This window comes from Pangasianodon hypophthalmus, chromosome 20, assembly GCF_027358585.1.
Source record: "Pangasianodon hypophthalmus isolate fPanHyp1 chromosome 20, fPanHyp1.pri, whole genome shotgun sequence".
Classification (NCBI taxonomy): Eukaryota; Metazoa; Chordata; class Actinopteri; order Siluriformes; family Pangasiidae; genus Pangasianodon; species Pangasianodon hypophthalmus.
The window spans coordinates 18896335-18949440 of record NC_069729.1 but is presented as its reverse complement, the minus strand read 5'-3'; the positions used below and the strand labels follow the sequence as shown (position 1 = coordinate 18949440).

Below are 53106 nucleotides of genomic sequence, written 5' to 3'. Positions count from 1 at the left end.
TTTATTCTTTGTTACTGAGAAACTGTAAAGTGTAAACTCGTCACCTGAAAACTTTCCTGTTCCAAAGAGCTAACACTGGAGACTCCTTCACCATATCAATTAAATCTGTTTATTATTAGGCTTAGATTATGTGCAGCGTCCAGCATCCAAGTCCCTGTGAACAAGCTGTTACTATAGAAACAAGTGCATTAAAGATTACTGTAAAGATTAATTAATTTTTACCTTCTGATTTGAAAAACAAAAATCAACAGCACCGAGGTATAAGTAAGTAAGGATGGGGCATGGCGTTATAGGAAAATAATCAACACAGTAAATAAATGGATCTAATCTTGTTCATGTTGAATAAACCTGCTCCTGTAGTCATGGTAACAAATCCGATACCAGCTTTGAAGAACGGATAAATCCAGGATCAGTAATCCATGTATAGCCTGTAATCAAGCAGTCTTAAGGTTTTCAGTTGTCTGTATAAATCTGGGTGGTAAGAGTCTTTACTAACAGACGAACATTCCTAAAAACCAAAAAAAAAAAAAAAAGTCACATCCATGAGAAAGAAATTGCATACTACTTATTCTAAAAGTGATTAAATTCAGTTCTCACTAGGACCTAAGAGAATCTAATCACACTGCAGTTAAAAAACCATCCAGAGGATTTTTCTCTCAATGGGAATCCCATCAGCAGCCAACTGTGTGTGAGCAGGTGAGAAAGGAACACACTGTTCTATCAAGTTTTTTTTTTCTTTATCTTTATTTGCAGGACAGATCTCGTCGAGTATAAACCCAGATTAGCGGCGCTCTCGGCGTGTGAGCTTCGAGCACGCACAGTTCGACGAAGGCCAATTATTATGCCTCTGTCTTCCCACTGATGACCTTGGAGCCAATAAAAGGGCCTTTTATCGGAGTGTGATGTCATCACTCGGTCACACTGCGTGAGGCTGATAGATCGCCTCGCGCCGCAACAATGCCGATTTCACACTCTGGAGCAGCAAGCGGCCTGTGCGTTTATGAAAAAGAAAAATAGAGTTTAGTCATTCTTTCTCTGAAAAATAAAATAGTGCTAATAGTGGAATAAAAGTGCTATTGCCTTTCAGATTATACCTATTTAATCATTCATAAATCATAACTTAATTAACTTAAACAGCCTTTTGACACACATATAAGGGAAAACTTTTTTTTTTTTGGCATTCACTAAAAATGAAGATTAAAAAAAAAAAAAAGGTGGAAAAGTGAGCAAACTTTTGTGTGAATGTTTAAAAAACGTATATTTTTCAAAATATATATATATATATGTATAGAAAAGCTAATGTCACAGCCCAAACCTGCACATGTTTGGTATGTTACAAATGCTCTAGGAAACCATTTATCATGGCTTTGTGGTTTGTAATTGCTTATTTGATAAGGTATTCTCCGTCATGTGGAGGAGGCAGAATATGATTGACATTGGCTTGTTAGGGAGCTGGGGGTCAGAGAACAGGATCAGCAATGATATAGCACTCAAGGGCCCACCAGTGGTAGTTTAGCAGCCCTGGGACTTGAACCCCTGACCTTCTGACCAGTAACCCAGAGCCTATAACCATTGAACCACCACTACAACTGAACGCATGGCTCCGGTGCTGCAAACTGCTCTGCGAGCGCAGATTTCGGCTACGACCTGAGCAAGCAAGTTGTATCCAAGTGTAACCTTAAGCACTAGTTCCACCTCATCTTGAATCCTTGTGTTTGTCATTTTTCCTTTTAGAACTTGTGTTTTTCTGCATTTCGCCATCTCTAACACAATAACTCAACGTTATTCTTGAGGCATTTGACGTAACAGTTTGTGACTTACTATCTGGTGCTCAATTCATTTTTGCATTTTCATGTGGACTGTTGATGTGGACATGATGGATTTTTTAAATGATGTTTTGAGAAATATCCATATAAACAATATGGAAGAATGCAGAAAAAAAACAAACCAAATATCCTTCTACTGCTACTCTCTGCTGTCCTTTCTTTTAACTATTCCTCTTATCTTTATTATGAAGCCAGACAGCATAGTGAAAGTCAGAACATCTCCCAGTCTGCCTCTCAAGGAGTGTGTTCCTTAATCTCGATCGTGACTCCGAGCTCCCGCGTCTTTGCTCTGTTCTCCGCTGACAGCTCGTCGGATAAAAGCTAGGAGCTCTGGCAGGCTGCCTTGACAAGGGTGTCAGCTGTGCTTTGAATTATGCACGTTCAAGCCTTAATAAAGGGGCTTGGAATTGATCCTTTAAAGAAAAAGTAGAAGATGATGATGACAGAAAAGACAAAGGCCAGAAAGAGATGAAAAGAAGCGCGGCTCCTGTGAAGACGAAGGTCTATTCATACGCCGCTCTGCCATTAAATACTGTAGTGTTCATTCAGAGGGGGCATCTTCAGCAATTAGCAGTGGAATGGAACATAGCCATGCACACACCATATGATGAGAAAATCTAGACCGTTCCTACAGTCAATCCAAAATTATTGGCACCCTTCAAGAGTTTTGGTAAAAATTGATGGTTGCCGGCTTACCACTTAGATGTTACTTCCATAAAAATAAACTCTTCCTGAGAGCAAACTACAAGATCTTCTGAACTTCAGTTTTACCAAGCCTCATTGGAATCAAGTTTTGGAGGTATATGACCAAACTTACGCTGTTCATCCAACGTGTTTGGTGAAAAATGCCAACTACATATGAAGAAAATCCATGAAATCCACACTGGAGGTGAATAAGTGATGCTTTGAGCTCTTGTAAACACTGGCCATGAATTTGAAAAGTATCAGTATAGTTTAGCTCAAAACCTGGTTGCATCTGCCAGGATGTTAGGGCTGGGTTTATATTTGTTTTACCTGTGAGTATGCATGATGGCTGCCATGTGTATCCTTCATTCATGTGTAGTACATACAGTAGAGACACACATAACACAGGCAGTATAGTGACGATGTGATACACAACAGACCAAACAAACTAGAGATGGTTTGAGTATCAACACAGTTAAAAACCTCTCAGATCAATCTTGTGGATCTTCTAGATTAGTAAATAATTTTAAAATGCAAGGTCATAGTTTGCGATTTGATCATGACAACAGTGGAAGGTTTTAAACAGAAGCTAAGACAGCTTGTCCAATAAAGCCATAAAGTGTACTAAAATATTTAGCATTAAAAATTTTATGCTAAACATTTTACAAGACAACATTAAACAGCAGAATGGTGTAAAAGGAGGGTTTGGCTCTCTCTTGCCCTCTAGTGCTTGTCACTTTTAATTCTCCTGATGTATATAAGGTACGCAGGTGATCATGTGAACAATGCTGTCACAGGTCAAGTGTAAGACTTGAGACAAAATGGCCGCCTCAGTCTCTGGATTTGAACCCTTTTGAAAACCTGAACTGTCTACATGCACACATTCAAGGATATAAAGGTGATTAAATTGTTCTCCATGGAGGAGAGAACAAGATTATCTACAAATTTATTAAACATTTCAGGAAGAGCCTCAGTGCTGTTCTTCTCTCCAGAGAAGATTCATCATCAGGGTGCTAATAATCATTTTCAAAGCAGTATTCTGCAGAAAATCCACACTTTAGCTCTGAGTTTTCAAACTTTTTCCTCATGTGGCCCTTTCCCAGTTTTCAGAGAACTTGCGTCCCCTCTGACCAGGCAGGTGAGCAAAGCAAAGCAAACAAACTGCGTCTTTAATGACTGTCCAATTATCAGAGCATTAACATTATTAGTAAAATGTAAGATTTAACACTTAACTGTACACCTAATTAATCTTTCTTTGGTCAAAATTTTGTGCACTTTTTGACCATTTCAGTGAACTCAGAACAGCCTCCATTTACCTTGAAAGAAAGTGATGGCAGTGCATCAGCACACCTTTCAAGCACCTCGAGTATGGGCCAAAATATTACTACTGTGAAATGCAGGAAGGGGGCGGGGCTTCAATAGAGTGTCAGTATAAGGTGCATTAGGTAAGATTAGTCTCTTTTTTTCAAGATTAGGTCTCTAAGGGTTTGGTGGGTTCAACATTTGAATGATTTCCGACATTTGAATGATGAAGCTCTACCCCCAGGATCTTAGATGGCCAGTAGTGGGTCTATAAAATGACTGACAGGAGGCATATCCAAACACAAACATGTATTCCAGACTGGAAGTCAGTTTTCCAAACGGGTTTTCTCAGCGACTTAATAAACATTTGCTAAGGCTACGGCTTAACCCGTTTTTTCATCATGTTCTGCATATCTAAAATGACTATAAATGTTGTAAAAAATAATAATATCAGAGTTCAAAAGACATGCACATCCATCGACTGGCTCATGTGGCATTTTTATTAAGAAAAAACTCTCTTTTGGAGTATTTTGGAACACATTCCAGGGAGGAAAATTGAAATATTTTCGAGTCTCCTAGCAAAAAGACCCACTGAGACATGATGGAGCTTTGCTGCTAACTTCAACGAGTGATTTTTCTTCTTTCCCTTAACCGAGACATTTTTATGCAAATCATAATGACAGGAATCAAAACTTAAATGCACCATGATGAGAAATATTTCAGTCTTGCTCCAGTCATATTGGAGAAAAAGCTGCCATGTTGTAATAGTGAAGATGCTACAAAACCAGTAGAGCTTCAGGATGTATGTAATGTGATGTCATTTCCTTTTGTACATTTGGAATCTACAGAAATAACTCAGCATGCAGCATAAAGAACACGACACATCACCTTTTTTCTGCACTGTTAGGCAGGATTTAAAGTAATTGCTATGAGCTGTTATTTTTTTTCCTTGCTGTGGTGCTAAAAGCTAGCTAGTCGCCTCACAGCACTTTGTGAAGATAAAATCCGGCGCTCGTTGTCTGGGGTTTGAGATCGTGCTGCCTTGTTTGGCTGCGTTGGCGGTGGTTCTAATTAAAGCAAGAAACTTGTGCCTTATTATAGCGTGTTTGCTGCTGTATGCCTGCTACCGTGTGAATGGACTGAACGGCGAGATAATTATTGCCGTCTTCTCTGGAACACTCCTTTACTGTTTTATCAGTGGGAAGAAAGATGAAACACTGCCTCTGGAGACATTCAAATCCATCAGTAGAAAGTTTTTGGCAGTTGTATACCGAGATACAGCATGATGATGTACAGAAGTGTATGTACCTCAAGCATAAACATTGTGAGCCTTCACGGAAGTGAATTTTTTTTTTTTTAATTATTTTATTTTATTTTTTTTTTCTGAGCTACAATTCCTCACTATACCCAAATTGTTATTACTATTTTATCTTAAATACTTATATTTGGTTGCTTTATTATTATTATTATTTTAAATTTCTATTACATTTTTATTTCCTCTATTTTCTGCTTCTTCTGTTATGCTGTTTTTTCCCTTATAGTCACGTACTTTTATTTATTTATTTATTTATTTATTTATTTGTTTATTTGCTTAAGAAATATTACACAAAGAATGTTCCGGTAACTCAATATGCAAAATATTCCTATATTAAACTATATTAAAGAAATTAAACACTATGTATCACGCTGTTATAGGAAAATAATCAATGATGAACTGCTATTACTGAATCCACCCTGAAGTTAATTATTTTCCAATAACAGAACATCCCTAATTGTTTTATTGCTCTTATACCTCAGCACAATTTTCAATTCAACTTCGTACCTTTTATCCATTTCTAGTTAAGTTTGATGCTGTAGAACATCCATGAAACAAGTTATCACTTATGTGGAAACAGTCGTTCCCTCACCAGCCTCTGTTTTCCTCTGTCTCAAAGAATAAAAGAGAAGGAAAAAAAATGCAAATGTTTATGTTACTGAGAAAACTCCTCTGTCCTGAAGTTACAAAACTGTTACAAAACTGTGACACTGGAGACTCCTTCCATAAAGACTTCACATTTTTAATCCGTGTTAGATTCTGCGCAGCGTCCTCCATAGACGTCTCTGTGAATGAGCGGTTACTATAGAAACGATACCGTATTAGAACAAGTGCGTTATTATAAGCCTGTGAAAACTCAGTACTTTCTGACCAATCAGAACCGTTTGTCTGTTGTTCCAGTGAAACAGCTCGAGTTTTACTTTTGTGTTAAATAGACTGTCGTGTTAATCACTCACAGAGGTTCAGGAGTATTCCTTTATGTATAGAGGAGACGCATCTGTGTTCATATCTCATTAAATTGTAATTCCGTTAGCTTGAGTGTCATTAGTTTTGTCTTTGAACGCTTTGAGGATGTGGTGTATTATTCTGTGTCGTTTTACAGACTATAGGTTGTACGCCTGGAGGCACTTTGGGGTAATGAATCAGCGAGGCATTATGCATGCGACTCTGTTGCTTCTGTGTACGCGAGGTATCCAGGGAGGGCCTTTTTGATGAAGGGGAATAGAGTGAAACACCTCGCTCTTAAACACACCTCCCTGTGTCTTTCATGCTTCACTGGCCTTTGAGCTCTTCCTCACTTCCTCACTATCTCTATCTCTTTCTCCTCTCGTCTCTCACCTCATCCGGCGTGCGCCGCAAACCCAATCAACAGCTCCGGCTGCGAGCCTGCTAGCAAAATGGCTGACCTCTGAGCATGATAAAGAGAAAGCGAGAGAGGAAGGGAAGGATGAATGACAGAAAGGAGGCACAGGGTCAGACAGAGATGGAACACAAAATGAGAAGATGGAGGGTTTAGGCAAATGATGCTGCTGAAAGTAGAACGAAATAAGGAAAGAAGGAAAGAAAGAGGACATACAAGGGTATTTTTCATTCTTTTTTTTTTTTTTTGCCCGAGCACTCGATAAACTCACAGCTGTATAAACAGCAGCACAGATGTTTGTGAAAACTTTTGGTGTTGCGATAAGAGACTAAAAGGGAAAAAAAGAAAAAGAAGAAGAAAAAAAATGCAGTCATATTTCAGGTATTTCATCTGTTCCATTATCTGGCTGTCATAATGAGATCGGGGATTTTCAGACCAGACACCTATTTTCAATTTTCAGCTCCCTGAGTACGACGCCATCGATTTCACACTATAACCTGAGAACGAAAAAAAAAAAAAACACCTTTAAGAGCAGTGCAAGTGCCTTTGCCTGAGGTGGATTTTTTTTTTTTTTTTTATAATCCAGATTTTCTCAACTCAAACGTCCTTGTCCATCTAACGAAAATATAATTTTCATCCTTTTTTATTTATTTATTTATTTATTTATTTTCAGATTTATTACATGACTGACACCAAGCTGCTAAACACTTTCTTTTCCTTCTCAAGCCTGATGGAATTCTTTCTCCTCTTTTCATCTGACCACGTCTCACCTTTCAAAGTTCGAGCAATGAATTCAATTTCCGCAATCCCCACTCTCCCTCCTCGTCAGAAAGGCCCTCGCTCCCCCATGGGGAATTGAAGGCTTTTTTCAACGGTGCCTTCTTTGTGCGACAAAGAAAATGGCATCACCACCTCACTTCTGCAACAAAACGCTCCTTTGTGTCAGAAGTGAAAGCCGGCCATAAAGGGATCTCCACTAGATGGCATGGCAGTGTCGCGTCCCATCTCTCCAGCAGGAACTCGCACACCTGCCCTGGAAAAGAGCAAAGCACAAAAAGAATGACAAAAAATTACACCACTCATACAAAGGATGGGAATTTTTGTCACATTTTAGAATATTCTTTCCATATTTGATACAGTCAGAGACAGTAAAATTTCTCTAAATGGTACAGATGTAGGCAAAAATGTCTTTTTCGCGTCATTTTTTCGCACGTGATTATGTGAGGATATATGTGATCACATGGGAAATCACATAAAGGTGCATTTCAACATGTTATGCCCTGATTTGCGCATGTGAACTCAGGTGAACACATGAATCGTTTGTAAAACGAATCATCAATCATGAAAAAAAAATGAATCATGTGTGCAGGTGTAAAGGGGAATCACATGTGAAAATAAATGAATCATTTGAAAACAAAATCACATGTGGAACATAAATAAATGAATCATTTTGGGAAAAAATGACATTTGAATGTAAATGACTCATGTAAGAAAAGGAATCACATGACTGTATGTGTAAAAATATAACATGAAAAACAAAATAAATGAATCATATAAAAAAAAAATCACATCTGAAAAATAAAGGAAATTGTTCATTTAGCGAAAAGAATCACCTGAAAAAAATGAATCATGTGGGAAAAATCTTGAAATTAATTTCATGTAAAAAAAACAAACAAAAAACAATAAAATAAATTAATTGCTTGTAAAATAAAAACAAAAAATCAGATGCAAAAAATAAATGAATCATCTATAAAAAAAAACAACAATCAGATGTCAAAAATAAAATAAATGAATCATTTGAAAAAATATCAAGTGAAAACTAATGTGAATCATGTATAAAAAAAATTATGTAAAAAATAAAATAATCAGTAATGTAGAAATATGTACAAAAATAAAAAAAAGGAATCATTTGGGGGAAAATCACATGTGAAATTAAATTAATCATGTAGGGAAAAGAATCACATTTGAAAAATCACTTGGAAAAAAAAGGGGAAAAATAAAATAAATGTATCATATAATAGAAAATCACGTGAATGCGTAAAATAATCACATGTCAGTTTCATCATGTGATTATTTATATGTGACTTTTCTGTGTGGATTATTATATCCGTCACAGTCCCACGAAAATGGCGGCGTGTCCTCAGTGACCCATGCACAGATGCCACAAAATGGCCTGAAATCTACGTTTTCACTCTGCACATGTCTGCGTTCCCTCTAAGCAATCTTCTCACACTAGCTCTCTGATGCAAAAAAATGTAAACAGGCAAATATAAAGTATGCCAAATGACACCCTCTTCCTCATTTTCCATAACCATAACAATCCCGAACTGTCCGTTCGAATCATTCCGGAGAGCGCGGCATCCGGCTAAAGGCTATTTAATTTCACAGCTTATTCTCTGGTTGAAATTGATTCTGGCGAGGACCCGATCTGTGTGGCGGAATACAAATTCAGGCTTTCCACCGGCGTCAATCGAGTGGCAGCCTAATTTGAGATGAGCCATTTCATTAAAACAAGAAATGTAAAAGAAAAAAAAAGAAAGAAAGAAAGAAAGAAAGCAAGCCGGACACTTGATTCGTTGTATCTGTAGAGGAGTGCTGTGGGATTATTAATGAACGGTTGAGGATTAAGTGTGTGCTGAACTGCATCAGCGATGATGCTTGTGGTTGTTATTTTAAAATGACCTTCCAGTGCTAACGAGAACTGTTCTGCACCGTGACTGACTGTGAAATATTTTAATAAGTAGTTGTTGTTTTTTGCCATCTTCTTTCCTAGGCTGAATATGATATACACTCTTTTTTACACCTGTGTTTTTTCCTGACTCAGGGCCATTTGAGCTGAAAGTTCGGTCTGTTTGGTGAAATGAAGTGTGAAAGATGTTTTCGAGCTCGGGAATGGTCCAGTGAACCAATTCCTGCTACTCAAACAGTGGTTTGGAGGTGTGAAACACTCTCGGTGCTGCATATCAACCATCGTGATTGGTTCGATTTGTTATGATACTTCCTGTTTTTTACTTTCATCAAGCCTACTTTCTCTGTTTGAGTGTTGGCAAAGAAAAATAACAGAAAGAAACAGCAAACAGATGAACCTACTTCCCACCATTTTGCAAACATGCCCATGCAAAAGTGACGTATGGAATTGCACAATCAATTGACGCTTCAGAAGAATTCTATGTGAAAGCAAACCTGCGAATTTTGAGCCCCGCCCCTAAACGAGCCCAGAATTGGTCCCGGGTAGGGACTCGAGTACTCAGGCCAAGCGCAAAGACGCCCTTAATAAATGAGTTCTTCAAGGTATTTTCCTATGTTATAAGGGTTTATATACTGTAGATCCTTTAATGCTTCCCCAGAACCTTTAGAGTGCCAGAACCCTTTTTATTTACAATCTCATATCACTTGAAACCTGCACCAATCGTTCCATAATTGCAGTTTCAAGCCAAATCAGCCAAGTCCAAATCAGAGTGAAATTGACACTTTGGTTCATTTGCTGTTTGGGTTAGTTTCAGAAATTAAATGAACCAAAAAGCAAAATAAATAAATAAAATAATAAAAAGTTGGCATGGCTGAAAATGTATTCATTTAGAAATCACAAAAATCATAGGGCCAATCCTCAGTAAATGATTAGATAATTATATAAACAAGAAGTTTAAAACATTTCGTGTGTCGCATCCAGCATTTATTTTCTCTTTTTCTTTGTTGGTCCAAATCTCAGGACCAAAAGAACACATCACATTTCTCTTTAGCAGTTTAGTAGCTCTCATCTACAAAAAAACAAAACAAACAAACAAACAAACAAAAACGCTGAAACCCAAAACACACAGCGTGTTTGATTCACTTTCTGGAGTTCAGTCGATTCAGAGTTGGAAGGTGAAACTTGGAAATGGACAGAGACCACCTCACTCACATGGTCTTGGACCTAGGTTTGAGTGCTGTGTTCCCCCCTGCCTAAAGAAAGACACCGTTTTTTTCTCGACCAAAAATAAATTGAAATCTAAATAAAACACCAGCCCTATACTCAAAATTGAAGCATGACAGGAAACCTTTTCTCCATCTTTGTGTGTTCAAATTTCAAATGAATTGAATGCAGAAACATGATCAGAAAAGCAGACTTCCTAGATTGCAGCAACAGTTGAAGAACCCTGACAGGTAGCGAGGGGAGGGAGCGGCAATGTCATTTTTATTTATTTTTCTCTGGATACTTTTCTATTAGCAAAATAATTGCTATGCAATATTTTTGCTGCCATCAGTCAAGGTCAATGTCAGCTCTTCAGCATTGCCTCTAATCAATAAGGTCACAAAAAACCCTCACTGAAACACAAACGGCTACAAATACTCTTCAGGTGTAACCACTCACTCATTACCCGCTCACCTCCGCGGCTCCTCCTCGCATTCACAGCTGGCCCTTGACCACGACAATATGAAAAATTAAATAGACTAAAAATAAACATATATATATATATATATATATATATATATACTATATTACCAAAAGTATTCGGTCACCTGCCTTGACTCACATATGAACTTAAGTGCCATCCCATTCCTAACCCATAGGGTTCAATATGATGTCGGTCCACCTTTTGCAGCTATTACAGCTTCAACTCTTCTGGGAAGGCTGTCCACAAGATTGAGGAGTGTGTTTATAGGAATTTTTGACCATTCTTCCAAAAGCGCATTGGTGAGGTCACACACTGATGTTGGTCGAGAAGGCCTGGCTCTCAGTCTCCGCTCTAATTCATCCCAAAGGTGTTCTATCGGGTTCAGGTCAGGACTCTGTGCAGGCCAGTCAAGTTCATCCACACCAGACTCTGTCATCCATGTCTTTATGGAGCTTGCTTTGTGCACTGGTGCACAGTCATGTTGGAAGAGGAAGGGGCCCGCTCCAAACTGTTCCCACAAGGTTGGGAGCATGGAATTGTCCAAAATGTTTTGGTATCCTGAAGCATTCAAAGTTCCTTTCACTGGAACTAAGGGGCCAAGCCCAACTCCTGAAAAACAACCCCACACCATAATTCATCCTCCACCAAATTTCACACGCGGCACAATGCAGTCCGAAATGTACCGTTCTCCTGGCAACCTCCAAACGCAGACTCATCCATCAGATTGCCAGATGGAAAAGCGTGATTCATCACTCCAGAGAACGCGTCTCCACTGCTCTAGAGTCCAGTGGCGGCGTGCTTTACACCACTGCATCCGACGCTTTGCATTGCACTTGGTGATGTGTGGCTTGGATGCAGCTGCTCGGCCATGGAAACCCATTCCATGAAGCTCTCTGCGTACTGTACTTGGGCTAATCTGAAGGTCACATGAAGTTTGGAGCTCTGTAGCAATTGACTGTGAAGAAAGTCGATGACCTCTTTGCACTATGCGCTTCAGCATCCGCTGACCCCTCTCCGTCAGTTTACGTGGCCTACCACTTCGTGGCTGAGTTGCTGTTGTTCCCAAACTCTTCCATTTTGTTATGATGAAGCTGACAGTTGACTGTGGAATATTTAGGAGCGAGGAAATTTCACGACTGGATTTGTTGCACAGGTGGCATCCTATGACAGTTCCACACTGGAATTCACTGAGCTCCTGAGAGCGGCCCATTCTTTCACTAATGTTTCTAAAAACAGTCTGCATGCCTAAGTGCTTGATTTTATACACCTGTGGCCAGGCCAAGTGATTAGGACACCTGATTCTGATCATTTGGATGGGTGACCGAATACTTTTGGTAATATAGTGTATATATATATATATATATATATATATACAAACTAAAACTGACAATAAATAAACTATTACTCGAATTAGTAATTTCACTATGTACGGAATAAAACACTTGGAAATGCGCTGTTATAGGAAAATAATCCATGCTGGGGTGGTGTGATGTGAAACAGAGTTCCTGTTACCACCCTGAAGTTGATTGCTTTCCAATAACAGCACATCATGAAGTGTTTTATTCCACTTATACTACAGCAGTTTGCTAATGATTACATTTTTTACATTTATTAATGAGTGACATGTCATACTTTCTATCCATTTATAGTTACCTTTAATGTTGTGGAATGTCCATGCAACAGGTTCCTGTTATCACTTATGATATAACAGCTATAAACAGTAATTCCATCATTAATCTCTCTTTTTTTCTCTCTTGAAATTAATTAGACAAAACATTACAAGCACATTAATATAAACCTGTTGTTTATTTTACAAGGAGAACACCTTCTGATTCAAGAATTCAAAACCACTGTGGTATAAACTCTGGTATATATCACTCCCACATCTCTATTTACATAAGACATATATTTACATTGGTCTCCTTTTTGGAGTTACAAACGCACACTGACTCACACCTACACAAAGCCGGGAACACCGGCACGCCGTCTTTTTATCCCCTGAAAGCTAGTGACATTTGGGCCACGTCATTAGCTGATCAACCTCTGTGGGAGCAGGTTGGGGGGAGAGAGGAGGAAGAAGAGATGAGTGCGGGTCTGACTCACACTGTCAGGGCCACTTCTGCAGCGAGAATTTTAATAAAGCAACTCCTCAATGTGTCACAGCCGGCACTGGCCCTCTTCCCCGATATCTCACTCGCAATGACTTTATGTCCAAACGTCCCCGGCTGGGGTTCTCGCGTCAAGATAGTTGGAAACATTTTATCTACACTCCGAGGAACTCTTTTTTTTATGAAAAGAACCCAGTCATGGCACGTCCCGCGGCACTTTTACGCTCCACGTTCGCTCCAGTTCAAGTGAAAGGAGGCGATGCACCGAATGACAAGTGTGTGAGGTCAGGGCGAGCGAGATCTGTCATGTCTGAGCCAGCAGGTTCAGCTTAATACTGATTAATGCTGCCCTGCTGCATGGCAGGTTCGGTCAACTTGTGTATGACGGCCAGAGAATAAATGAGAAGTACCAAAGTGAGCAGTCTGACTGTCGCCTTAGCTTATATCAGTGATTTGATTGATTGTGAATCATTAGGAAACCCTACTGGTTGTCCTCCAGGCCACGTTAATAATGCATCATGAAACAAAAGTAGGTCTCCTGAGAGCAAATCGTTTTGCATACTGGAATGCTATAATACATTTTATAAGAGTCTTATGCAAATGAACGCCACCTTGATGTATGACTTTTGTTTTCTTTTACGTAGTGTTATCCTCATCAGTAGGAATATTGCTCTGGATGGCTGCAACGATACACTATGTGTGTTAAAAACAACCATGTCATTCAACTCTGATACTTAAAATAGTCCTTCTCCATCTCATCATCATTCATGGATTAACAATAGGCCCGATATCACATATCGAACCGAGGCTACTACATAGAATCATGTCGTATCTTCAGTGGTGTCTTCAAATATGGAGTCGTTGCCTTAAGAATCAAAATCACATCGTATTGTGTGGAAGCCTGTGGATTACAACGCTAGCTGCGACAATACGTCAATGCGACCACTAAGTCTATGTTGAAATGCTGGTCTACCATGATAAACTTATCTCTTTTATGTTCAACTGATTTTCATTAAATGTTAGTGGTAGAGATGTCAAACATGTCCGCATATCAGACAAGTGCCATTAAAGCACATTATAAATCTAAATAACCCCTGCCAGTCCTGATACACTGCAATCTATTACACTGCTGATAACTATTAAAAGTAGCTATAATAGTAGCTAAATAATAATAAATCAGAGTAGAGACCCCAAGACAGTTCTGTTTTAAAGTTCAATAAATAAGAAATAAATGAATTAAAAAAATTTATTGTAAATATGTGAATTTATCCCTAATGAGCAAACCAGAGGTGACGGTGGCAAGGAAAAACTCCCTGAGAGGATATGAGAAAGAAACCTTGAGAGGAACCAGGCTCAAAAGGGAACCCGTCCTCATCTGGGTGCAACGGATAGTGCAATTATAAATAAATCCCTTCTATTACTGTGTACTATATGGACAAATAGTGCAAATGTGCAACCAGTAAATTCATCACAGTTTTCGCAAGAAGTCCAGTTGGTTAAAATCTATCCACTGTCCACTGATTGAGTCCTGAGTACGAAGGTGCTCGTGGCAACTGCAGCCCCAAAGCCACCACAGCAATCGCAGTCCCAAGCCATTACAAAGTTGTATTCATTTATTAATTGATTTTTCTTTTTTTTCATGTTTTTATATGAGGAAATTTCATAAGACTCAAGTCTCAAGTCCAACTCGAGTCCCCCGCTCTGCCACACACAAATACAGAAACACAACAAAGGTCATAAGACTAACCCTGTGTTCACAATAGCTGGTGACAAAGCGAAAGGCAATTGTTCATTTTCTATGTACGTGCATGACAGCGACAAAGTAACATATGAACTGAGATTTTCTCAACTTTATGCAAATTAGGTATGACGCAGTAAAGAGACAAATCCGAACGACTGGCTCAGATGATTCCTCAGACCAATCTTATGATGCATGCATGAGGATTTCTTTTCCTCACTCACAACTTTACTTCCTACCTGCAATTAGTTCCTATGCACTGCTTGACTCAGAAAAATGGAAGAAATGACCGTGGTTTCATCTTATCCTGTCATATATGACTTCATATTTTTACATGTGTATAGAGACATTACAAAGAAAAATAAATCATGGAAGGAAGTAGCAGAGATCATTAATGCCTCTGGAGAGAGATTCTAGCTAGTACAGTTAGCTTGCACTGCTAATTTGCTAATAGTTAATACAAAGTCTGGCACATAACATGTAAATCAAATGTCGCATTGATTAATATGGTATTTAATATTGCACTAATCAGTGGGAAAATTATTTGTTTGTTTGGTGCCTCAGGTGAGTGTATGTACAGTACATACATTAGCTTGTGCTGCTAAACTGCTAATAAAGCTAATACAAAGCGTATATAAAAAATAACCAATTTTAACACCGATTTTACTGGTATACTGTAGTAAATCGTAGGCTATATATTTTGGTTATTACCTTTTCTCATTGGAAGTAAAAATGTCGGATGAACAGTACACGCCCACAAGCTCTCGCTATACGCCCATAAGAGATAAACTATGAGCAACAAGGGCAACTTATTGCTCGCTAGTGTAAGCACAGGGTAAGTGCTTTGGTTTCACTGATCCTGGTCAGTATCATGGTGGATCAGGAGCCTAACCTGGGATGGGACGCCTGTCCATCGTAAAGGATTTTTTAGGGGTTGCAAATCCCGTTTTTGGGAGGTGGGAGGTCACATGAGCATCACAATGTCTGTAGGTTATACCTCTACTAGGACCTCAATAACTTACCTAAAAGCCCTAGAAGTGCTTTTAAACATTATTTATATTTTATTGTTGTGTGTTTTAAACTTGGACAATACTTGGTCGTGATTTGGTTTTGGCAAGAGAGCATTCTGGAGGATCTCCCTACTCAAGAAAAAGCACAAAACCACCAATATTTCATCCAACTGCATATTTAATTTAAAGCATTTGGATGGAATATATTGTATATTACCAGGAGTTTTTCTACAAGTCCTTTTTAGTAGGTAAAAGATGGCATCTTTCCAAATGTGGGAACGTGCAGTCGGGATTCCAGAGTTGGATTCCAGAGATACAGCGATAATAATTGTAATAATCTACATCATCTCATGCACATCATCTTATGTAAATTGAATCCTGTCCAGAAAAAGGGTTAAGAGTATAAAACACATAAAATGTTCAAGTCTGTTATCACTGAAAACATTTTTCATGCTCTCCAGGTCTGGCTTATAAAATAAACTAGTCCAAAAAGTAAATATATAAATTTATCATTGTGTGATTGGCGCCTGTTTGTCATGTGATCTCAGCTCCAACACAATTAAAATATAGAGGAAATGAATTTGACTATGGTCATTTGAGATGTAGTATTTTGTATTCTCTGTTGTATAACTGATCTCCGCTTGCTTAGTGCTGTTGCTGATTGTATTTTTTGTCGCTTTACATAGCTGTCTTATGCTCCTTATGGCTTATACTGCCTGCCTTTCAACAAGCGTTGGAGCAAACACTTTTTAAAAGACTTTTTTTTAAAAAAAAGATCTATTAGTGTGGTACTAGATTATTTAACAGTATTATGTGTCTACCAGGCAGTTGAATTCATTTCCACTACCAGGTATTCTATTATTTCTTAAAGTCTACATGTAGGCTGTTTAATGCAGCTGATGATTTTTTCTTACTGCTGCTTTATAAATTCACAGCGACCTTTTAAAACAGCGGGCATTCTCATCAGTTTATTGAGCTTGACAGAAGCTGTCAGAGTTTCAGCCACGAAAGTGAATGACAGAAAGAGATAGAGGCAGAGATGTAGAAAGAATGTGGATCCCTCATTCCCTTCCTCCCTCCCTCTCTCTTGGTCGCTTGCTCTGTCCATCAGCATGATGATAGGGAGCTGAAAAGGGAGCGAGATGAAGTGATACGCCGGTCTGAAAGAGGTAGAGCATGTGCGGCTGAGAGATAGCAGGAGACGATGATGCGGCCAAGATGGAGGGAGATAAGGATGGACGGATAGAGAGAGAGGAACGGACAGCAGGTAGAGGACCGGAGGAACTCCTGTTTAGCGAAGGATAGCCTTGTGTAGCTGTACTGTAGCTCGCTCATAGCCATACATCGAGAGAGAGAGAGAGAGAGAGGGAGAAGTGTGAGAAGTGGAAGGGACAGGAGGAAGACAGCTTTCGACATGTAATGAAAAGAAAAAGGGGAGAGCAGCAAGGAGAGTGAGGATGGAGAGAACTGCAGAGAGTTCATGATTGACAGCAAGAGAGACAGAGAGAGAGGTAACTAGAAGCAGTAGGGATAGAGAGCCTGCAACTCTGTAGTCCTTTTGTCCTCTTCTGTCATCGGTGCCCACACTGAGGGGGCCGCTGTGCCCGTATCCATTCATCCAAGCAGGCGAAGGGCAACATTCAGTTTTTTTGCTCATCAGGAGGGTTTGTGTGCAAGCGCGTGGGGGTGGGCGGCTGACGGGGGCTTCAGCGCCGCACTCTGGGGAAAATCCTCCCCCTCCGCCCACGCTCAAATAAGAGACGTCTCCCACTGCTATGTGTCACTCAGCCAGCCAACCAAGGACATCCAGGCACAAAATGTCTCAAGCCTGTCAAGAGTGACTGAGCTCCACTCACTTCTGCTGCTGGGGGCGAGCAGGTGGCATGCTCTCAGGGAATAAGAATCTTTTTGAAAAGGTTCGCTGGGTTCACTGACTTTGCTTCGATGCTTTTTACAAGAAAGAAGGATCTTCCATATAGGATATACGTAGACTACATGAGTTTCAAATTATTTAGGTTCATGAGGGAGGAAGTCAGATCATAGATGACTGAATACGAATATTACTTGGAATGAACAGATAATGCATTCTAGATTTGTAATCATTTGTAAATCTATGTGGTGTAAGAGGAATAAAACACTTCAGGATGTGATGTTATAGGGAAATGACTGGTAACTTCAGACTGGTAACAGTAACTCCGCTTCATCACATCACCTCCTCGTTGAATATTTTCCTACAACACAGTGTTTTATTGCGTACATAAGGAATATTACTACATTCCATGAGGCTTTCTGTTGGTCATTATTATCATAATTATCCATCCATCCATTCTCTGTACCGCGTATCCTACACAGGGTCATGGGGGAGCCTAGGGCCTATTCCCGGGGACCCGGCGCACAAGGCATGGGACATCCCGGGCAGGGTGCCAGTCCATTGCAGGGCACAGTCGCACACACACTCACACACACACCCATTCACACCCTACAGACAATCTGGAAATGCCAAACAGCCTAAAACGCGTGTCTTTGGACTGGAGGAGGAAACTGGAACACCTGGAGGAAACCCCTGAAGCACGGGTAGGACATGTAAACTCCAGATATGCAGGGTGGAGGTGAGATTCAAGCCCCCAACCTTGGAGGTGTGAGGCAGCAGTGCTAAACACTAAGCCACTGTGGCCCCCCTAACATAATTATCATAACTAATAATCAACAATCAGGATTATCACCTAATGCAAGAAAATCAATAAAATAACATCGAGCAAGGAGGGGATTTATATCTATAATTAAATTTTCTTGCTTGTGGCATTGTTCCTTTTGTCCGTCTCTTCCATTAAATAATGAAACCCTTATCTGGGGAAAAATCCTGTGGCTATGTTCACGACACGTGTTATGTTTTTTACAGAGTGTAGTCCCGCGCTGTCTTCTCCCCCAGGCCTAGTTAGGCTGTCTAGTGCATGTCAGCACTGAAAGAAAGAGTCATGTCTCGGTGGACAGACATGAGCGAGGCTAGCGTCAGATCTCCAACAAGCGCTGACATTAATTACATAGCTGACACCAGAATACACAGAACATATATCTCTTCAGGCAGCTGGATTTAGCAAATGCAGCCCGGCTAGCATGCGACGTATCATCATGCGTCTTAATTAATGGCCCAACGCTTGAACGTTCCAGTTCCAGAAAAGAAGCTAGCTGTCACTGTTGTTTATTCATGATGTTGGCCTGTTTTTTTTTCTCTCTCTCTTGTGTGAAAGCACTGTCACCCAATTAGCTTTGAGTGATCATCGCAGGAAAACACAAATGACATACACTCAGAGGAAAAAGACTTTGCGGAAAGGATACAAACATCGATATGGACAATTTAGATATTAACAGCATTACATGAAACTCATTTGTCAAATAGGAAGATGTCGCCACAATGACATATTAACATAATCAGAATATTTATTTGATTGCTAACTGTAATCAGTCACAGGTTTGCTGACTAAACAATGCCTTAGATTACTCACAGGTGGACACTTGCAGCTTATGAAGATCAACCCAACCCAAGATCTGCGTGACAAAAATCATTCAATCAAACCAGACCAGGAACTCCAAGACTTGACATTATACCCTCCCAGTTTAATAAAATAACTACCAAAATCATACAATATAATGTAACATTTTTAACAAGGCATTAAAACACAATATTCCTAATTACTTATTTCTTAAATGGTCTCACCTTAGTACACATATTGTCATAAATAAAGAAAACCCATGAACATTATATGTTTTATGCCTTAGTATAATTACTGTTTCTACTAATACACCATTTCACTTATTAATTAACTATATCTGAATCATAACCACATCCCACAATTCATTGCTACTAGACTATGCATTTAGAGTTTACTTCTTTTTGCATTAATGAACCTTAAGCTTACCTCTGCAGCTTGCAGAACTATTATATAATTAATCAAAAAAGAAATCAACCCATCTGTTCAAGCAGCAAATTGCAGGACAAGACTGGACCAGGAAACAGAGATGAATCGGCTTATCACATGACAACATGAGTGTGGAAAGTGAGTAAATTGCCTTAAAGTTCACCGGTAAGAAGGGGTGAGGGGAGAGTAGAGCTAAAAACATCCTCATACAACTCACATCATTAGTCAGAAATACAGTGACAGAAAAATGACGAATAAACCTTTACCAAGTGTGCGCAGAAATGGAGCACGCAGACCCGGTGCTAAATAAATGATTCAATAATTATATAAATAACCATTTAAAAATATTTTGTGTACTATATCAAGAGGTTTTTTTCCCTTCAGTCTCCAGAACTCACAGCATTTCTACAGCTCTGTCCGTTTATAGTTCCCATCTACAAGAAAAGCTGCAACCCATGCCACATGCCATCGAATCGAATCACTTTCTCACTGCGCTCGAGTTCAACTCACTCGGACGCTCTCGGACCCGAGAACCACACTGAGGAGGAAAACACACCAGACTTCTATTCAAATATATGGGGGTAAGTTTGGCTATAGAGAGCTGATAATTGCAAAAACGACAAAAGTGTCACGTTTGGTACATAAATTGTGTGCATTCTGCTGACGTTTGTGTGCTATCTGAATTGTTGCACAAGCATCTCTCCCGAGTGCTTGCGCTTATCATGGCTCCCTTCGGGGATTTCCGTGTTGCTTTTCTAATGAATAGCTTGGCCCGATAAGGCCTATTTGTCTGTTTGTTGCCTTTCCTAATGTGCGCCTGTCTATTCAATATCCATTAGTGCCTGGCTCTCGCACTCAGCATCCAAATGCGAAGTGACAAAAACACCTTGATGTGGAGTTTGTTTGCTCGCGTTTGCTGCTCGCTTTTGTTTGGGTTTAAGACACACGTCCATCTTTGTTAAGGCAGCTAATTGCTTCCATGGTGGCGCCGCTAGCTCGGTCTGTCTGGCTGTTGATAAAGTATTGATTGTCTGTCCGCTGGGAGGAGGAAAGAGCAGGAGAGGTTAGCAAGGATGAAAGGGATTTAGGTGCTTTGGACTTGTTCCCACCTACAGCACAAATACCTTCTGACTGCAATCAAGGCAGAGGGAAAGAACTAAACTAAACTAAACTAAACTGCCGAGGTGCTCAGAGTTTTCTACCTGTTTTGTGCAAGGCTTGAATTTAACAAAACAAAAAAAGAGTGGGTAATGTCAGCTTATACTTATGTATGTGAACCTATTACAATTACCAAGAGCAAAATATCTTTATGACAGCTGATATATAATGGAATAATTTTTTATAAATGTTTATGGCGGTTTATGTCCCTTGCAATGAATCACTAAAGTAGGTTGTATGTAGCCTTATGAAAAGGGTAAAGGGTAAAGGGTATCTGGTCATTTCAAATTGTAATGTTCGGTGAGTGAAGGCAAGACTCAAGTGCGGGCGCTTGGCATGATATTTATTTAGAGCAATCCATAAATCATTGTCAGAAAACATAGACGGGAGTTCGGTACACAGCTAGACAGCAATTAAAATCTAGGGTATTCCATAATCAAAGTCCAAAACAGGCAAAGGGCAATAAAGAAATCAAGTCTTGTAAAATAAGGCTTGCATGAAATGCACAATAAGACTTCACAAAGATACTATGACACAACAGGGTATAAATAGCCAAACTAATCAAGGACTAAACACAGAACGGGTGAACACAATAGAGCAACTAACCAAAGACAGGACAGGGGCGGATACAGGCCCAAAACAGAAACAAAATCACATTGCAATGTTAATAAAAGCACAAATGACTTGTCATCTTGACAGCTACAATGCATGCTGAAAGGGAGATTTCATGACACAGCCCTGATGTTGATGTTGTTTGCTGAAATGAAACTCCTGTGTGGAGCTTCAAGCAACTTTAAACTTTTGGACTTCTTTGAAATTGTTTTGGCCGAGATAATACCGTTTGACCTAAAGGGGAAAGAGTTTTAGATTGCCTTGTGTTGGGTTAACACAGGGCTGTAACTCGAGGGTCATAACATCCAATAATGAAGGAATTATTGGAATTACCTGAAGATCTTTTTTTCTGGCAAATACTATATAAGAACCAGGAGGAGACCAAAACCAATCCTGATCTCGCAGCATGTATTCTTTACTGCTTCTCTGCCCTTATCTCAAATTCCGTATCATCAAATCTCTCGATACTCCTGCACCAGGAATATCTGGTGTTATAAGGGGAAAGAGAGCGATAAAGAGCTAGGCAGAAAGGGGAAGAGGGGAAGAGGAGGACAGGTTTCATCACACCATGAGAGAGGATCTGGCTGTGAGCGCAGAGGGGAAGCGACATGCTGAGACCAAAGACCACCTAACAGGGTTTGATAACTACACACATGCATGCTCCACACATCCAGCAACATAGTGAGATCAGGGGGCAGGAGACGTAACTGTAGCGATGGATGTTGCTTTTATTTACGCGCCAGTGTTGGGGTCAGGCAGAGTTAGCGTCTGACATTAGCGAGGGTTTGTGCGTTGGAGAGCAACAGTGGGCACTGGCATTTGTCTATGCTGTGAGTCAAGGAGCGGCATGACGTTCTTGTTGCCGGGGGGATACGGTGACCTTAGCAAGACCATCCTTCAGCGGTAATGGGGAAACAGTAGTCGCAGACTCACGTTATAAACATCTTAAAAGAGCAGGTTCTTTTATCAGAAACAAACCACTATTGTCTGTATAGTCTGTGCTCAGTGGGAGAATTCGAAACGATTCAGGGGTTAGCAATAGAGCTCGGAATGAAGAGATTGTGTACGGATACAAATACAGATATCTATCGTCAATGGTTTGCTCCAGCTGTCTGATCTAAACACTGCATTACTCAGCTCCAAAATAAAACCATATTTCTACCATACGTCTTTTTTTATTTTTATTTATAGAGCTCCGCTCTTTAAATGAACATCTTCCACGATACCAGTGAAGCAGAATGAAGTGCTGGTTGAAGGACCCCATTTTGACCCCACTACGTCCCAGCTTCTTAATAGATCTTACGAGTAGAATATAAAATATTATTTGGTGGATATTGTTATCAGCTACCAACAACGGGCCTCATTTATCAAGCTGGATCCAAATGGATTTATTCATAAATCGTTTGTAGGGGTGTTTACACAAGATATTTGGTATTCATGAAAATTCCAGAAATTCTGAAAATGTTTGTATCTTATTCCTGCTCCTGAGTGTGTGTAAATTTACACATGGAAATCTCAACTTGATCCACTTCAAATCATAATTTGCATGGATTAATGCACTTTTACATCTGGAATATACTGTCGAGTTTAAATTGCTTTTTATTATTTTTACAGCACTTAGCAGCCACCCTCATCCAGAGCGAGTTACAGAAGATCAAAAACACATCCTCATACCTCAGCTGATGGAGAAATTAACATTTGTTTTTATTATTATTAATAATGACAGTTTATATATATATATATATATATATATATATATATATATATATATATATATATATATATAATTTATTTATTATATATAAAAATAATAATTATTAAAAATCTGTCACTTTTGTCTTTTAGCCTTTACCCTGATTGTTCATTTCGTGCTCCCAGCTGTCTGTGCCCTTTTATGGAGTTTTGTGGGCATCACTATATGCAAATGAGCTGTGTCGGGATGAATATTTAAGAAAAGTAAGAAACTCTAAAAAAAAAATAATAAATAAATAAATAAATAAATACCTAAAAACTTCTGATTTACACTGATTTGCAGCACTAATAAAGAGAAAGTCTAGCTTACCTAACGAGGTTTTCCCAAATTACTTTGAAACTAAAAGAGCATTTAAAAAAGGAGAAGGAAGTTAATCTTAACCTGACAGACACCCCTAGATGATTTGTTGATTCCCTAGTTAATTAGCCAGCCATTAATTAATCAAGCACACCAACAATGACTGTTAAGTCAAACCTTTAGAAAACTATTACTATAATTTACTGTTTCATTAGCTTTACATTTTCACTAATTAGCTGCTTTTATAGAGTCATTTTTTTTTTGTAGATGTCCAAGAAGCTACTAAATATGGTCTAGAAACATCTCTATGCCAAGATCTGTAAATAACTGCTAGCAAATTAGTGCTGTCAAGGTTAAACATGAAGAGGATTTCAGTGTCTGAGGCACAATTTGAATATTCGTAATGATTCTCACAATCACCTGATTGGTCAGAAGGTGTTGATTAATTTTCTATAACTGTAACAGCAGCTCTGACAGGAGTGCAGCTGCAAATCACAGGTTTATATTAATGCTTGTTTCTACTATGTTATCATTTCTATATTATTTCTGTTATCATTCACAGGAGGAGCTCCATGTGATCTAAGACTAATAATAAAGAGATTAAAAATGTGTCATTATTTAACAATATATGGTGAGGAGACATGTATGTAATAGTTATGGAAGGAGATAAATGTACAGTGTCAGGGCATTGTAACAGTTTTTCCCCAAAGTCTTTTTGCTTGCTAACATAACAAGCTGCGGTTTTTTTGGTTTTTTTTGTCTTTACTTCAAAAGAGAGAAAAAAGAGAGTCTAGTGAGGGACAAGTGTTTACAACTGCAACTTAACTTTTGTAAATTTACTGTGATATTAGAATGGATGAGTTGTTATAGGAAAATAAGCAAGTTCAGGGAACAGTAACTCTGCTTTGGGTTGGTCGTTGATTATTTTCCTATAACAGCACTACAGGGAAGGTTTTATTTCTTGCATAGACAAAGCAGTTAAAACATGTCATTTAAAACATGTCATCTAGGTGTGCTGGGTAATTTAATAAGTAAAGCGTCCCTAATTAGGTTTTTTTTTTAATTAATGAGAAAGTCTTTATCACGGTGTTATTAAATTTATCAGAAATATTAATCTAGATAATTGTAATCAACCTTTTTATAGCCAGTGGGACATTAAATTTCAATCCTGTCTGATATCGAATGATAAATGTTCAAAGAAAGGGACATGTTTAATGACATGGTATCGGTAGTGTTAAGCATATGCACATTATCCAGAATGAGTGTGTGTGTCTGTTGCTGTTGTGTGAACAAGTGCAAACACACACACACATAAAGATAATACACTGATCTCCTGCTAGAGTAATACATGAGGATCGGCCCTGTGACAAAATTAAAGTGAATGGGCAACGGAGGCCAAACCTTTGATGCCATTTATACACACACAAACACCTCTCTCACTCTTTCAATCTCAATCTGTCTGGATGACACTAAGGCCCACACACACACACACACACACACACACACACACACACACACACACACACACACTGCTCCACTCCCCTTGGAAAGTCATAGGCCCTGTTAGAATCCCATCAGAGTAACAGGTCGAGAGGGTCAATTATTTACAGCGTCAAGCCCAGATTGCAATTACGCGCACCGAGCGTGCTCACAAGACCAGCGAGGAGCAGGAGAATAGCATGGGATGAGCTGTGATGCGATACCTCCATCCTCCTCCTCCTCCTCTTCCTCCCCTCCATACACCACCCCTCCTCCCCAACCCCAGACTCCCTTCTTCAGTGATTGCAATGTGCCTGAGCCTCCAGTGTGGCTAACACTTGTAGAAATTACCTGACAGAACCAATATAATGTTATTACCCAGCCACGTGCATCCAGCTGTCTCACCACGAGTCTCGTCCCTGCAATATTGGAGCATCGCTTCTCGCCACCCCGCCCCAATTTATTTCCTCCAAATGAAAATGAATTATGCATTTTCCAGTGTCACTCTCGAATATAAACCAGCACTGCACAGCGGCCTGCTTCTATTACCAGCCGAGCATATGGGGCAGAGCTGTGTGAGTGAGACAGCGAGTTTTAAAACTATAAACTGGATGTAGGTTTTACCAATTTTTCCTGTAGCTGTTGCACAGTTTCAATGTTCTAATGGCCGATGTTGCTTGCTGAATTGAGATTTGCAACTCAACATGATATAATTGAGAGAAAAAGGCTTACATGATGAAGGATGGTGCAAATTTCTTTATTTCCAGCTATTGAACATAAGGTCTAGCTTCAGCAATAACTCATTCACATAATTTAAATATAATAATAATAAACACTAAACATCTAATCGTTGATATGGTGAAGTTTTCTGTAAGGAGATGTTTATTTATGGAACATTCATGGAAGGAGTCTCCAGTGTCAGTGCTTTGTTACAGTCTGTAGTTTTCCTACATGGGAAATTCTTCAGGACGGAGGAGTTTACTTTTTCTGGCTTCTCAGTAAATTGACAAGAAAAAAAAAAAAGACTGTTTATAGCTGCGATAACATAAGTGAGAACAGGAACTAACTTGTTTGGCAGACATTCCACATTAAATGTAAATATAAATGGATAAAAAGAAGTGTCCTTAATACCACAATGCAAAGTGCTGTGGTGTAAGAGGAACAAAATAGCTTATGTTATGAATCTGAAGAATGATGGGGATTTCTTTATTAGCTATCTAATGTGATTAGCTGGGCCTTTTGAGGTGTAGCTTCAGGCTACAAAGATAAGGATAAACCTTGTTATGTGGATTTCAAAGCGCTTATCCTTTTTCTTTTCTAGCATTCCATCAGTCTAACATCTCATTTCGGTATAGAAACAACCTTTGCATAATAATAAAATTAAGAAAATGATGTTTTGCACATTTATGTAGCTATGACTACAATAAGCTATTAGCTATTAGTAAAATAATCTCTAATCTTACTGAGGGCTTAAATATTCAATTTTGTCCAAAGGAATGAGCAAACTTTCATTTAAGTGCAAAAAATAAGGTATACTATCGTAAGTTTTGGCAGATATATTCCCATAATTTCATAACCTTTGATTAACTTAGTGCAAAGCAACATATTTATTTATTTATTTATTTATTTATTTATTTATTTATTGAATAGGTTGAGTTAATATCAGGGCTGTTTCTAGCTTTAAGCTGTGCAAGCAGTTGCTTAGGGCACCCGAGCCACCAGGGGGCGCTATACTAGCTAACATACTGTTGCCACAGAGAAAAGTTGATTATTTTCTTATAACAGCATGTCCCAAATTGTTTTAATCTTCTACCATGGCCTTGGATTGTGATTTTTTTTTTTTTAAATTAATTAAAGAACACCACATACTTTTTATATGTTTATAGTTTCATTTAATGTTGTGGAACATCTGCGAGACAAGTCAGTTCCTCTTATCACTTATAGAAGCTATAAATAGTCCTTATTAATAGGACAGATTATCAGGAGCATCAACAGCATCAACATCAATTTAAGTCCCTGTGAATGAGCTGTTACTATAGAAATAATAATGTATTAGAAGGAGTGTAATATAAACCTGTGATTTGCAGCTGCACTACAATCAGAGCTGCTCAATTACTCAGCCCTGCTCCAATAATCATCATATATTCATATAGCTTCCTTATTGCTATGTGAATTAATACACAAGCACACCTGGCTGTTGCTAGAGAAATCTTCACTGGACATTAAAAAAAATAAAAATTAGAAAAAAAAAAATTCAAATAAACTTTGTTTAGTTTAATATACATTTCACAATGTTTCGAATTCAAACACTCATAGTATGTATTACAACACTCATTCTCTCTCACTGTCTCTCTCTGTTTCATACACAGGAATACACATGCTCATTAGAACATACATGGTCTCATCTCTGTCATCAGTACAAGCTGGACATGCATGTCCTAATGCATAATATCGTTCATTATTGCCTCTCTGCGCAACAAATATTCGCAAGGTCACCCCACATCCGGCACACTTGCACATTCCTGTCACATTCCCCATAATCCAGAGCCTGCAATACAAACACGTTCAACTTGGCCCGTAACAAGGCTTTTTGTAATACCCAGCGGGGTGTTTAGTATTCCCTCCGACACGCGTCCTTGAATCCCTATTCCCAGAGCTTCTCTTTTGAATGGCACTGGATGAGCCAGGAAATTCTCACATGCTAACTGAACTTGTGGGGGAAAAAAAGGGAGGCAGGAGAATGACTTGGCCACTCTTTTTTTCAGACATTGAATTGGAGCACTATTATCTGTCTTTAAGCCAATGAATGGAGTGCAGCGAGCCACCATACCATCATAATAATAAGAAATGTAGATGAGATGGTGGTGTATGTGGGTTTGGGTGGTCAGTGAGCTTTTGCATCTATTAGGCCACTTGCAGAGCAAGTCCGAATCAGAGAGAAATTGATACTTCTGGTTTGTTTGCTATTTGGCTGGGTTTATTCTCGGACTGATTGTAATTAAAACCAAAAAGTGAAAAAAAAATTGGCTGAAGGACATGTAGAGCCATGGACACATACGAGAGACATGGAAATGTACTTGTAAAATAGTCAAAAATCATAAATCTATTAAAATTAATTCTGATTTTAGTCTTGTAAAATCAGAAAAATCACTCACACTGAGGACACTGAGTTAATAATAAATAAACAATTAAATAATTATATATACTGTATTTTCTGTTTTTCTTTTGTTCATTAATCCAGATCTCCAGAGCACATGGCATTTCTGCAGTGTTACAGCTCTGTCCTTTGGCTCAGTTTAGCAGCTTGCATCTACAATACCCTGCCACAAGAACCACACTGAGGGGAAGAACACATCACGGTTCCATTCAAATGGAATAAATGTTACATGTATGAAAGCACCCTAAGTAGCTGTTCTAGCTGTAGGATCACCGATCACCAAAAGATGACTTTCTAAGATGTCCAAACTATTGTGCTTAATCATCTCTCTGAAATATCTGCAGAGTCACCCCTGACAAAACACCTCACCTTTAACGTTTTTTTTGGGAGACGCTCAGACACAGGAAATAGATCAACACCACGATGCAAACGACGTTGTCAAGGCGAGCCATTTTGATTTACGCCAAGGCGAAGGTGTCTTGTTTTGCGTGGCCACAGGGCGAACAGGGATACAGGACACATTATATGACAGCAGTGCCACAGGCTATCGGAGTGTGAAATCGTGTGGAGGTTATCCCATTCTGCTTCATTTAGCAACGCATGGCCCCATCTCTCATTTTTGACAACCACTGAAAACGTGCCGGGATGCTTGCCTAGCCATGTTGGGGGGAGGGGGGATTGGGGGGTGGCTGTGGGGGTTTAAGATGTGTGGTGTTGCAAGCTGGTCAAAGTGTGTAGAAAGAAGTTGCAGAAGAGGGTTTGTGGGTGATGGCAGGAGTGTTGGGGGAAGCAGAGGGGGGATGTTGTGTCGCATCTGGAGTAGGATTTTAATAAAGCCAGCCGCTGCCATGGAAACAGAGGGAGAGGCACCCGATCCACCACGAAGGGAGAAACCCCAAGGAGCACAGTGAGCCCACTCTCCTATCTCTCGCTCTCTGTTACCAAGCATGGCAAATGGCCCATTGCCTTCGACCCGTGAGGAAACAGGCACTTTGCCAGAGAAGGGGGCCAGATAAGGGTGCGTAAAATTGGCTCTAGCTTTCAGGGGAAAAAAGAGGGGCAAATGTGCAACCTAGTCCTCCATGAAAGGAATTTCACACACTCTATCCTCTAACGCATTCTGGTGCATGGTCCATGCACCATGACTGCTTTTTCCTGTGGTTAGAATCCGTACTTGCAGAGACGGGGGCCAAGAACAAAAGGGGCACAGCAGAAAATCAAGCAGAAAACCGTGTCTCCAGCATACAGCTGTGGGAGAGAGAGAGAAGAAGCACTGTGCATGATGGAATTATGTGGCACCATATCTCTCAGGTCCAACCTTCTTTTCAGTTTGTTGGATTCTCAAAAAAAACAAAAAAAAACACCTGCACTCCCCTCCACCTGTCTGAATCCTTAACGGATTACTGCTCGATTCACTTGGTTAACTCCTCACACTAGGGTTTTTTTATATTCATGTAACACATCTTCTGAAGGAAGCCTCACTTACACAGGCCTCATCGTGCCTCCTCTGTAGCCGCTGCCTTTCAAGTGACACCAAGCTGATGAAAGTGGATGAAAGAAAGGGAGGCGGAGAGGCGGAGGAGGAGAAAGCCGGAGCAGAGAGAAAGTATTGCAGAATGAAAGAGAACTTGTCTCCCCAGAGGGGGGTTTCCCTCACGGCTGGCGTGTGAAGAGAATGTCCCCGAGTGATTTATGGGAAATTTACACATTTGAGTGCGGGTGTGAAAATGCCCCTCGGCCCACATGAAAGATTGGGCTTTAATATCTGACTAATACAACACCGTAATGAGATCCTATTCTTGCCTTTGCCTTTCTCTCTGTTTATTAGAGAAGTGATGAAAGAATCTGACAGTGCGAGAGTGTGGGCTCATATTTATCCAAGCAGTAGCTTGAAAATTGCTTCCATGCAAATGCATTTGTCGGGTGAAGCGTAGGCCTAATGCCTCTAGGTACGCTCTCCCGCAAAAAACAGAGAAGAAGATGCAGAACGTATGCCATCCAGTTACTTGTTGGAATACATCAACCTCTGCAGTTTTATTGTTTACAAATGAACCTTTCAACTGTAGCATTTCAGTAAACAACTATGGTTCTTCCTAAGGGGCTGCTGGATTTCACACTTAGGTCAGTTTCACATTTGAGTTTTTTCCGGACTGAGTTTAGTATGTTTGAGCTATTTTCGAGTTCAGGAGTGGTCCAGAGAACCAATACCTGGTCCTCTTGAAACTAGTAGTCTGGGGCTCACTTCACCCAGACAGTCCCTCTCAGGTATGGAAGCTATTGCGCTTGTGCAGCACGCCACATATCATGATTGATTCAACTTGTCAGGTTACTTCCTGTTTTAAATTTGGTGATGGCAGGTAAAGGGTTGTTATGGTCAACAGATGAGACGGAACACCTTATTGGCATATAAAACAAGACATTCATAGGACTGGAGTGAGTGCTTGCACTGAGAACATTGTGGGGCATTGGGTCGGCCTGCATAGTTAAAAATCTTATGACTTTATGCAATCTTAAAAGGAACAGCTACAGGTATTCCAGCACAATGACATTCCATGCATCCAAAAAGTGCTGTCCTTCACTTTTTGCTTTTTTTTTTGAGGGGGGATTTAGTCTCCCTACTTTAGTCCCTAATTAACACCCACCAGTTAGGTCTAACCTATCATACGATTACCAACCCAGGAGGTTGAAGGGTATCACGTGCTTCCTCCGAGACACATGAAACCAGCTAACTGCATCTTTTCGAACTGTTGCTCATGCTGTGTCACAGGGTGGTGTAATATACTTACATGAAAGGAATATCCACCCCCTTCAACATGCGTGAGCTCACAGGTGCCTATGATTGGCTAGTGTCTCCATGACCCCTTCAATGGCCAGTTTTCTCTCTTGGAGTCCTGACCATGGATGGCTGTGGCATCATCAGGATTCAAACTTGTGATCTCCAGATCATAGGATGCAAGCTTTTCAGCTGTGCCACTTGGAAGCCCAGAAAATAAATAAATAAATAAAAAAAAACAGCAACTGTGTGCACAAAAGTGAGATACAGAATTACACAATCAATCCATGGTTCTGAAGGAATTTCTCTATGTTAAAGCAAACCTGTGATTCGAAGCCCTGCCCCCAAACAAGCCCCAAACAAGCCCATGGGTACATTCAGGCCAAGTGTGAAAATGCTCTTACAACCGTTCATGCTGCTGGTATTGCTGTTAAGCAGTGCCAAGAAATGTTAAAAGTCAAAATGAACTTGAACTGTCGGTCCAGGTCCACTGCAATGGATTATTCTCACTTTATGCTGGGTTTTTTTTTGTCTTCTTGTGCTTACTGCTCCTCAGCGAGAAGTCTAGAACAGAAAGACGGTGGTTGATTGACTCCCCGACTCCTGCTGTGCTTTGACAACTGAAAGAAAAGGAGGCACTACAGGAAGTTCCTAAATATTCATAGTCATGCTCCTAAAATGAGCTAAAATGAGACAGACACCTGCCTAGCTGGTACTTTTCAAGGAATAAACACGCACTGGACTGGCTTCAGGTGGGGGTTGAAGATGAATCTCTGTGGCAGCACTCATTGTTCTGTAACTTGGATGCTGTAAGGGATGTATACTTTATAAACAGCTGTAGACAGTTATATTTCCTTCTTTTTCCAAAGCACACCAAAACAATGTTTTTATTTCACTGCAGGAGACTGACATGCTGAGCTTCAAAGATCCACCCATTGTTGGCACCCACAATTTAAGTACAGCAGCAGCTACAGTTTCTTTGAAGCAGAAAACAAAAGAAGATAACATGTTGCATATTGAAATGTGTCAAAATATTTTCTGTGGAATTAGCAAGATTGTTTAACAGTCAGTAGTGTGTGGCAGTCAGTACCGTATCCCAGTCAGTGGAGTATTTAATCAGCAGTGTGTCACCTCTGTCAGTGGTATATCTCGATTAGTGTGTCTCAATTAACAGAGTACCCCAGTCAGCAGTGTATCCCAGTCAGTCGTGTCCAGGTCAACAGTGTATCCCAGTCAGTGGTGTGTGAAAGTCAGCAGTATGCAGACCACTCAGTGGAATGTCTCCCAGGCTGCAATGTGTCCTGGTCAGTAGTGACTCCTCCTCAGCGGTGGTCTAGAGTGTACCTCAGTCGGTAGTCGTTCCCAGTCAACAGTGTACCCCTGTTAGTGATGTGTGGTGGTGTAATTGGTGGTATATTTCAATCCCTGGTGTGTCTCAGTCAACAGTGTATTCCAGTCAGGGGTGTCTCCAAGTCAACAGTTTATCCCAGTCAGTGGTCTGTTTGCAGTATGTAGCCAAATCAAATGGTATGTATCCCAGTCAGCAGTGTATCATGGTCAGTGATGTCACCTTCTTAGCAGGGGTCTACAGTGCACCACAGTCTGTGGTGTTTCCCAGTCAACAATATACCTTTGTTAGTGATGTGTTGTGGTGTAATACATGGTATATTTCAGTCACTGATGTGTCCCGGTCAACAGAGTACCCCAGTGAACACTGTGTCCCAGTCAGAGATGTCCAGGTCAACAATGTATTTCAGTCAGTGGCGTGTCCACAGTATGTAGCCAAATCAATGGTATGTATCCCAGTCAGCAGTGTATCATGGTCGGTGATGTTCCCTTCTCAGCAGGGGTCTACAGTGTACCTCAGTCAGGGTTGTGTCTGGGACTACACTGTATTCCTCTCACTTGTGTGTTCATGTCAACAGTTTATCTCAGTCAGTGGTGTGCCCAGATCAGTGGTGTAGCTCACTTAATGGTATGGATTACATTCTTTAGTATATCCAGGTCAGTGGTGAGTCCCAGTCAATGGTGTAACGGTAATGGTAAAACCTGGACATCAGTGTCTCAGTCAACATTCCTGGTCAGTGGGATACCCCAGTCATTGGTGTGTTTTGTTGTTTTTTTATATTGGGATGCGCCCTTTCTAATCATCCTCAACTGTAAGTACTCCTGTCATTAATTTTTTTCTTTAGCTTGTTATCCACCTGATTCAGCTGTGCTTTCTGGATCTATCTTTAGACATCTGTCAGGCAGTAATGGAACAGAAAGGAAGGAAGTTGGCACATAGTGATTGTGCAGGTAGTTCACCATGAAGTGTGTAGTATCGATGCTGCGGGTGTCCAGGACTTCAGGGATAATGGCTACTTATTGGCTTCTTCATCACTGTCAGTTCCTTTTGCCTGACTGACCAGTGGTGCATTTGGTCAGCCACTAACCCAATCTATTCACAAAAGAAAAATCTTAATGCTTAATCAGAATAAAGTGTTGAATTAGGTGAAGATGCTCTCTGATAGAAAACTAATTTGAAACAAACACTGTAATTTATCTATTGATTATTTTAATGAATAGACAATGTGTTCTACAAATACAGATATCAATAGGAGGTACACTATTTATTTTTTATTGTTTTTTTTTTTTTTTTTTTCTATTTTAAGAAACCTTGCCAGAAATGTTCTAGGAGCATCTGGTTGAGGAACACAGCAGAAGCTGGAAGTTTTTACTTTCCTGTAGGTGTGGTCAGATATGAAGCTTGCTGGACAAAGAAAGACATTTACAGCGTTTACAGTCCATTGTTTCCGGGGACAGAGTGGTAGGGTTTATATTTTAATAAAAAAAAAAAAACTTCCACATCCACTTCAGGATGAAATCTGAATACAGGCACAGATAAGGATATTTGGAGCATTAAACAGTACAGATATAGATAGTGTCATAGACAGTGGAACCCACATGGGAAAAGTGGTTATAAAATGCCTGCACCATTGTGTTACCATCTTATCAGGAACTGAAGAATGCTCTGAATGATTCTAAGCTCAATCCTACTTTAATTAAATGGAAGCTGGGACCGGAAAGCCGTGGGCATAGTAGGTAAAGTGTGTGTGTGTCTGTGTGTGTGTGTGTGTGTGCAGCTCAATCACTTCCTGCAGGAATCAAGTGCAGTGACAGGCACGTTCCCCCTATGACAGTTTTATTGCATCTCTAATCTATGTATACACAACAGCAGAAAGAAGGAGAGAGAGACAGAAAGAGAAAGAAAATCGTTCACCATCAATCCAGACACACTCGCACACACACACACATTCACACCCACACACGCAGAGTCCTGCAGGCTTGTCACCACTGTCAGTCATATCTCTGAAATGGGCATCGACACTTCGACAGTGACCAATAATGACTTTTTAATCATAATAACCACAATTCCCATGGGAGGTCACAAAGGGCCAGCTGCGATATTGTCTGACATTTCAGAAAAGCAAACTTTCTCATAAGACACGAAAACACATAGCACGTAGCGTAGAATATCACTCTGTTGCCCTTTTGTTGGAATTTGCGGATTTGTTTGATGCAGTGTAATTATTACGGGCTAAAATATCAGTTTCGGTCAAAGATCGAGGCATGATTGGCTGTGAATTAGCTTAACTAGGCAATCAGTCACACTGCCTGGACGCTAACAATGATCTGTCAGTGCACTAATATCACTTCTATTTGCATAATTCACATTTCAGACTCAAATTAGATCCGTGAAAGGGTCGGATGTTTTTGCATCAGACCTTCACTTATCACATCAGTGATCTGAGACCACTCTTATTTTTTTCCATGCTTATTTATAGGACTATGACTAGATCTGTCGCTTTATTGCAACAGAGTTTTTGAATACAGCTAGAACATATGTCATTGAGGAATGTCCAAACATATAGAGCTTCTCCACATGCTCTCAGTGTTGTGTCATAAGATGGTACATGGATGAATATAAACGTTTACTGAAGCCGTTTGACGGCACTCTTGTAGTCTGTAAGGTTCCAGCAATGAAAAATGCTTCTCATTTTTTCCTTAACATGACAGTCTATATGATAAAACAGCTGAATTGCCAGTATTCATATATACGATTACAATACTGTGGTTACATTTCAAATAGAATAATCCTCACATCATCCTCACATCATGTGTATGTAAACAGATCAAAGCTTTGCTGCTTTGAAATTGATATTTGAGGGACATTAAAGTCCAAAAATCTGCCAAATGGATTGCATTTATTTAATCATTTATCAAAAGCCAATACTTTGACTCAGTCAGTGCTTACAAATTTCCAGCTGTTGAGAATGCCACATACTGTATAAAGCTCTGCCAAAAATCTGCCTAACACCATAATCAAGTTTGCAGATGACACCACAGTGGTTGGCCTTATCATCAGTGATGATGAAACAGCCGACAAGGACGAGGTCCAGCACCTGGTGGAGTGGTGTGCCAATAACAGTCTGGTCCTCAATACCCAAAAAAACCATGGAACTTATTGCAGACTTCTGACGGACCAAGAAGAGTCATGTATATACGTCTATTCACATAAATGGAGAAGAGGTGGAACACGTGGCTAGCTTCAAGTTCTTGGGAGTTCACATGTCTGATGATCTGACCTGGAGCATTAACTCCACTGCTGTGGTCAACAAGGCACAACAGCACCTTTTTTTCCTGAAGAGACTGAGGAAGGCTCACCTGTCTCCATAGATACTGGTGAACTTTTATCGCTGTACCATTGAGAGCATAATGACAAACTGCATGTCAGTGTGGTATGGCAACTGCTCAGTCGCTGAAAAGAAGGCTCTCCAGCGAGTGGTGAAAACTGCTCAAAATATCATTGGTGTCCAGCTCCCAACAATTACAGAAATCCACAATAAACACTGCCTGCCAAAGGTGAGAGGCATCATCAAGAACCCCTCTCATCTCAGTCAGGGACTGTTTACCCTCTTCCCTTCAGGGAGGCGCTATAGGAGCCTGCACTGTCGCACCAGCTGGCTTAGGCATAGCTTCCTTCCCTCTGCTGTCACTCTTCTGAACTCTGCGCTAATGCGCTAACCCACCCCCAACACGTTCTTCACACACCCACGATGATGAATTCTCAAATCTGATTGGACAGAAGGTGTTGATTCATTTTCTATAACAGCAGCTCTGACAGTAGTGCAGCTGCAAATCACAGGTTTATATTAATGTGCTCCTTCTAATACGTTATCGTTTCTATAGCAACTGCTTAAACAGGGACTTGTATGCTGGATGATGTACATAATCTAAGCCTAATAATAAACAGATGTGTTAACAAATATGCTTTTATTTGAGAAGGAAAAAATTATTAATATACATTCACCACTTTATTAGAAACACCTGCTCATTTATGTAGTTATCCAATCAGTCAATCATGTGGCAGCAGCACAATGTATAATATCATGCAGATACAGGTCAAGAGCTTCAGTTAATGTTCACATCAAACAACAGAATGAGGAAAAAGTGCGATCTCTGTGACTTTATCCATGGCATGGATGTTGGTTCCAGATGGGTTGGTTTAAGTATTTCATAAACTGTCTCCTGGACAGTCTCACTGGAATTTTCACACACAACAGTCTCTAGAGTTTATACAGAATGGTGCGAAAAACATAAAACTTCCTGTGAGCAGAGGGTCTGCGGTCTGAAACACCTTGTTGATGAGAGAGATCAAAGGAGAATGAGCAGACTGGTCTGAGATGACAGGAAGTCTATAGTAACTCAACTATGCACTCTTTACAACCATGGTGAGCAGAAAAGTATCTGAAATTCTCAGTTTATGAAATACTCAAACCAGCCCATCTGGCACCATCCATGCCACAATTAAAGTCAGAGAAATCAATTTTTTTCTTCATTCTGATGTTTGATCTGAACATTAACTGAAGCTCTTGACCTGCGTCTGCATGATTTTATGCATTGTGCTGCTGCCACATGATTGACTGATTGAATAACTACACGAATGAGCAGGTGTGCAGGTGTTCCTATTAAAGTGGACAGTGAGTGTTTTTACTGGTTTTTATAAGTTTTCTGTAAGAAGATGTTTATTTTACATTCATGGAAGGAGTCTGAAAAAGAGAGGTCCGCAAGACAACGACTGTCTACAGCTGCTGTAATGGAAGAACTTGAACTTGCTTCACAGATTTTCCACAACACTAAATGTAGCTATAAGAGGATAAAAAGTGTGATATATCATTTTTTTAAATTAATAAAAAATTCCGATGGTATAAGAGGAATAAAACCGACACTCTGTGCCATGCTTCTGAGTGGGTACAGTAACTCTGCTTCATCACGTTGATTATTTTCCTAGAACAACACAACACGGAGTGTTTACTCCTTACATATACGATGCTTATAAGTGACAGCATGTCAGTGGAAAAGGGGAATCAGTTGTCCATATGAGAATGTGGATGTTTTAATCCTACTATAATTCAGATTCTACAGCTCCACATGCTCCTTGTCTACTCCATATTTGTATGACGTTCCAGCCGAGGTGCGTCAGTGGACTAAACAACACTCTGTGGCCACACATCAGCATCAACACAGGTGTGTTTACTCTTACCATCCCATCATGCCCACTGAGTATAAGCCACATCTAAATTAGTAGCAAAAAATATATTTTGCCCCAAAGACACACACCCCCCCCCCCCCCCCCCCCCCACCACCAAAAGCGAGGCATTTTCCCCTTCATTGGGCTGTTTGGATTATTTGTTCTCACTACCCTGTGTGGCCTGCCTTTGAGTGTTTTTTTTCTCACTCAGTAGAGCTCGGCTTGTGGAAGAAGGGACTAACTGAACAAAATAGAGCGTGCTCTGGAAAGGCTGGGCTCTTTTTCAGACAGATGGGCATGAAACGAAAGAGAGGACACCTGCTGGTCTGCTTTTGCTTCCCCCTGTCTCTCTCTCTCTCTCTCTCTCTCTCTCCTGCATTAGAATTCAGTGTCTCGCTTTGCCTGGGCTCGCTGAGTGGGTTAGTGAAGCGTGTCACGGTAAGAACCAGTGAATTGTAATGAACTGAACGTGTGCGGGAGAAAAATAGAGAGAGAGGGAGAAAGAAAGAAAGAAAGAGAGAGAGGGGGGGAAAAGGGAGGAGAAGAGGGAGGGGAGGAGAGAGGAGGCTCGGTGTGCATGAGCTGGTTCCCTTCTTCAGGCGCACAGAGCGAAGAGGATGGGAGAGGCTGTCGGCTGAATCACCGCCACCTCCACCACTTCATCTCTCCCACACTTTTTTCCCAGGCATGGGGGAGTGTGTGTGTGGGACAGGAGAACTCGCTTACATCCTCCCTCGTTCCCTCATTCCCTCCCTCTTTCCCTCCCTTCCTCCCTCAGACGACTCACTTCTATATGAATTCATTCATCTTTCCCCCCTCCATCTCATTTTTGTCACCCTCCTCCTGTTTTTTTTCTACATTTATTCTCTCTCCACGTGTCTTTCTCTCTCTCTATCCCACACAGCACTATCCCACTCGTTTTTTTGTCACGGCCGAAGAAGAGAAAATGAGCAGCCGGAGAGCCAGGAGAGGAGAGGATGGAGAAAAGAAGAGAGGGAGCAGGGGGGAGAGCTTTGTCCAGCCAAGGAAGAGAGAGACGGATGCAGCACCTGCCGAGACTCAACGCACTGCACTCGTTCTTCCTGTCCATGTGATGGATCGTCCCGGCAAGAGCTCTCCATGCGAGAACAAAACGCCAAAAAGAAGAAAAGACCCACACCGAACGGGGCAGCTGCTGAAAGAAAACCAATCCATCCGTGTTTTTTTCTTCATCTCGGGGCGCAAAACTATCTTTCGTACAAACTTGTACAGTCGATTTTTCGGCCTTGACAGTGTCGGACCCTCTGGCTCCCTCCCTCCCGCTCTCCCCTCCCTCGCTCTCAGAGGCACAGTTTGGGACATTTTCGGTCTAATTGTGTAGAATTCTCAGGACTTCGGCGACGCTGAAAAGCACTTTTCATTCCATTCCATTCCTTTCCACACCAAAAGGCCTTTTTGAGTCAGACCCTTGTCCTCTTTTTCGGCTTTTGAGGCCGAAATAATTGGAGCTGGAGATTGCCTGCACCCTTCCCGATCCAGACGAGTGGCCAATCTGGACGGAACACCTGGTGCAGGGTTTTTTTTTTTTTTTTTTTTGCGAGAAGTGGCATTTTTTTCCCCTCAATCCTTGTATTATCTGTGGGTATAAAGAGGTGGTGTGGAGGGGTGGAGAGGTGTGATGGTGGGGGGAGAGGGGGCTGTTGAACCACCCAAGACGTAGCGCTTGATGATCCGGAGCCGATATACGGGATACGGAGAGAGACAGTGGGACCCCCGAGGAGATTAAAGGGAGAGAGAACGGTGGGATCAGGGAAGGAGGGAGGGAAAGAGGGAGGGCCGACTCAAGATTCCGGAGCAAGTACAAGATGCCATCCTCGCCATCCCGTGAGAACAAGACTTGAAGAGTGATCGTAGACTTCTTTCCATCTCATCACTCCAGACACATTTAAGATTTTAGATTTTAAGGAAGCAACTCAGGTTGCGCCCTTTGACCTTCGATCACACTTCGCAATCCAGAAGAGAAAGACCTTGGCACCCCATATTTTTCCCCCCACCCTTTTCTTTTTTTACTCTCTCATTCTCATTTATCCACCAAGGCCCGTCTCTCTCTCTCTCTCTCTCTCTCTCTCCACTCGGCACATTTTTTTTTCTTCTTCTTCTTCTTCTGAAAGCCGCACATCGCTAATCCACAGGCGTTTCGTCAGATAGCCCGTGTTGATTTCTGCACTGATTGGCCATCTACTTCAGACCCTCTCCTTGTGCACCCCTCCTTCTCTCACTCCTTCGCTCCTTCACTCTCCTTCATTCTCCTCCCCTCCCCATCTCTCTCTCTCTCTCTCACATTCTCTATCTCTCTCTCTGCTCCATTGTCTCAGTGTGCAGTAGCTCGGCTGCTCAGAGCCAATCCTTTTCACAGCTCCGGCAAGGACAGAGAGCGAGGTTGAGGTGAGTGCAGCCGAACGCATCCTACACGCCCCTTCTTCCATAAATGTGAACTCCAGACACAGATCTATCTTTTTTTTGCAATGACATTTAAGGTGTTTGTTCTTGCTTTAGTGTTGTTTTGTCTTTGTTTGGAAAGCGTGAGTCATTTTTTAAGAGGTGATCTTAGTGGGGGGGGGCTTTGGGGAAGAATTTTGTGTTGAGTTATACTGAAGTGTGTATGTGTGTGTGTGTTGGGATGCTACACCGGTGCTCTTGGTTAGAGTAAGTGTGCCATTGCGTTGACCGAAAGCAACTGACCACTACACTTGGTAGAGTATCTCCTCGTATTCGGCGTCCATGCCATGCTCACTCCTCACCTACACACACACACACACACACACACACACACTCCCTTTGACAAATGTAGGTATTCCCCCAAGGCTCGGACAGAAATAGATACGGTGCTAAATTAGGACACGGTTCTGGGTCTGCGCTGAAAAAGGTACGATGCTGCATGCTTCCACGCTCGGTGAACCTGACACCGCCACCTTTTCTTTAAAACTTACAAAAAATTTATCTCGTAATTGGATTTTAAGATCTTAAAAGCTTTGGCAGATTGCTTTAGCAATTCTTTCAAACACCTATCCCAAAGCAGGATGGTATGTCTTGCATGAATTCTGCAGTGAGACCTCAATCTGTAACAGGCTCTTCAGTATGGTACCAAACATATCCGCAATCATCTTTATTTATGTCCAGCCTGCTTCTTTTCCCTTTGTTATAGCCGCTGGTTTATCTTTCGGAGCGTATTGTGAGTCTGGAAAATTCTTTGTTCTTGTGATTTTTTTTTTCTGGTTTAAATGTTACACATTTTCTATCTAACAGATAACAGAACTTTCCTGAAAGGTTCTCAGCTGCCGCTCACAAATCCGGCTCAATCCGTCTTAAAGAAAAGAAATTGGATTTTCCACACTGAAACAGGATTCCCTGTCCTTTTCCCGCTAGTATATGTGGGAGCAAAATGGGCGTGTGTGTGTGTGTACAGGTGTGTGAGACAGAATACCCATGCTGTGAGTGTAGACTGACAGGAGCTAAATTAGTCCGGACAGATTACACTGAGATCCCGCTCTCTTTATAACACCTACAGGGGACGGAGGGAGGGGTGATGAACACAGAGCCGGCTGGAAATCAGCAGGTTCTCCTCGTTCAATCCCATCCTCTCCTGTGAAGAGTGGAAGCAGAGACAGAATAAAGGGGATAGACAGACAGTAGAGAGAGTGAGAGACAGAGCTAGTATCACTACATACCAATTCCATTCCATTGTAAATGATACTGATATTGAACCAGAGTTAATCAGCAATTTACGTCCTCTCATCTCCTTCACCTCACCTGAGACGCCCCGCCATAAACGTTTCACCATCATGAGACTAAAGATTGACGTCATTGGTGAGGGCACCCATTGCTACGCAGCTCTACTTGTTTAGGGCAATAAGTTTAGTGTGTTCCCATCATCCTCCAGTTTATTACAATTTTTAGGGCATAATATTTCAATTTGCGGAAAATTTTATAAAAATTAGGAAAAAAAATGTACCTTTAAGGAAAAATATAAAAACAAATGTTGGAAAACTGTGGAAAAAAATTTTAAATTTGGGGATAATGTAGGGGAAATTTGGGCAACAATGAAAAAAAAAGTCCAAACAAAAATGTGGGGGAAAAAAATGTCAAAAATTGTAAAAAAAAAAAAAAAAGGGGGGGGGGGGGTGTTTTTAAAAATCATGTTGTAAAAATATAAATTTTTGGGAAAATGTAAATTTGGGAAAATAGTAAAGAAAATGTAGAGAAAACTACATTTGGGAAACAAATGTAAAGAAAATGGAGGGAAAATGTAAATTTGTGGGGTAATAAAAAAAAAATTCTGGAAAATTTTGGGAAAAGATGTAGGGAAAATATGTAGGAGACAATGTAAATCTGGGAAAAAATGCAAACGGAAGCTAAAAATGTGCAAAAAAAAGTCAGAAAAAATGTGGGGGATTTTTTTTTGTAAATATGTTGTAAAAAAAATGTTAATTTTAAAAAATAAATATAAGGAGCATGTAGGGAAATGTAAATTTAGGTGGATAATGTTAAAAAAATGTCTGAAAAACGTAAATTTGGGAAAAGATTTAAAAGAAAGAAAATGTAGGAAAAAATTTAAAAGAAAAAAAATTATACCATGTAGACTATGGTATAGTCTATTGTCAGTGACTAACTGAGAGACGGAAAAAAAAAGAAAAAAGGGGGAAATCTGAGGGGGGGGGAGAGTGGAGCATCCTCCACACATATGCGAAGTGCTCTCTAGTACAGAAGTGTGTTCATGCTGGAGTCCAGTCACAGTGCCTAAGACCTATAACCTGGTTGGTGCTATGGTTAGATTTTTTCGAGGTGTTTCCTTGATTGTGTCGTCATGGTAACATGTTTACTACTATAGACAAAAGAGTTAGTGTTTCTCAAGGCTGATCCGAGAAATTCCCCTAGACGATCATGACTCTGAAGGCTTCTCTGAAGGCTTTTATCCGGTGTAGAGAGTGGCAAGGTTTGCCGAGATTACATCATATTTTGGAGCATGGTGTTGAGTGGTGCTAGTGAGGTGGGCGTGGCAGCGATCATGGTGACTGGGTAGAGCTCCTGCTTCCAATGGGGTGTGGTTTTCTTCATTGTATTTAGCGTTTGCTTGGGTTGTACATGGACATGGTGCAGCGTACTCTAATGATGCCATTGTAGATCATTAAGGAGAATTAGAAAATTCTGTTTAAACCGAGCACAAATTTTCCACAAGGCTGATTTGTTTAGCTCCTGATTTCTGGCTTTTTTGATTATTCAGTATTCAATCAGCCCAGAATAGTGCTGATACGCAAATATAGACAGAGCCAAGATGCCCAGGGCTTAAGCAGCTTGACTAAGCTGTGGAGTGTGTGTGTGTGTATAGTTTTGGCTGGTATTTGTGGCTGTGATTGTGTTAGCGAGGGGGGGACCCCAGCCCACCACACGGCAGCCGGCACCATTGCATCACTGTGTGAGGGAGAGGAGGAGGAGGAGGAGGAGGAGGAGGAGGAGGACGAGTGAGTGAGCGAGTGAGTGAGTCAGGAGACATATTTCCATCCAAATGTTGTTTTCAGTTCATGAATCCAATGAAATGTCGTAGACTATTTATGCAAAGATAGATTACACCCTCAGTGGCTAATTTTAGCTCTGATTGGACATAATGTCCGTGACAATCGGACGCGTGGACAGAGAGTACGAACATGTCAGTAATATAAGTTCTGCTTTCCATTCAACCTTAGCTACTGGATATATTTTATAAAGGTGCGTAGATCAGTGACTGATTATTGATTACATTTTTTTTTATTTGAAGTGGTTTATTTGTTTGTTGTTTTTCTTTTACTTCACCAAAGGGTGATTTGTTTTTACAAACTATGATTACTTATTATCATATAGCACAGTCATATATGCCTTCTCATATAGATGTGCCACTATCTTCCTCTAATTTATTTTAGATTTAGGAGAAAATGTAAAAAAAAAATATATATATATATATATATATATATATATATATATATATATAATTGTTAAGACAAAAAAATCTTTAATAAATGTACATAAAATATAAAAAAATGTTTAAAAAATATAAAAATAAATTAGGGAAAATTATAGGGATAATGGAAGAAAATGTAAATTTAGGGGTAATTTCTTTTAAAAAAAATATCAGAAAAATTTAAAATGTAAAAAAAAAGGAAAAAAGAATTAGTAGATTAGAATTAGAATTAGAAGAATTATAAAAATTGGGAAAAATTTAATTTTGGGGAAAATGTTAAATAAAGTATAGAGAGGATTTGTAAATCTGGGCAAAATTTGTAAAAGAAATGTAGAGAAAAAAATTATATTTTGGGGAAATATGAAAGGAAATGTAGAAAAAATGCAAATCTGTGAAATTAATAATCTGGGAAATAAAAAAAAATTAAATTAGGAAAAAATTGTAAATTTGGAGAATATGACAAAAAAAATGCAGGAGAAATGTCCATTTGTGGAAAAATGTAAAATATAATGTAGGAAAATGTAAATATCGGGGAAAAAATATTAAAAATGTAAATTTGGGGGTAACAATAGGGAAATATAAATTTGGGGAAAATGTCAAAATAAATGTAGGAAAAATATAAATTTGGGGGGGAAAATGTAAATTTGGATAAATTGACAAAAATTTGTAGGAAATATATAAATTTGGGGAAACATGTTACAACAAATGCAGGGAAAAATATACATTTGGGGAAAATGTAAAATAAAATTTAGTAAATTTTTAAATTTGGGGGAAACTGTAAAAAAAAGTAGGAAAAATTTTAAATTTGGGACTCTTATCCGTATCATAATGGTCTTTGTATCATTTTGGGGATCATTTTAGCATAGAGTAGAAAGATAGCTACAGTCAGTGACTAAGTGAGAGACAGTAGAGAGAGCAAAAAAGCTGAGAAAAAAATCTGAGAGGAAAAAAAAAGAAAAGCGAGTGGAGCATCCTTCACACAAATGCTAAGAGCTCTCTTGCACAGAAGTGCGGTCATGCTGGAGTCCAGTCACGGTGCCTACGACTCATAACTCACACTCTGAGGGGATCCAACTCCTCCTGCACACCTTCTCCTCCCCACTCAGCCATTTTATTCTCCAATTCTACTCTCTCCCATCAGTTAGGCTAACTCAATGCTAACGCTTTTTGGTCATGAATAGATTGCATGAAGCTCTGGTTCCCTCCTACTGTCGCCCCCCCCCCAACAAACACACACACACACACACACACACACACACACACGCACGCACACCCTCCCATTTCTCTCCAGAGGTGTGTAGGGGAAAAACAACTCGCACCTCCGCAGGGAAAAGGCATTTGCGACAGATAAAGCTAATTTAATCTGATGAAATGTGACATTTTGTTATGGCCAGAAAGTGCACGTCTCACGTCAAGATTAATGAATCGCCAGCAGCCAATCTTTTAAACACATGGAGCTAAAGGCAATGCTGAGACACCAGGGTGTGGTTTTTGGTAAGATGAATGATGAAAAATAAATGAATAATAAGGAAAATGTGGGATGTAGCTACCGGAATCCTGCTGACGGAGGCGCTGAAGGCGGATACTTTGATTAGAAGTGAGAAGTTGTTTCATTCTTTTCTGCATTCCTTCCGTTCTCTCAGTCCTCCTCCTCCTCCTCCTCCTCTCTTCTGTTCAAATTGTATAACCAGCATGTGTGTGTGTGGCTGTTTACTCGTGTGGTTAACAGCATCGATGGTTGGTAAGGGGAATTTCCTTGTTCCTTGCCAAGCCGAGGCAGATTGGCGCTCAGCTTGTGCCAGGGTTGCGCTAAATAATTATTACCTCTCAGAATTACTTACGGTCTGCTGAGTAGAATTTCATTGGCAAATAAAGCCCATTAGCTCCCAACTATCGGCTTTCTGCGCAAAACACTGTAATTATTTGGGACGCGCTTCCCGGCTTGATGAAAAAGGAGGGCACAGAGGCTTCGGGTCCCCATGTAGCCGACTGCAGACAGGTTGCCTTTCCCTTATGCTGCGCTCCGACATCACCTTGACCCTTGCTGTCTCGTAAATTCCGCAGGGTGACAGGATGTCCTCATTACAGAAAGAAAAGAGGGCGTTCTGCGTTCACCAGGGGACTCGATTAACATAAAGTGACACTGAGCAAAAACAAGAAAAGACCCATGGCCTTGAATTTGCTGCATTTGATGAGCTGAAAGCTTATTTGTGATGTTGGTAGTTGGTGTAGATAGAGGAAGATAACTGATGCACACAACGAAGCACACTTGTCACTTTCTAACAACACTTTAAAGTGTGAATTCCTTGCTTATGAACATCCAGATAAACAAATAACATGACTGGTGACAACATTTCCGGTATAATGCTAAACTACTAATGATTATAATCTTTTGTTTTGCATTGGCACTTCATGTTACCACTTTTAACTAGTGGCACACACTCTGAACAGATGATACACATCTGTTTTAAACAGAGAATAAACGCATATTTCTCTGCCATTCGTCTTTAAACGTTGTGCTTTTCGAACTAGCCATGTCGTCAGTTTGCTAATCAGACCAGAGATGGTAAATTTAAAAAAAAAATCTGTGATATTCTGTGAAAACTCTTTCCTTTCTCAATGAGCTGCCTTCAGCTAAATAGTTTACATAAATGTACGTGATTGGCCGCAACACAGGATCTACTCTGTCCACCAGTTGTTGACCCCTGCCCCACTTTAGAGGAATTTTGATATCAGATGAGTTTTAAATGATTTTCCTGTCAAATGAGTTTCCTGTCAGCACGCTTTATGGCAGGGGACATCATGGTCCAGAAGCAGACCTAGCAAAGTATTTCAGCAGACCGAATTCAGTGCTTGGAAAATAGTACCATAATAGTAACTATACCATAGCCTATAGTTCAGTGACTGGTTTTCCAAACATGGACCATTGCTGATTCATTAGCAGAGCCTCTGTTGCAGCCAATCACATTTATCATTTATTGAAAGGTAGCTCATTAGACCAGAGACTAGCTACAGGGCTAAAGACATTCAGCTCAGAATGTCGTTGGGAGAATCTTTTCAGACTTTCATAGATTTTACATTTTTATTTACTTTCTCTGGTCTGATTAATGAACTGATGACATGGCTTGTTTAAAAAAGTTGATGGAAATGGAATATTTAAAGATCAGTGGACAGCGAAGACAAATTCAAAACCGATGTGTTGAGAAGTGGTAACATAAAGCATGACTTTGATAAACAGAACGTCTTTAAATTGTCTTATTTAAAGCCATTATAGGTCATTGTTGGTATCATTCAGTCATGTTAGTCACTTATCTGAAATTTTGTAAGCAAGGAATTTAGTAGTCAATTTAGTTGAATACCTCTGCTCTATAGTACTCTACAGTACCTCCTCCATCCCTGAATAACAATTTCCCCTTTTTCCCTGAACACCGTGACCCTCTCTGCACTGCTTTGAGCTTTTAGATAATCCTTCCAGAAAAAAAAGAAAAACAGCATTTTTATAAAATACAGCCAACATGTTTGGAGCTTAAATAGCCTCCTGTCCTTGTATTCGTTTTTATTTTTCTTTGAGTAAGCCCTCTGTGGCTTAGCATGCTTGGATAGTCTTAGTCTCCGTGAAAGGATCTATCCGTATGATTAGCGGCTTGGTTTAAAAGGTTGTTTAACAATGTTGTGACTGTTAATAAGCACTGCTTACACTTTTCTATAGGCAGTGTGTATATAATTAGCTGGGCCGGGATGAGCAGGGCTGTTTAATCAATAGGCTAATGCACAGCTCAAAAGCAGCTGGGAAAGAATAGGGCCACGGAGTACTGCTGCGAGGCACAAAGGCCACAAAGGGAATGGCTGTCTCTGCTTAAGTCTCAGCAGATCAATTTGCCATATCCTGAACAGCCTGTTTAAAAATCCGCGAGAAAAACCCCAGAAAAGACGACGTGTCCTGTGTCCGTCCTCTAGGGGGAGACGTCAATCTCGCACAAATAGTCCGGCTGCAGTGGAGGATTGAGAAAATGGCTTTTCTATTTCACACACACAAAAAAAACATTCACAACTTACTCTTACTCTCTGGTTACTTCCCTGCCGCTCATATCGATTCGACCATGATAGACAGGCAGTGCTTGGTTTCATTTGCGACAAAATGTATCCTCACAAAGAGCTGTTTACTTAGGAAAAAGGACGGAGGAAAAAAAGAGAAGGACGAGTGAAAAAAACAGTGTCCTGAATGAAAGCTTTGTTCGCTGAGTCCTAAGCACTGCATGAGAGGATGCAGGGCACTGATGGATAGTTATACCTGGCTCCCCCCTGGTGCCTCAAATGCCTCAGCTAGATACCACCGCTAGATACAAATGCACCCTCTGTCCACCTCCCCCCTCTCTCACTCCCCCTGGACTCGCTTTGTGTACGAACAACCGGAGCCTTTTCCTGCCTGCGCTCTTTTTTTCGGTGGCCTTTCCATTTTCCACACAAGCTGAAGAGGGAGGGGTTTGGCCGGCTGTCCAGGCTCACCTGTGGATGATGAAGTGGGAGCGAAGGAGGTGGCTCGCATGGTGGGAAAACAAGACAAAAAGCAGTTGCTCTTTATGCGAATCTGAAAATTAGTGACGTACAAGTTTTTAGAAAGGGATAACGTCAGTCAAAGCTGTCGAATGGATACTAGAAGTACGGATGGACAGTGCTAAAGATTCAACAACGGAGAGGTCTGTTGTTTTTTTCCTCCTTGGATAAAGGCAGCAGGTGTACGACATTGTTTTGATATTGATTATATAGCTACAATATAAAGGTAGCTAGACCATGTTAGAATTAAGTGTAGAATGGTTTTATGGACTTGCGAATCCACTGACGTATTGATTTTTAGTGAAGGTCGGATTGGACGAGAATTGGTGCACAAAATAAACAGTAGAAAGAGAAGAACCAGACTCTCAAAGGAACCCATCCTCGTCTCTGGGGCACCAGATAGTGGGATTAGAAATGATCAGGATGTACAGGTGTAGAAGAGTAAAGACGAACAGTAGTAGGTGTGCTGAAAGAAGGTTCAGAATGAGCAGATTATGAATGAGTCCTGGGATGAGCAACAGCACCATCTTTATGATTACAGCAGAAGTTGGTAGATACAACTCTACAAAATCCAGGTGAGATTAAACACTGAAGCAAGGGAGAGAAACTGTTTGGGGATTGCAAATCTTTAGGGTATCCATGGATTCATGTATTTATGTTTAGAAGGACAAAGTACATGCTTGTCTTGTCTTTCAACAATCTCAGGGTTAATCGAACATGTATTAGGGCTGTAATGCAATGCCACTATCTGTATCTGTACTTGTTTAATGCTCCAGATATCTGTATCTGTATCTGGATAAGTGGATGTAGCCTAAACCAGAGGTTTTTTTTGTTTTTTAAATATGAATTCTACACCCACAGAAACGGACAATTCCTCAACCTCAGCTACATCGCTCCAATCCATAATTGGTCTCAACCAGAGATTAGTGCAGGGATGTTTTTTAAATTGCACATACAGGTTTTTTGTTTATTTGATAATATTTTCTAACAAATTTAGTTTCCCAAAACATAAACAAACTAGTAGCCTAATTTAACCCATCGTGACCATGATGAGGCACTTACTAAGCACGGATGAATGAATGCTGTAAAAGCGTCGCACAACCGGTCTTTGTTTGTCCCGCTCGCTTACACCTGTAAAACCCCTCCACTCTCACGACTCCCCCCCAGGGTCTCGATACACTCCTCTAATCTCCACTAGATGCTTTGTGAACCTTTCTGCGTTTTTTTTTTTTAAAGAAAACGAATAATGCACTTCTAATGTATTTGTATCTGTCTAGAACATCTGTTCATTCCAAATAACGTATTACATCCGTAAGTAATATGTATAGAAGTTCACAAAACTCTGGGAACTTTCCCTTCAAGGTAACGTCGCCAAACTATTTTGTGACCTCGAGGACTAAACTAAGAGGACTAGCATGACAGATTGCCTCTCACAACCTGTGTGACTTTGTTTTACTTCTCCATTCTTTTTTCTTTCTGAGAAAGTATAAATCACTTTCCCCTGTTCGCCCTCCATTCCCACAACCCCTCCTTTCCCTTTCCATCAACGCTCCCTCTCTTTCTCAGACAGGGTTGAGATAGATAAGCACCACTGATCAATGAGGTGCTGCTGTGCTCTTTAACTAGACTCTTTCTCCACACTCGGAGTGTGGGCATCGCTCCACTCGCCATCCATTTTTACCCCTCTCTCCCTCTGACCTAATGGATCTGTGAAGCGGAGGGGATCGACTTCTTTTTTTTTGTTTGCTCATTCGTTCCTTCTCGTCGCACTCTGAAAGGACTGATGTGCACGAGGTGAAAACCAATCAATCGCTCTGTGTATGGATCTTTCTTTTTCTTATTATTTGTGAAATGCCATAACCTGATCGAAACATCAGCCCTGACGGAATCCTGATCAGGGGGTGAGAAAGAAATATGAAATATTTCACAGCTGACCCCTGAGTTTGAGATAAAGAAAGAAAGAAAGAAAGGAATGATGAAGTAAAATGCAAAAGAAAGAAAGAAAGAAAGAGAAAGAATTAGATCAGAAAGAAACGTGAAATCTATCACTGCTGATTCGTGACATCGAGACTTTGAACGTTAGCGTAATGTGTAACTGTTACTCATGCTCTGCTTTTACATCCTTACAAGAGGGATTTAAAATCGGTGGCTTTGTGTTGTGGGAAACCTCGGATGGAATAAGTCTGACGTTTCATTTTCATTGTAGACCAACAGGATTAGCAGGATTTGGTTTCTCACATCCATGCCTAAAAAAACCTTTGGTTCTTTGGCTTACTGAGAATTAAATAAATAAAGTAGATTAGCACTGGTTAGTGCTGTTGCCTCGCACCTCTGGGGTTGGGGGGTCGAATCCCACCTCTATCCCGTTTGTGCAGAATTTGCATGTTCTCAGAATTTGCATGTTTGGGGGTTTCCTCTGGGTTCTCTGGTTTCCTCTCCAGTCCAAAAACATGCTTCGCATTTCCAAATTGTCCGCAGTGTGTGAATGGGTGTGTGAATGTGTGTGCGATTGTGCCCTGCGATGGGTTGGCACCCTGTCCAGGTTCTCCCCCGCCTTGTGCCCCGAGTCCCCTTGGTTAGGCTCCAGGTTACCCCATGACCCTATGTAGCATAAGCGGTACAGAAAATGGATGGATGGATGGACATTACTTCCTATTTCCTCAGAGATATTGATGTGTATTAGGGATGGAACGTTATTCGAAATTAACAGATAATGTGCTCTGAACAGATACAAATACAGATACGAATAGGAGACACACTATTTTTTTGTTTGTTTGTTTTGTTTGCTTTATTAGAAAGCTTGACAGAAAGGTTCACAGAACATCTGGTTGAGAGTAGGAGTGTTCATCGCCACTAGAATCCCATGGGATGCAACAAAAAGAAGGTTTTACCCAGACACAATGAGCTGTGTGATTCATCCTTAGTAACTGCCTGGTGAGGGTCGCAGTGGATCAAATTAGCCTGCTAGTTTGTTTACTTGTCTAACAAACTAAATTTGTTAGAAAATATTGCAAGCAGGTACAAACAAAAAAAATTTAGTAGAGACCAATTCTGAACTGAATTGATGTAGCCGAGGAAGTTGATGAACTGCCAGAGCCAGAATTCTTCTGTCATTTCTATATCCGTTTATGGAGGCATAGTGTTCAGAAGGTTCGTATTTAATTGCAAAAAAAACCCTTATGGAACTTGAGTTCAGCAAGTAGCATCAAATCAACATGGCTGCTCACGGCATTGTCAGTAAACAAAGCAGCGCTTCGTAACTTTTAAACGAGTTATACTGTGTAAACAAAGTATTTGCTTCCGAACAATCAACATACAAACATATTTGCTTGTTAAATCTGTAACAGTTCACTGTTTTGAGGAGGAAAATATACATCACTCGTTACAGTTAGCTGGCTAACAAAAGACAAAAATGGAGGCGTCCTTGTTGTTTTTCACAGAGGTTGAAAATGGCGTAATTCCGAAATCCAATTTCCCACTTCCAAGGTAAGTCGAAAGCAACATATATCCAAATATGGATACAGATATCCTTCTAACAATACCCCCCCCACCACCACCACCACCACCACCCACCCACACACACACACACACACACACACAACCCCCCATCTACAGGATTTTAAAAACAGAGTACGTATTGAAATCTCTGTCTAAACAGTCCAAAAGATCAGAACAATAAGAATGGAGGTTTAAGACTTTTACTAAGCACCAGTCCATTCCCATGACACAGCAGCCATTTTGATTAACATTCTCTTTTTTTTTTTTTGCTGTTGTGGGTGGTAAAGTGTCGATCATGTACATATATCAGTTTTAAAACGTTTGGGAATTGACTGATATAGCTGTAGTCAGATAAATCAAACAACACAGAAAGTTCTGTAATAATGGTCTTTGGTATAAAGTTGACTAGGGAATAATAAAATGTGTTTGTTATTGCTAGCGACGCTCAAACTGTACTCATCCCTCCTCAGCGAGTTAATTATTCATGCTGTTCATGCCTTTTGTGAGCACTTTTTTTTTCTTCTCACATTCAGCAGTTTTCTACCAGACATAAATAATCCTTAAAGGAAGCAGAGCTACACACAATGGAGCCCACAAACAAGTCTGCTGCAGTTAAGGTAGCAGCGCTAACTCTCACAACTAGCGCTCAGATCAGCGAAAACGACACTCCCCCCGAGGAAACGGGACTCAGGTACCTTCCTGCTCCCTGAATCGGCTCTCGTTCTTCTCTTTCTTCAAGTGCTTGAGCCGTCGATACTCCAGACTGCAGCGTTATCTCAAAGCCTCTGAAGTATGCTAACTCTCACAGGAATACTCGGCTCCAGCAGAGTCCTACACATGCTAGCAGCGCTAACCCCGTACAGCAGTTTATTCCACATAGAGAGGGACACAGTGACTGTCTGAAGTGATGTTGTGAGAAAAGAAACAAGGGAGGAAAGAAAGAAAGTCAATGAAGGAAGGGAGAAATGACAAAGAAAATGAAAGGAAGGATGAAGCAAAAGAACAATAATCAAATAGACAAGAAAGAAAGAAAGAAAAAAGAGGAATAAAGAAAGGTAGAAAGAAAAGACATAGAGAAATAAAAGCAAGGATGAAGTGAAAGAATATCAAGAATAAAAAAGAAGGGAAGACAGAACAAATGAGAGAAAAATGAGTGAATGATGGAAAGGAAGCTGCTTAAGTGGTGATGTATGAAATGGTAGAAAGGGGTGGAATGAAATGAAAGCAGGGATGGACAGAAATGAAAAAGGAGAGACAGAAATGGAAAGAGGGGATGGAAAGAAATGAAAGAAGGGATGGACAGAAAGGGAAAGAAGGGATGGACAGAAATGCAAAAAAGAGAAGGACAGAAATAAAACAAGGGATGGACAGAAATGGGAAAAGTGGATAGATAGAAATTAAAGAAGAGATGGACAAAAATGGAAAGAAGGGATGGACAGAAATGGAAAGAGGGGATGGACAGAAATGGGAAAAGTGGATAGATAGAAATTAAAGAAGGGATGGACAGAAATGGGGAAAAGGGTTGGACAGAAATGGAAAGAGGGGATGGACAGAAATGGAAAGAAGGGATGGACAGAAAGGGAAAGAAGGGATGGACAGAAATGAAAGATGGGATGGACAGAAATGGAAAGAAGGGATGGACAG

At 40.4% G+C, this 53106-nt stretch overlaps 1 long non-coding RNA gene across 2 annotated transcripts; it reads right to left on the bottom strand.

Moving 5' to 3' along the window:
* Window positions 1-276: 276 nt before the first annotated feature.
* Window positions 277-52749, bottom strand: LOC117599928 (uncharacterized). 2 transcript variants are annotated; one of them, XR_008300607.1, is made up of 4 exons: window positions 52158-52749; window positions 7258-7520; window positions 5635-5735; window positions 277-990 (listed from the first exon to the last, which is right to left on the bottom strand). It is a non-coding gene; the product is annotated as an uncharacterized LOC117599928 (long non-coding RNA). The 2 variants fall into 2 exon arrangements; XR_004580273.2 differs by lacking the exon at window positions 5635-5735.
* Window positions 52750-53106: the final 357 nt, after the last annotated feature.